General features: G+C 36.0%; 1 protein-coding gene across 8 annotated transcripts; it reads left to right on the top strand.

Annotated features, from left to right (window-relative positions):
- The first annotated feature begins 15,206 nt into the window (after window positions 1-15,206).
- Window positions 15,207-19,789, top strand: LOC113281516 (serine/threonine-protein phosphatase 5-like). Of its 8 annotated transcripts, none has more exons than XM_026530285.1 (10): window positions 15,212-15,564; window positions 16,313-16,371; window positions 16,645-16,762; window positions 17,802-17,949; window positions 18,159-18,407; window positions 18,708-18,829; window positions 18,905-18,936; window positions 19,016-19,073; window positions 19,227-19,338; window positions 19,420-19,749. In XM_026530285.1, the coding sequence occupies exons 2-6, from the start codon at window positions 16,349-16,351 to the stop codon at window positions 18,713-18,715; spliced, it is 546 nt and encodes a 181-aa protein (XP_026386070.1). In that variant the 5' UTR covers window positions 15,212-15,564; window positions 16,313-16,348; the 3' UTR covers window positions 18,716-18,829; window positions 18,905-18,936; window positions 19,016-19,073; window positions 19,227-19,338; window positions 19,420-19,749. The 8 variants fall into 8 exon arrangements, with proteins under 8 accessions (XP_026386075.1, XP_026386076.1, XP_026386070.1 ...); XM_026530287.1 differs by having other exon boundaries at window positions 19,172-19,338; XM_026530290.1 differs by having other exon boundaries at window positions 15,207-15,564; window positions 18,159-18,221; window positions 19,227-19,789.
- Window positions 19,790-66,713: the final 46,924 nt, after the last annotated feature.

Raw genomic sequence — 66,713 nt, 5'->3', positions numbered from 1 at the left:
TGTTTGGGTACTCATTTTCTGCAAATTATGTTAAAGAGTGTGAAAGTAATAAAGGAATTTTATTGTCTACATTTAACCAATAGTTAATTGTATAATATAATTAGTTTCATTTTTATTTTTTATTAACATATAGTTCGTAAATGGAAATCTAATATCCATTTTTAACCTAAAATCTAGGAGTTAAGCTGAAACCCATAATTTCCCCTTCATAAAAATAGAAAAAATTCCACTAATCAAGTTTGCTTTTTTTTCTCCAAAGAGACGGATCTGATGATCAAAACATATTAAGATAATTTTACACTTTTTCATAATTATTGTGTGTTTGGCAACAATATCGCTCCAGGATCGACTTCTTCTAGGCCGTCCTTTCGAAAAGTTCAATAACGTATCTAGGTATGAACCACCATAGAGAAATTAGTTTTCATATTACCTTGTTTAATTAAGTTAAGACATAAACAAATATTCTTTTTCGTTTTATGTGATGAAAGGTTATTATGTAAAGATATTAGTGCTGAAGATCCAGAGAGAAACCCATCGTCGTAACTAATGAGGTTGATGACGTACTCTTTTCTTCCGCACGTAAGTTCTATTTTCAGTATTATGGAGTATAACTTTCTAAGCTAACTTTGTTAGTTAGTGACTTTTTCAAATTTATTTCTATACATATTTTACATATAGCAAATCGGTGGTATTCTCCAAAAATGTACATAAGTCAAAAGACTCCGTCGGCTGCGATTGTGAAGGAAGTTCTGTCGTGATGAGATCACTCTCGTGACAGCTTTTGTAAGGGAGCACCTTATAGCCATAGATAACACATCCTAGATGTATTTGCGTATCGAAGAATATTAAGAAATTATTTATTTTTATTTTTATTTTTATTTTTTTCATATCCGTTATTTAATTTTACATCCACTACGGCCCTTCTAACATATCAAATCCGTTCTTATCCCCGCCAAAACCTTTTTTCTAGTTTTTCAAACCTAGCAATGTCATGTTTATTTCTTTTATTTTTTTTCTATTATGGGAAAGTAAATGATTTGGTTGCTTCATCTGATTTTATATGAGATAATTTCTGAAAAGACGAGGGTACCCAAATACACCACAATCTTTTTAAATATCAATATATAAGTCTGGTTTCTTAAGTGATCGTCTATGGACAGAGTCGATACAATACAACTTAAGTCTTATACCTTGTGTGATTGTTTATGGACGAGGTAGAAACAATACGACAACAAGATATTTAGTTTACTTGACAATAGTTACAGTATTGACCGATTGACTATTAGCATCAAATTCAAGTAATTCGGATTGACGTACGTGTGTAATTTACTTAACTATAATAACAATTATAATGCGGAAAACAAAGTAAAAGACACAACAAGATTTTGTTAACAAGGAAACCGCAAATGCAGAAAAACCACGGGACCTAGTCCAGTTTTGAATACTCTCAGAATTAAGCCGATATAAAAAATCTAATACCAACTTCGTATAGTTGGGATCAAGTAGACCACCCCTAGCTACTTAGTTTCCTCAGTATCCATGCGCCTTCGACTTCTAGAGTCAAGCACGTGAATCGCCAATCCTTTCGATCGTATTCCAAAAAGTAAAGGATAAATCTGTTTGGTAACCACTCTATTCAATCCTGATAATAAGATATTATGAGTCGTTGAAAAAGGCGTTTCCGTTTAAACTAATTGTAAAAGCATTGCTCGGTCGAACTCGCATGCATTGTTATCTCAAGCATGTTTCTCAATGTTAGTGATCAAAACTATGAGTCTTGATTTCTAGCCTATTTAGATGTCTCGGAACTAGGACATAGATTGTGTAGTTGAGCTTTAGACTTCACAGCGTTCATCTCTTGAAGACGAAGAACTACTAATGGGAGCTTGTAGAACTTTATCGACAAAAAGTATGTGGAGACTGAAACTTATCTATCACTTGGAAAGTGTATTTATACTCTATCTCCTATATTGAGACATAAGTCGTGTTACAAGATAGTTTCTATTATACACATTTGAGATTTCGAGCTGAGTTTATCTCGCTTATATATTTCTCGGAATATGTGTTGGCAAGCTTTCGCTTCGGCCGAATTCATCTTACATGGTTGTGTGATACACTCATTTGGTGTTGTCTTGGAATGTTTCATAATGATAATTTCAATAACTTAAAAATCGCTTTGACGAAAAATAGTTTGTGAACAACAACTATATAACGTCCTCTAATAAAGTTTCAATGATTGAAATAAAGAGTTTAGAATCATGTAACCATGTTTGGATATAAGCGTAGTGTGCTAATCACATTAGTGTACAAGTCCAAAACCGGGAACCTGAAGTATGTGTACCCGTACGCGTATTGGTGGTTACTGATGTCTGGGCAAGTATGCGTACCCGTACGCATACCGGTGGAAAGTTCACGTCCGTGAAAATCTGCTGGAGTTTGGAATGTGTTAAATTATGCGCACCCGTACGCGTAGTGGCGTAACCAAACTCAACTCCGGCTACTCAAGTATGCATACCCGTTTGCGTACTTGAGTGGGTTACTTTATAAAATCGGTTGTGTACATGAACTTAAACATTTATATAATAAGGAATGCAACCTTTGCAAACCGTGGCTATAATGTTCATGAATTGATTCGAGTGAATCAAACCGATTTTGTTTCGATTGTGTTCTTGTATACTTATATGAGAATATAACAATTGAACTACTCTTTAACTAGTTTCATTTGAGTCATTTGAACTAGTTATGGATAAGGTGAATATGGTTGATATGAGAGTTATCATATGGCTAACTTCGATTGACCATTATTGAGCCAACATAGGTGTACACGTTTAGGTACGGTTCATAAACCTAAATGAGGGTACATTTCATTTGTGTGTAACAAGCTAAGTTCAATCTAACGGTTGAAATATATTAGCTTGGTTGAATAAAGTTTTTCATCTAACGGTGAATATTGGATGCTTTGTTACCAAGATAACTTAGAGTGCAAATCCTTATTTGAAAACTATATAAAGGATAACTCTAGCAATTGGGAAACCTAATCCCCACACGTCATGTGTATTACGAGTTGCATAAGCTAGAGTCAATTCTCCTTTAACCTTAGGTTTTCCTAAACCTTGTAGGTTAACGACTTGAAAGACTTCATTGGGATTGTGAAGCCAGTCCCAACTATTTCTCTTGTAGTTGCGTGTTCTGATCTTGCTGATTCTATCGTTTGAGTACTATCTTCTATAAGATTCGATCGAGATTAATTTCTCCGATAGGCAAGATAAAACGTGATCATAAACATCTTCGTCTCATCATTTGTGATTCCACAATATCTAGTTTCGCCATCATACGATTTAGATTATTGTGAGGTGATTGATAATACTAAGTTGTTCTTCGGGAATATAAGTCTGGTTTATCAATAGGCTCTTGTTCACCTTGATTTATCAAAAGACGAAACAAAAACTCTTGGGTATTTCTGTGGGAAACAGATTTATTCGATCCTATATACTTTTCTGTGTGAGACAAATTTGTTTATCAAGTCTTCGACTTTGGGTCGTAGCAACTCTTGGTTGTGGGTGAGATCAACTAAGGGAATCAAGTGCGTAGTATCCTGCTGGGATTAGAGACGTAAGGAGCACAACTGTACCTTGAATCAATGTGAGATTGATTAGGGTTCAACTACAGTCCAGTCCTAAGTTCAAGGTAGTAGGCTAGTGTCTGTAGCGGATTAATACAATATGGTGTTCAATCTGGACTGGGTCCCGGGTTTTTTCTGCATTTGCGGTTTCCTCTTTAACAAAATTCTGGTGTCTGTGTTATTTTTTTCCGCATTATATTTTGTTATATAATTGAAATATCACAGGTTGCGCGTTAAGATCAATCAATTAGAATATCCAACCTTTGGTTGTTAATTTACATTGATTGACACTTGAACATTGGTCTTTGGTATCGCTCAAGTTAACTCCTCTTATATTCAATCGGGCTCGCAGATTTCTATTTGCTGATTGCGGATTGAATTAAGAGTTAGAGATATTAAACTCTTTGATATACTTTTATCTAGATTGAGTATGACTGTCTAGTTGATTCTATAGAAAGTGTATTAGAGTAAGTCCTCTCGGATTTCCAAGCTAATTATTGGGTGTGGTTGTTAGACCCCCGCTTTTTCAGTTGGTATCAGAGCAAGCAAACACGTTAAAGACCTTATAAGTCTGTGTTTGTAGCAATCTGATTTTTGTGGGCTTGTGTATCTCTTAAACCAGCACATACAGAGATGTCTTCCAAATCTTCTAATTACACCACAAATCTTGGGTTTGCCTCAAAGGATAACTCCTTAGCAGATTCTTCCGAATCCAGAGGGAAAAACAAGACTTATGAAAACATGTTAGAATCAGAAATGGAACTCATCAGAACGTTAAAAAAATCTGTTGAATTCATTGATTGTCAAGCGGCCAAAATCAAGTCTCTTGAAGAAAAGAATGATCAGCTTATTGATGAATTTGAGAAATCTCTTGACAGGGAACGTGAACTCAACAACTACGTTGAATCTCTCTCTAACAGTATCGAAAAACTGGCTCAAGAAACTACTCTACATCACAAAAAGATTAGTATGCTTGAAATACTGTCAGAGAAAACTCAGCTAGAGAAGAAAGTTTAGTCAAGACTCGTTCATCAGAAATTAACAGTTTTCGTGTTGAAAAAGAAAAACTTGTTGAATCTCTTCAATATGCCCGAGAACAGTGTAACACCTTAAAAAAGGAAACTCTGTTTTGATGAATCTCCTGCACCTTCTCCTGTTTCTCACAAGGTTTTACCTAGTGTGAAGAATAGTTCTTCTAAAGAATTACCCTCTGTAAATCACTTGCAAAATTTGCATGTGGCGGAAGAAGTTATGAATCAAGGCAAGCAAATCTCTAATCCACGATGTTGTTCCTTCTGTGGGAAAAAGAATCACTATGCTCTTCATTGCTTTGCTAGAAAGAAACAAATCTCACATATTCGTAAGTTGCTTCTCTCTATTGTCAATTGAGTAAGTCGTCCGACATTCTCTTCAGTGAATTTCTTCCCTACAGAAAACCAGAATTCTTATAAGAAATGATCGCTCTTCTATAAATCATCACAGGATGCATGGTATAAACTCTTGTTCCATTAATGAACAGAGTTCCTGCACCTATAAGAATATGTTTGGTAAGTCTAAGTCAAGGAGACGGAAATCCTTTTTCTCCTCTCCTCTGGAACCTGTTTCTAGAGGACCTAGACTTGGCCCTCAGAAAAATCCTTCTGATGGATATTTAAAATGGTTTATGACAAATTCTTTTGGAATAATTCATAATAGATGGAAAGAAGAAAATACACAGTTTAAACGCTCAAAGAACCTATACAACCCTTCTCCCATGATTCGCAGTGAGCTTACCTCTCACTCCTTTACCTTATTATAGGTAATATCATCCTTGAATCTATCATGAGAGGTACAAGGATGATGATTGTGGGAGTCTCAAGATTAGTTGTATGTTCTTTATGCGTTTTCATTAGCTTTCTGAGTTTTCAATTCTGCTATCGATCTCTGGATCTAATTTGAGATTTTATCTTTAAACTATTAAGCCATTTTTATTGAATTTTCTTCGAATCCATTTTACTTTGCAACCGATCCTCAAACGTCCGTGTCCCTCCATATGTTTCACGAGTTCATAGGGTTTCCTTATCAAGAAGTCTCTTCTTGCTTACTTATATATTGTTTTGTTCCATCCCTTCAAAAAATTATATGGAGAACTCAACAAAATCTCAAGAGATTGTGTGTATTGACATGGAGGAGGACACTCAAGGACGTGACTCGATTCAAGAGATGGTTCTGAAGAAGATGCTTGCAAGGAAAGAGTACAACTCCTGGATTGATGAATCTGTCAAGGATCTAACTCGTTTTCAGGACGACTCAAAGGTCGAATTTGCAAATCTTCAACTGTAAATAAACCAACTCTTAGATGGTCAGGCCAGAATCCTTGCTAATCAGAATATTCTGATACAGAATCAGAATAAACTCATCATGGAATGTGTCAAGGCTAGACAACTTGCTTGGGTTGTTAATCGTAAAGTTTGTGTACGAACTCACGAACATGGAGTTTCCACGGTCAAGAGAATCAAGAAAATCAGTGATACCTTCTATAATGGTTTCATTGAAAGGTATGAGGTTCTCAAAGAGTTTGATTTTGTCTAGGAAACTTCTTATGAGAATTTTTATTCTTGTTTTTGTTTAGAAGGATTACTAGGGTTTGGAATAGCCATTATTGTTATTACACATAGCTAGTTCCAAACGTTTTTCATCTTCAATGTTTTTAGATTTATTTATTTAAATTCTAAGTTATTTGGAAGGTAATGTTTGCAATTTTAATCTTTATGGTTTTATATATTGCAAATTGTTATGGGATATGTTGTTTACGTCCGTGAACCTTGACTGTTTTATACTTGTTCAAAAGTTATCTCTATTATATGTCGGTATGAAAGTATTGATAAAAGATAGAATGAACTTTTGACAAACAAAAGTTATGCCTTTTATGTCATTATGGAAATATTGATGGAAGAAAGGATGAACTTTTGTTTACAAGAATTGTCTATTTTATGTCATTGTGCAAATGGTGATGGAAAATAGAGTGATTTCTTGTTTATTCCGCAGTATTGATCTTCCAGGATCCACATCTTTGTGCTTTTACTGTGTTGCTCTGTAAGTTCTCTTATGTCGAGCATGTGCAATTGAATTGATCATCTTGTGTGGTTAATTATATTGATTTTTTGGATACAAATTCATGTTTTCATGTGATTTGGTTATATCCAATGAAATCCTTCTTTTCTTGTAAAAGCAAGGTCGCCTTTGTTGTTCTCTCGGGAATGACATTTTATGGGGGAAAGTTCGTTTATGAACTTGTACTTAATCGCCATATCTTTGTGGGGAGTGAGGCTGTGGAATTTTTATAGGGGTTATCTTGTATCTTTATAAACTCCTTGATGAATGCATTTAGCTTCGGCTTTATGATTGCATCTAAATTTATTGGTATGTTTGTTCTCTTTTGGTCATGAAGAATCTATATGGAAATTTCATTAGGATCCCACTAGTTTTCGTACCTTTGCCAATTTTATTGACAAAAAGGGGGAGAATTAATATGTAGTTTCATACTACAAATACATACGATTTACAGATCATTATGTAAGGGGGAGTGGTTTTCATATTGAGATGATGTATTTACTAAGGGGGGGGGGGTAATACATATCACCGTAATATTATTGTCAAAGATGTGATGCAATTGAACTTTGATGCTGTGTAATAATACTATGACACTGTATAACAATGATCGAGAGCATTTGTTTTCTCATTGTTATCGCTACGGATCCTCAACAACGATGATACTAAACTTACAACCTTTGGAATCATTGGAATACTTCGAAGTGACGAAGATTTCGAGTAATGTTGAATATGCCAAGGAGATCAAGCATTTGGATGAGAAGCTACAAAGTTTTTATTTAATTTTTAATCCATATCTATTGATAGTTTTGTCACTAAAATTGACAAAGGGAGAGATTGTTAGAGCATTGCTCGGTCGAACTCGCATGCGTTGTTATCTCAAGCATGTTTGTCAATGTTAGTGATAAAAACTATGAGTCTTGATTTCTAGCCTATTTTTAGATGTCTCGGAACTAGGACCTAGATTGTGTAGTTGAGCTTTAGACTTCACGGCGTTCATCTCTTGAAGACGAAGAACTACTAAGGGGAGCTTGTGGAACTTCATCGACAAAAGGTATGTGGAGACTGAAACTTATCTATCACTTGGAACGTCTATTTCTACCCCGTCTCCTATATTGAGACATAAGTCGTGTTACTATATAATTTTCTATTATACACATTTGAGATTTCGAGCTGAGTTTATCTCGCTTATATATTTCTCGGAATATGTGTTGGCAAGCTTTCACTTCGGCCGAATTCATCTTACATTCGTGATGAAAGTCCGAATAAGATCATATGAAAATTGTCGAGTCACATCTTACATGGTTCGTGTGATACAATCATTAGTGTTGTCTTGGAATTTTTCATTATGATAATTTTAATAACTTGAAAATCGCTTTGACGAAAAGTAGTTTGTAAACAATAACTATATAACGTCCTCTAAGAAAGTTTCAATGATTGAAATAAAGAGTTTAGAATCATGTAACCATGTTTGGATATAAGCATAGTGTGTTAATCACATTAGTGTAGAAGCCAAAACCGGGAACCTGAAGTATGCGTACCCATACGCATACCCGCGGAAAGTTCACGTCCGTGAAAATCTGCTGGAGTTTGGAATGTGTTGAAGTATGCGCACCCGTACGCGCACTGGCGTAACCAAACTCAAGTCCGGCTACTCAAGTATGCGTACCCGTTTGCGTACTTGAGTGGGTTATTTTCTAAAACCGGTTGTGTACATGAACTTAAACATTTATATAATAAGAAATGCAATCTTTGCAAACCGTGGCTATAAGGTTCAAGAATTGATTCGAGTGAATCAAACTGATTTTTTTCCGATTGTGTTTTTGTACACTTCTATGAGAATATAGCAATTGAACAACTCTTTAACTAGTTTCTTTTGAGTCATTTGAACTTGTTATGGATAAGATGAATATGGTTGATATGAGAGTTATCATATGGCTAACTTCGGTTGACCATTGTTGAGCCAACATGGGTGTACGCGTTTGGGTACGGTTCATAAACCTAAATGAGGGTACATTTCATTTGTGTGTAACAAGCTAAGTTCGGTCTAACGGTTGAAAGATATAAGCTTGGTTGAATCAGGTTTTTCATCTAACGGTGAATATTGAATGCTTGTTACCAAGGTAACTTAGAGTGCAAACCCTGATTTGAAAACTATATAAAGGAGAACTCTAGCAACTGGTAAACCTAATCCCCACATGTCCTGTGTGTTACTAGTTGCATAAGCTAGAGTTAATTCTCCTTTAACCTTAGCACTACACCAAAATGAAGAATCTGTAACATTAGACTGTAACATGTTTCTAATGTTACGACATCAGTAACATTTTCTCATAATCCGTAACATGTTTTAAATATTCCGGTTTTTCGGAACATTGTTTTAACGGGTTTGAAAAAGCGGGGGTCTAACAACACAACCTAATATTTCGCTTCGCAATCTGTATGAACTAACTCCGAAATACTTTTCTAGAGAATCAACTAGACAGTCGTACTCAATCTAGATTAAAGTATCTCAAGGAGTTAATATCTCTCTCTTGATTTGATACTCAAGCTAAAAACAATAGAGAGTCTTTATCAAATACAAGGAATAACTTGGACGGTACCAAAGACCAATGTCCAAGGATCAATCAATATCAATCAACAACCAAAGGTCGGATTTCCAATTGATGATCACGAACGCACAACCTATATTATTTCAATTATATAAAAAATATAATGCGGAAAAGAAATAACACAGACACCAGAAGTTTTGTTAACGAGGAAACCGCAAATGCAGAAAAACCTCGGGACCTAGTCCAGATTGAATACACACTGTATTAAGCCGCTACAGACACTAGCCCACTCCAAGCTAACTTCGGACTGGACTATAGTTGAACCCCAATCAGTCTCCCACTGATCCAAGGTACAGTTGTACTCTTAGGCCTCTGATCCCAGCATGATACTGCACACTTGATTCCCTTAGCTGATCTCACCCACAACCAAGAGTTGCTGCAACCCAAAATCGCAGACTTGATAATAAACAAATATTTCTCACACAGAAAAGTCTATCAAAGGATAAATCTGTCTCCCACAGAAAAACCCTAGGTTTTGTTCCGTCTTAAGATATAAAATCAAGGTGAACAGGAACCAATTGATAATCCTGTCTTATATTCCCGAAGAACAGCCTAGATTAATCAATCACCTCTCAACAATCCTTCTTGACTACACAAGCGGTTTGTCGAGGAATCACAAACAGTGAGACGAAGATGTTTGTGACTTCTTTATCTTGCCTATCGGAGAACTCTCACGATCTCAAGCCAATTAATAGATTGTACTCGTACGATAGAAGATGCAAGATCAGATCACACAACTAAGATAAAAGTAGTATCGGTTTGGCTTCACAATCCCAATGAAGTCTTTAAGTCGTTAACCTGGTTTTAGATAAGAAAACCAAAGGTTAAAGGAGAATCGACTCTAGCGAGTGCACTAGTATCACACAGACGTATGGGGAATAGTTTTGCACAATGCTAGATGTCTCCTTTATATAGCCTTCAAATCAGGGTTTTTCCTTAGTTACAAAGCAATCAATATTCACCGTTAGATGAAAACCTGATTTAGATTCAAACTAATATTTCTCAACCGTTAGATCGAAAACTTAGCTTGTCACACACACTTGGGTAGACGTTTACTGGGTTTGCGAAAACCATGCCCAAACATGTACGTGTATGTTGGTTCAACATAATAACCCAAAAGGTTAACCATATGAGCATTTCATATTAACCTTGTTCTTCTTCACCATAACTAGTTCAATTGACTCAAATGAACTAGTTAGAGAGTTGTTCAATTGCTATGAGATCTTATGTAACTACAAAAGACACAATTGAAACAAAGATGATTCGATTCGATGAATCGGCTCACGAACTTTATGGCCACGGTTTGCATAAAACATTCCTTAGTGATTTAAGTTTCATGTTCAGAGCACATCTTTAGATCATAACCACTTAAGCTCACAAACAAGTTCGCGGACTTAAGGCAACCGGTAGAGTTTTCCAAACTCAGCAGAAAATCTCGGCAAAGAGACTTCCGCCAGTTCGCGGACTAAACACGCAAACGAATTTCTGGAAAATCCCAGCAGAAATTCTCGGTAAGAGAACTTTCGTCAGTTCGCGGACTGGGTTCGCGGACTTGGCAAAGACAATTCCTCTGGTTTCTCTCGATCAACAAAGTTCGAAAACTTCGGATTAAGGAATACATGGTTCTATAATCTAAACTCTCATTCCAATCATTGAGACATTCTCAGAGGACGTTATATAGACGTTATTCACAGACTGTTTCACGTCAGAGCAATTCTCAAAGTAATTGAAACTTTTCATGACTTTCGTCACTAGGTGAAGATAAACTTGATCAAAGTGAAACGCTTTACCAACACACGATTTCGAGAAAAAGATAAGTATTGAATACTCAGCCCAAAATGTCAAATGTGTATGATCCAGTCTATATAGCATACAACTTTTTGTCTCATAAGAAGTAGGAGATAGAATAGATAGACTTTTGAGTGATAGATAAGTTCAAGTCTCCACATACCTTTTTGTTGATGAAGTTCCACGGTTCCTTGAGTAGATCTTCGTCGCTGAATGATGAATCGCCATGAAGTCCTTGAGCTCAACTACACTTTTCTATCCTAGTCCGAGATTTAGCTATAATAGACTAGAAATCAAAACTCATAGTTTTGATCACTAACATTGACAAACATGCTTGATATAACAACGCATGGGAGGTCGACCGAGCTATGCTCTAACAATCTCCCTCTTTGTCAATTTTAGTGACAAAACTATTAGTACATATGGAATACAAAAAAGATAAACTTTAGTGGCTCATATTCCATAGTCTAATCTTCAACGTTCCTTGAAATCTTCGTCCTTCCAAGTACTCCAATGATCCCGAAGGTTGTAAGTTTAGCACCACCGTTGTTGAAGATCCGTAGCTATAACAATGAGAGAAATCGAGATTCTCGATCATTATTATACACTGTCATAGTATCATTATGTAACATCAAATTCCAATTGCATCACGACTTTAACAACAATACTATGGTGATATGTATCACTCTCCCTTAGTCAATACTCCATCTCGATCATGGAAACCACTCCCCCTTACATAATGATCCGAAAACCATATGTATTTGTAGTGTGAACTACATTATTTCTCCCCCTTTTTGTCAATAAAATTGGAAAGGTAAAAGAATGGGATCATAATCAAATTTCCACAAGAGACATTTCATAGACTAAAAGAAAAATACATACCAAATTAATTTAGATGCAGTCATAAAGCCGAAGCTAAATGCATTCATCAAGGAGTTTTGAGATACAAGATAACCCCTATAAAATTCCACAACCACACACCCCGCAAGATATTACCATTAAGCACAAGTTCAAAAGAACTCTCCCCCATTTGATGTCATTCCCGAAAGAACAACAAGAGCGACCTAAATTTCGAAAGAAAAGAAGGATTTTTTAATTGGACACCAAAAACCATGGAAATGATTTTCTATATCCAAAACTCAATCAAATTAATCACAAGAAAAGTGATCAATTTAATTGATCGTGCTCAATATAAGTAAACTTACGGAGCTACGACTAAGGTAATCATACGGAGATGACTATCTTAATCGTCCACATACTCAACATAAGGAAAACCTTACGGAATATACGACTACATCAACCAATAAACCATGATTTGTATAGTCGTTCATATACACAACACAAGGAATTGTGGAATATATGAAAACTCAAATAGACTAATTACAAGAGAACCCATAATTAATCTAATTGGAATACAAACAACCAAACTAATCACGAAGGTAATCAATTCAATTGTCAAAATTTTTGCTCGACAAAAGAAGACTTTCGGAGCAAATAACTAAATAATCAACCAAAATGATTAATTTAGTTCATAATGCTCAACATATAGCATTTTATGGAACAACCAACAAAGTTAATCACAAAATAATCAACTTAATTGTATCGTGCTCGACATAAGACACATTACGGAGCCTCACAGTAATACATAAGATATGGATCAGTAATGATCATTACTGTGGAATACATACAAAGATCTATTCTATTTTTCCATCACTATTTGCATAACGACATAATAGACTTTATCCTTGTCACACAAAAGATTTTACCCTATTTTCCATCAATAAATGACTGCATAGGTATAACTTTTTTATTTGTCAAAAGTCCATTCGTCCTTTCATCAATACGAATACCAATTTATGAACGACTTTACTTTTGACAACATATGGGACCTTCAAGTTCACGGACGCAAACAATACATATCCCATAAAAATATTGCAATACTTCAAAATCAAACAGATTAATACTGCAATAACATCATCCTCCAAATATTTTTAGAATTTAAAAACCAATAAACCTAAAAAATAACACAAGAAGATGAAAACTGTTGGACATAGCTATGTGTAATCATAATAATGGCTATTCCAAACTCTAGTTATTCTTCTAACAAAACCAAAAAGAAGACATACTAGGCAACAATTCCTTTGAGAAATTCTTTATCATTCCCGAACTCCTTGTTATCGACAACCATCGGGACATAAGGTTCACGGAGATAAGTGTCAATATCCACGAATTGTCTTGGCTGAAGAGGTCGAATTAGGGTCCTCTGAATTTCCAAAGATTTAGACACGAACGTCTTTATTTCATAAATCTCCCTTCTTATTTTTTTGAACTCATCAAGAACATCGGAAAACTTCTGAGAGTTAGAAGGATCAGCCCTGGTTTTTCTTGTATTCCTTCTTTTTCTTTTCAGGGACTTAGAAACAGGAGATTTCTCTTTTTTCTTGATTGAAGACTTAACAATCATGTTGACATCCTTTCCATCTGACGACATAGTGCTTTGAGAACAGTTATGAACAACTGGATTTGTGTGACGAAATCACTTAACTCAACAAGAAGTCTTATAAAGGATGTCAAAAGGAAAAAGGAATGTAGGGTTCGAATCCTATTGACAGGTTCATATACGCCCAACTCTAAAACCCTATAAAGAGTAGAATTATCGATAATAACCCGTTCTTTTATTTGATAGACAAACAAATAACAAATCTAAGAAAAGAAGGAAAAACTTTTCTGAAGCCTGGATCAGCACTCAATCTTGTCTCTTTTCGAACAGGCACATGAGACAAGATTTTCCCAACAACACAATCAAGTTGTGCTGCGATGAACAACGATTTGTCCATCTTTTTCCTCATGGGAGGACTCCTCTGATCTCTGTCTATCAAAACGATTTGACCATATTTTATTTTCAAATGGTCTTATTCTATCCTTGGAAACCAACTTCTTAGACGAAGATAAGATCCTACATACCTCGGTCTTCTGAGCAAGTTTCAGCTTCCTTGCTAATCGATCTGCTCTTCGTTGAAGTTTGCTGGCGTGCCTTATTTGGTGCTTGTATTTGTAACACCTGGATAGTTTGTGTCCCTTCATCGAACAAAACGAGCACATCAATCTTGAATAGTATTCAGGCATATGAGATGTGCAAGCAACTAGACATATAGTTGATCCTGAAACATCACTGATAGGGTTTCCAGTTATCGGATTCAGTGAATCTTCCAGCTTGATTGTGTTTCCCTCTTCTCCGAACCCATTGAGGTTGATATATGTATTGCTACAAGTATCAAAATCGATGTTTTCACAAAGAATCCCTACACTTGATTTCCTATCTTCATCGGAATCATAAGCGAGATATACTCGACTCGAAATATCAAATGTGTATGATCCAGTCTATATAGCATACGACTTTTTGTCTCATAAGAAGTAGGAGATAGAAGAGATAGACTTTTGAGTGATAGATAAGTTCAAGTCTCCACATACCTTTTTGTTGATGAAGTTCCACGGTTCCTTGAGTAGATCTTCGTCGTTGTATGATGAATCGCCATGAAGTCCTTGAACTCAATTACACTTTTTTGTCATAGTCCGAGACTTAGCTATGTAGACTAGAAATCAAGTCTCATAATTTTGATCACTAACATTGACAAACATGCTTGCGATAGCAACGCATGCGAGGTCGACCGAGCTATGCTCTAACAGGGTTGTAACCGTATATTCACCGTTACAGGTTTTAAAATACACTAGCTAGCGAAATACACAAGATACAAATTCTATCGCACACTTTGTGGGTCAAGTACACTAGCGTGTTTATCTGCATACTCTCTCTCCACTTTCTTTTCAGTTTCAGAACATGATTTCCCACGTTCTTTTCCAGGGGGTTAGTCGTGGGAGAGTTTGAGAGATTTTAATGTATTTAAATCTCTAGGAATTTAGAGGGAGTGTGAGAGAGTCTAGGCAATTTGGGGGGTTTAACCCAAACTCCCCAGAAATCTCTTGTGTTTTTGAGAGATTTTGTCCAAACATAAAAACATCATGAAACTCCCCCAAATTATAAACTCCCTATGACTCTAGTGTTTTACGACTAACAGGGAGTTTAAAAGATTCTAATCAAATCTCCCACCACTAACAGGGAGTTTAAGGGATTTTGAGGTAGTTTTAGAAACTCCCTATAAATCTCTCACCATTAACAGAGATTTAAAAAGATTTTGACAAACTCTCTCACGACTAACAGGGGATTTGCTAACTCCATTAAAATCTCTCAAACTCTCCCACCACTAACCCCCCGTTCGATTTTTGCTCGAAAATTTCCCTCCCAAAATATTCTCCACAAAGATCGTGGGATGTTTGTCACGATCTCAATTACAATTTCTCTTCTGATAAAAATCCATAAATTCAGTTTCCATAGCAAAATTAGCCCTAGGTTTTGGAAAAACGAATCAAAGAAATTGGAGAAATCAACTCCTTTTGGTGAGTGAATGATTTTTGATTCCGATTTTTAATTGTTAAGCAGTCTAAATTTTTCTTTTTCTTTCTTTTGTTTTCGATTTCTATTTCTTTCATGTGTGCAATTTGACGATGACATCATTGAAATTGAACAATATTCAATTATTGAACCCTAAAAGGTTTGGGTTTTCTGACTAGTTGCTACTGATATATGTAATTAATGGGGTTAATTTCGTGGTTTGATTTCAAAGTCACCCAATTTATTGTCTAAATGATATGTTGATTTGTTTATCTGTTTGTCTGAAAGACGTACTTGTTTGTTTGATTTGTTATGCTTAAATTGATTGACTATTATACAAGTGAGATAGAATACCTCTTGTTTGAGGATGGGAACAAGGTTAGATATCTTTCTTTTGTGATTGATTGAATTAACAATATGAAATTGGAGTTTTTTAATTTTTTATTTCAGGGTACCATGTATCTGTTAACTCATTTGCAAATTTTGGTTCTTTACTGGCATAACATGTATAAATTATTGCGTTTAATTCAGGTCTCTGATGAATTTCGCACATCATAAGCATGCAAACAACAAGTATTTGCAATCCGCTTGGGATATGCTAGTTGTACTTGTCTCACGAGTTTTTTAGTTTGTTTTCCAATCATGGAATGACTTTTTTTGGCATAGATCTTTGGTCCTTTGGCTGCTGTCTTTCCATAATTCGGGTGGAAGTTCTTGGTTGCCAAGCACATTAACTAGTGTTCTTTGTTACAGTTACTGTGGATATCTGATGATGGCGTTCCAGAAAAGATGAGACATGCTTTGCTGATGAAGTAAGCGACAGGATACCAAAGAAAACTACTAGGGAGCTGTATTTTTGTCTGTTTCACATGGATGTTTTAATCTTCTTTTAGTTGTATATTCTCTACCTGCTGAATTAATGTGGACTTGCCTTTGAACCATGGGGGGTAGAATTGTAAAAAATCATCAACAGTCTGAAGTGGTACAATAAGCAAAAGGGAGTTTGGGGATTGTTAATTTTGAAAACTACTGTTGCTGGTGCTTCCTGTGAATGTGAATCTGAATGTTCTCTACCGTGTTCTCAGGTATGCGTACCAAATTGTATTGCAAACAAGAGAAATGTTGCGTGCTTTGCCTTCATTGGTTGATGTGTCAATAGCTGAGGGAAAGCATTTCACTGTTTGTGGTGATGTGCATGGTCAGGTAGGTGCCTTACTTTTGGATTCCTTCGGACTTTCTAAACTTAATGGCTTGGTGCAGATTATTTCTTAATTTACTAGAAGTTTTGGTTTTAGATAGAGTCAATATGTGGTAACCTAAGACATGAAATCATAATATCTTTCACCTGCTCTACACGTAGCCTGAAAAGCTTGCAGTCACATTTAAATGTTTTAAGGATCTCATACTCATTTTTGAGTTTGCCCTGTGGGCTCCATACGCCTTAGTTTATGTGGGGGTCATCTAACGTCACAACCTAATCGATTAAGGTGCTGTGGTGTTTGTAGTGGATGAGTTTGATGACCTTATATGGCCCCACACGTCCACCAGTTCCTTCTATAAGGTAGTTGGATGCTTTATCCAGTTAATTTTACTAGATTTTGAATCTAATAAGCAGAAGCTGAATTATCTTTTCATAATTCCTTTTCCAGAAAATTTTGACCATAGAGGATACTTTGCTTCAGGTTAATTGATTAAATAGGATTTTTGACCCCTTATTTAATCTGTTGTAAAGGTGGTTTGGTATCTGCTGCTAAAGATATACAACTTCTTAAGTTACATGGTTGGCAACATATAGCTGGTTTAGGGATCAGCTTATGAGTTGAAGCAAAACAAGAGAATCTTAGCTTTCTCAAACCAGAATAGGTTGTCAGCGCTTTAGAAACATTTGCAGCTTTATTTCTATCAAATTGATTTTCTCAACTTCCATATGACGTAGGTTTATGTACACCTTTTGCCCTTTTGCATTTAACTTTCAAGCACATATTTTTATGTTTCTGTACCGAACATCAATGTAGCCTGAGATTCTTACTTGAAATTAAGTGTTCAGTTTATGGTGATCCAAGATTTCCGATTTGAGAAGGCCCCAACACATTTACTCTAATATAGAACTGTTCCTTCAGAATAGTTATAATATAAATTGAGATTACCTGGATGGTCAGTCATGACAAAAATATGAACTCACTTGCATGTATCATCTTAGATTCCCAGGAGGTTTAACTCTTATCTTTGGTCGAACATGTAGTTTTATGATCTGTTGAACATATTTGAGCTCAATGGTCTCCCTTCAGAAGATAATCCATACTTATTTAATGGTGACTTCGTTGATAAAGGATCCTTTTCTCTTGAGGTCATTCTTACACTATTTGCGTTCAAGTGTATGTTTCCGTCAGGTAATTGTTCTTTTATTTAAAGATAGAAACTCTGCGATTTTTGTAGAGCATGGTAGGAAATTTCATGCTTCACCAAAATTTCATGCGTACCTGATAATTTAGGTCCTCGGCTGGTCAATTTCTAAGAAAACTCTTTTGGTTATTAAGTAATTTGGCTCGCATCCATGGTATAGACTGTTGTTTGTTTTTTGTCTTTTTGTTAATTTCAGGAATTCATCTAGCTAGAGGTAACCATGAGAGCAAGAACATGAACAAGATTTATGGTTTTGAAGGTGAGGTGAAATCAAAGATGAGTGAGGCTTTTATTGAACTCTTTGCCGAAGTGTTCTGTTGTCTACCCTTAGCACATGTCTTGAATGGGAAGGTTTTCATAGTTCATGGAGGGCTTTTTTGTGTTTATGGGGTGAAACTTACCGACATTAGGAAAATTGATCGGTTCTGTGAACCTCCAGAAGAAGGTGAAGAAAACTGTGATGGTTGTTTCCCTTTTTTTGTCATTTGTTTTGGATGCATGCAACTATTTTTCCTGTTGAGGCTCGCAACATTTTTCATTTTCCCCTCAGCTCTTGCATAATATCATATTTCATATTTGTGGTTTATCCTTACAAATCAGTCATCCGGTTCTTACTTATCATGTGGTTTCTCTATCGAAAAGTCTCCGTGGAGTTAAAGGAGTTATTTTTAAGAAAGCAGATGACGTGTTTCTTTTTAAGCTTCTGTGATCCATAATATCTAATGTCATTACTGTCGTGATGCAGATTCATAAACTGGCCGTAAATTCTCTTCTCAGGAGCAACCAAATCAATGAGATATTTTTGGAGCACATGAATAAACTGTCTTTCATGAGGCTAGTGCATGTGCATCTGGGTTTCATATGCAGGTAAGAACTATACCCATTTTCTATATGGCTTTTCTTCTGGGTTTCTTTAATTGTTATGGTTCATCTTCTCGGCAGGCCAGTGCATGTGGATCTGTGATCCATAACACGTAAGTTACTGTAACACAAAGTTTATATAATTAACAAATCAGAATACTAAATGCTTATCGGAGTCCTATTTTCCTGTAGCTATCAATCCATCATTGCAATACTTTACGAGGGATTAATTAGACACCTGAAAGCAAAGGTACTTCTAAAGTTAACGTTCAATGTCTAGTGTTGAGTCTCAGTTTTTATTTTTTAGTATATGTTTGTAATTTTGTTTCTGCTGACATTCTTGATCAGGATAATTTATGAAATACGCAGAACGAATTGACAACGCTAATAATCTCTGTGATAGGTTTCTTGGAGAGATTCCCAGAAGATCCTGCTCTGGTTTAGTTACATTTGCATACAGGCACTATTAAATTGTTTATGAAGAATCCAACAAAAGGCCCACAAGAATGATTTAGGTTTGTTGCTTCGATGCTGGATGCGTCAATATGTGTATCCTTGTTATTGATGCTCCTGCATTTTCAATTGCACCATTGCAGGTAGTCCTGAATAATACTACTGTTGAGACGGGTAATCCAATTCTGCGTGATCGGACCTATAATTATTTGCAAGTCCAACACGGTATTGCCAGGCTGTAAGTCCATAGAAGTAATCGTCTTCAGACAATAAATATGGTGTAGATGTCTTCAAGTCCAACACGGTATTTGCCAAGCTTTACATGTCAGGGAGGACGTACAAGTTTAAGCTTCTCGCAAAACCCATCAAAAAGGATGGGCGACTAAAGGATACATTGACACTAATAACAAATTTAGTTTCGTCTTCTTGTATTTGTAAAGAAAGAAATGATCCAATCTTTATATGTTCGACTCTTTGCTTGTTTCAAAAGCATATAAGTAATGATATTATGAGAAATATAGTGCTTTTTATCTTTTAATTTGCTGTGGCGAACATCAGAAACACAGATACATGCCTTGGGTGTGATGTTTGAGAACTGTATCAGCTGCAGATGGTGATAGATAACCTGATATATATGTGATTTCAGTAACATCCAAAGGCCTAATTTTGGAACAGTATTTCTGTGTTACAAGAGAAATATGTAGTAACAGTGCTTCTGTGTGACAGATTGTGGAGACGTGTCACCATCTGTGACAGATGGTGACAGATGTAAAAAAGTTACTGACCAAATTTGTAACATCTGGAAACTGTGACAGAAAATCTGCCACATCCTCAACAGTAACGTTTATTCGGTGTTACTGAAGGTCTTTGTAACACCTATAAAACGTTACAATTAGGCGCATTTGGTGTTGTGTAGGTTTTCCTAAACCTTGTAGGTTAACGACTTGAAAGACTTCATTGGGATTGTGAAGCCAGACCCAATTATTTCTCTTGTAGTTACGTTATCTGATCTTGCCCGATTCTATCGTTTGAGTATTATCTTCTCTAAGATTTGCTCGAGATTAATTTCTCCGATAGGCAAGATAAAACGTGATCACAAACATCTTCGTCTCATCGTTTGTGATTCCAAAATATCTAGTTTCGCCATCATACGATTTAGATTATTCTGAGGTGATTGATAATACTAAGCTGTTCTTCGGGAATATAAGTCTGTTTTATCAATTGGGACCTGTTCACCTTGATTTATCAAAAGACGAAACAAAAACTATTGGGTATTTCTGTGAGAGACAAATTTATTCAATCCTATAGACTTTTCTGTATGAGACAGATTTGTTTATCAAGTTTTCGACTTTGGGTCGTAGCAACTCTTGGTTGTGGGTGAGATTAACTAAGGGAATCAAGTGTGTAGTATCCTGTTGAGATCAGAGAACTAAGGAGCGCAACTGTACCTTGAATCAGTGTGAGATTGATTAGGGTTCAACTACAGTCCAGTCCGAAGTTCAATGGTAGTAGGCTAGTGTCTGTAGCGGCTTAATACAGTATGGTACTCAATCTGGACTAGGTCCCAGGGTTTTCTGCATTTACGGTTTCCTCGTTAACAAAATTTTGGTGTCTGTGTTATTTCTTTTACGCATTATATTTTGTTATATAATTGAGATATCACAGGTTGTGCGTTAAGAGAAATCGATTAGAATATCCAATTTTTGGTTGTTGATTTACATTGATTGACACTTGAATATTGGTCTTTGGTACCGTTCAAGTTAACTCCTCTTATATTCAATCGGGCTCGTAGATTTCTATTTGCTGATTGCGGATTGATTTAAGAGTTAGAGATATTAAACTCTTTGATATATTATTATCTAGATTGAGTCTGACAGTCTTGTTGATTCTCTAGAAAGTGTATTGGAGTACGTCCTCTCAGATTTCCAAGCGAATTATTGGGCGTGGTTGTTAGACCCCCACTTTTTCACTAATAAACTCCTTTGTCTGGTTAGATCAACCTAAACTTTGATTACCGAAATAACCAAATTCTAGATCTGCAATCAATAAATACAGAACTCAAAGAGTAACTATAAGGTGATGTGGATCTCACGCAACTAGCCAATCAAGTTATCAAAGATAAACAAGATTTTAGTTGGATCCCGACCGATCAAGGTTTGTGCACAAATTTCACAAGATACGAAAACTAATAAGAAAAACTTCGTCGTCTTCAAAGTTTTCGTTTGTCTTCAATAATAACCTTCCCAACACAACATGAATCCTCTTGTGGTCAATCACACACAGTACAAAGTCTGTTAACAATGGATTATCACAAGATGTCTTTAGATCCGAAAATGGTTCTAAATATTCCGTCGATACTTTGATCTAGTTCGAGTGATTCAGAAGAGAAGGTTCTCAAGAACTAACAAACTAGGTGCAATCAAATTTCAACAACCATTAGTCAATCAAATCAATAACCGAAAACTAAAATAACAATGAAATTATTTAGTTTCCTACCAACAATACTCGTACAACTTCTTGATCCCACAGAAGTCTTTAAACGAGTGGTCGTGAGAGATTTCTCCTAATTATGGTACTTTCCTCTCCGAATGGACGGATCCAACAGAAATAATAAGAATGAAGTTTGCCCGGCTATTAGGATAGTTTGCAAGAAATGGAAGCTCAAGTACTTATAGACCAAGATTGTTTGGACAACAAGGAAATTCCAAAACCGAAAATATTCTCAAGATATTAACATTAAAGTACCTAATTTCGGTTTTCTTATTTCCAATTAATTACCAAACCATACTTCCGAAAACTCCCTTAGAAAACTTCTATTATTAGTCTAGCACATTAACTGCTAATATTTCCCGGAGGTTATGCTTTAATTGCTGGTAATTAAAACATATATTATGAAAATCATAATTCAATGCTTTTCAATTTTAAGGTATGAGATCACCTTGAGTTTCAAGGAATATCTTTGGACAATTAATGATAATATTTATATACATGTTCAAATAATGTCGACATCTAGAAGTTTCTCGGCAAACCCTAATTCCAAGCTTCACATAAAACATAAAGAGATATGTGAATATTGGAAATTCGGTTTTGCTCCTTGCATCGGTTCTACCATGACTCACAATGTAAGTTGTGATCGGTTATACCATGCTTCCCAAACTAGGTTGTGACCGGTTACACCTTGCTTCCCAGAGGTAGCTTGTGATCGTTACACCTTACTTCCCGAGTTAGCTTGTGATCGGTTACACCTTGGTTCCCAAAGTAACTTGTGACCGATTATAACTAACTTCCCAAATTAGCTTGTGATCGATTAAACCGTGCTTCCAAAAGGTAGCTTGTGACTGACTACAACTAACTTCCCAATGTAGCTTGTAACTGGTTACACCATGCTTCACAAAATAGCTTGTGATCGATTACAACATGCTACACAGTATAGGCTATGACCGGTTATACCTCAAATATAAACAAGTTAAGATAGGTTCTACCTTGTCATCTTATATTGGTCATTCAAAAGATATTCAATAAAGAACCTGACCAATCATGATTTCCTTTCGATTATGAAACAAGTTCTATATGCACTTTCTTTTAAACAAATGTTATAAAACATTGTTTCTTGGGGTGAAATCATGCATATATCTTATACATAATCAAGTAACTAAATACAAAGATTATGTTGATGTCGTATTTACGAAGTTCCAAAAGATAAGCGTTTATACTTCGTAATTAAATAAGTTCCTTGACACTTTAATCATAATGATATGACCAAGTCTGATCACTAGAGTATTATATATACAGCTTCACATGTTATGTTTTCAATATAATCCGACTATACGTTAGGAATGAAAACAAGATCAAGTCCATATTACTAACCTCAAGCGAAAGGATGATATCCTCGTTGTAGTCGTTAATTCTTCACATTCTTCGGGTCTTCAGAGTAATACTTGTAGTCTCAACATTCCTAGACTTTCCCGTCTAACTTAAACGAAATTGACTTTAGTATTTAATCAAGCGACTCTAGATGAGTTTTGATACTAAAATATGACAACCAAACTTGACATACCAATGCTTGGTGGGTTTCAACCGAGCTATGCTCTAACAATCTCCACCTTTGTCAATTTTAGTGACAAAACTCTATTACATATGGAGATAAATGAATTACAAGATATCTCATTCTTCATACGCTTGATTCCAAGTTTCAACAACACAATAACCTGCATATATTCAAAAATAAATGTCAATGTTGACATTTGAATAACAAAAGATTTTACTCCCCCTAAAGGAAAGTTAGGTAAATATTCAATCCGAACATCTTTGTTATTCCCCTTTTGTAGTATGAAATACTACACATCATGATGACATGTTTCACCCCTTAGTCTATGCTTTACTCTTTCTTTAGATATAAGGTTTAAGCACATATATCCTTTCCTAGTGATTAAAAATCACTTGTTTACTCCATATATTTATTCCCCTTTTTGTCACAAAATGACAAAGGTACGAGCAAATAAAAGGACAAATCAGAAGGATCTTACAAATCCATAAGACTTGTACAACCTATAAGAATTAAGCACGAAGGTTTCACATACCATTTTAGATAATGAAAAGCGGGGGTCTAACAACCACACCCAATATTTCGCTTAGCAATCTGTATGGACTAACTCCAATATACTTTCAAGAGAATCAACTAGACAGTCATACTCAATCTTAAGAAAAGTATATCAAAGAGTTATATCTCAATTTCTTAATTCAAACTGCAATCAACAAATAGCAATTTGCGATCCCGATTGAATATAAGAAATAACTTCGACGGTATCAAAAATCAATATCCAAGTGTCAATCAATTTAATCAACAACCAAAGGTTGGATTCACAATTGATTGAACCCGTGATATTTCAATTATATAAACAAATATAATGCGTAAAATAAATAACACAGACACCAAAAATTTTGTTAACGAGGAAACCGCAAATACAGAAAAAACTCGGGACCTAGTCCATATTTGAACACCACACCGTATTAAGCCACTACAGACACTAGCCTACTCCAAGTTAACTTCAGACTGGAATGTAGTTGATCCCTAACCAATCTCACACTGATCAAGGTACAGTTGCGCTCCTTACGTCTCTGAATCCCAGCAAGACTCTACGCACTTGTTTCCCTTAGCTGATCTCACCCACAACTAAGAGTTGCTACGACCCAAAGTCGAAGACTCGATAAACTAATATGTCTCCCACAGATATACCTATGAGTTTTTGTTCCGTATTTTGATAAATCAAGGTGAACAGGAACCAATTGATATACCGGACTTATATTCCCGAAGAACAGCCTAGAAATATCAATCACCTCACAATAATCTTAATCGTATGGTAGCGAAACAAGATATTATGGAATCACAAACGATGAGACGAAGATGTTTGTGAATACTTTTTATCTTACCTATCGGAGATTAAATCTCGAGCCAATCTTAGAGAATATAGTACTCAATCACGATAGAAAACAACAAGATCAGATCATGCAACTACAGAGAAAATAGTTGGGTTTGGCTTCACAATCCCAATGAAGTCTTCAATTCGTTAACCTACAGGGTTTTGGAAAAAACCTAAGGTTAAAGGAGAATCGACTCTAGTCGCAAATCATTTGTTAGAGCACTGCTCGGTCGAACTCGAATTCGTTGCTATCTCAAGCATGTTTGTCAATGTTAGTGATCAAAACTATAAGTCTTGATTTCTAGTCTACTATAGCTAAGTCTCGGACTTGGATAGAAAGTGTAGTTGAGCTCAAGAACTCCATGACGATCATCATACAAGACGAATAAATACTCAAGGAACTGGTGGAACTTCATCAACTAAAAGGTATGTGGAGACTTGAACTTATCTATCATTCAAAAGTTTACCTACTCTATCTCCTATCTTGAGACAAAAGTCGTTTTGCTATTTGATTATACACATTTGCTATTTTGAGCGAGTTTATCTCGCTTATCTATTTCTCGAAATATGTGTTGGTAAGCTTTCACTTTGGCCAATCTCATCTTTACCTAGTGACGAAAGTCATATTATGTTTCAATCACTTGAAAATGGCTTTGACGAAAAATGGTTTGTGAATAACAACTATATAACGTCCTCTAAGAATGTTCCAATGATTGTAATGAGAGTTTAAATTATATAACCAGTGTTGGATATAAGCATTGTATGGAAACACATACATGTATAAGTTCTTATTCCTTGAACCAAAGTATGCGTACTTTGTAGCTCAGGAAAACCGGAACAGAGTCCGCGTACTGTCGGAGGTTCTCTTCCCCAGAAAATCTGTCGGAGTTTGTGAACTATTTACAAACTTATTCCGGGTACTTAAGTCCGTGTACTTAGGTTGGTTATTTTCTAAAAACGATTATTCGTGAACTTATACTTATATTAACTAAGGAATGCAAGTTTGCAAACCGTGACTATAAAGTTCATGAATCGATTCGAGTGAATCAAATCGTTTTTGCTTCAATTGTGTCTTGTATACTTCTATAAGATATAAGCAATTGAACAACTCTATAACTAGTTCATTTGAGTCATTTGAACTAGTTATGGTAAAGAAGAATATGTTTGATATGAAAGTACTCATATGGATAACGATTTGGTTAACTACTGGACCAACTAAATGTACATGTTTGGGTACGGTTACACAAACCTAAAACGTGCATTTCATTTGTGTGTAACAAGCTAAGTTTCGATCTAACGGTTGAAATATATTATCTTGAATCTAATAAGGTTTTCATCTAACGCTGAATATTAAATGCTTTGTTACTAAGCTAACATTGATTGCAAACCCTGATTTGAAAGACTATACAAGGGAGAACTCTGGAAACTGGGAAACTTAATCCCCACACCTCATGTGTGATACTAGTTGTACAAGCTAGAGTCGATTCTCCTTTAACTTTAGGTTTCTATCGAGAACCTGTAGGTTAACGACTTGAAGACTTCATTGGGATTGTGAAGCCAGACCGATACTAATTTCTTGTAGTTGTGTGATCTGATCTTGTTGTTTCTATCACATTGAGTACAATCGTAACGATTGGCTTGAGATTGATATCTCCGATAGGCAAGATATAAAAGCAATCACAAACATCTTCGTCTCATCGTTTGTGATTCCACAATATCTTCTTTCGCCGCGTCGATTAAGATTATTGTGAGGTGATTGATAATATTAGGTTGTTCTTCGGGAATATGAGTCCGGGTTATCAATTGGTTCCTATTCACCTTGATTTATCAAAAGACGGAACAAAACTCGTAGGTATTTCTGTGGGAGACAGATTTATATATTAGCGTATACTTTTCTGTGTGATGCAGATTTGTTTATTAAAGTCTTCGACTTTGGGTCGTAGCAACTCTTAGTTGTGGGTGAGATCAGCTAAGGGAATCAAGTGTGTAGTATCCTGCTGGGATCAGAGACGTAAGAAGCGCAATTATACCTTGGATCAGTGTGAGATTGATTGGGGTTCAACTACAGTCTAGACCGAAGTTAGTTTGTAGTAGGCTAGTGTCTGTAGTGGCTTAATACATTGTGTTTTCAATCTGGACTAGGTCCCGGGATTTTTCTGCATTTGCGGTTTCCTCGTTAACAAAATTTCTAGTGTCTGTGTTATTTCTTTTCCGCATTATATTGTTTATCTTTATAATTGAAATATCACAGGTTGTGCGTTTGAATCAATCAATTGGGAAATCCGACCTTTGGTTGTTGATTGAAATTGATTGATCCTTGAACATTGGTCTTTGGTACCGTTCAAGTGATTTCTGTTGTATTCAATTAGACTCGCATATTTCTATTTGCTTGAGTAAGAATTTAATCGAGAAAGAGAGATTAACTCTTTGATATACTTTATTAAGATTGAGTCCAGTTGATTCTCTTGAAAGTATATTGGAGTTAGTCCATACAGATTGCTAATCGAAATATTGGGTGTGGTTGTTGTACCCCTGCTTTTTCAGCATTAAATATTCAACGTTAGATGAAAACCTGATTAGACTCAAGCTAATATCTTTCAACCGTTAGATCGAACTTAGCTTGTTACACACAAATGAAAAGTGACTTCATTTAGATATGAGTAACCGTCCCTAAACATGTGCACCTTTGTTAGCTCAACAATAGTTAACCGAAGTTAGCCATATGAACACTTTCATATCAACCATATTCATCTTAACCATAACTAGTTCAAATGACTCAAATGAAACTAGTTCTAGAGTTGTTCAATTGTTTATATTCTCATAAAAGTATACGAGACACAATTGATGCAAAATCGATTTTGATTCACTCGAATCAGTTCATGAACATTATAGCCATTGCAAAAGATTGCATTCCTTAATATATAGATGTATTAGTACATGAATAAACCGATTTTAGAACATAAACAACTCAAGTATGCAAACGGGTACGCATACCTAAGTAGCCGGACTTGAACTGTGTTCGCCAGTATGCAAACGGGTACGTATATTGTCGTTCACATCCGAACTCAATATAGTGCGAGTACGGGCACGCATACTAAAGTTCCTGGACTTCAACTGACTTCGCCAGTACGCATACGGGTATGCATACTATAGCTCCCGGACTTCACCTGACCAACCAGTACGCATACGAGTATGCATACTAGATTGCCGGTCTTGGACTACACATATGAAAGTACGCATACTGTGTTCGTATCCAATCATGGTTAATCGTTCTAAACTCCCATTTCAATTATTGAAACATTCTCGGAAGACGACAATAATTGTCTCACACAAACTATTAGCTTCAAAGCAATTTTCAAGTGATCAAATGATCAATACGAAACATTTCGAGTCTACATCAAATGATTGTCTCACACAAATCATGTAAGATGTTAAAAGGCGATTTTCACATGATCATCTTTGACTTTCGTCAATAATATAAGATGAACTTGGTTAAAGCGAAAGCTTACCAACACATATTTCGAGAAATATGTAAGCGAGTTAAACTCGACTCGAAATATCAAATGTGCATAATCGATGTCTATATAGCTATACGACTTTTGTCTCAAATAGGAGATAGCATAGATATACTTTTAAGTGATAGATGAGTTCAAGTCTCCACATACCTTTTGTTGATGAAGTTCCACAAGCTCCCCTTAGTAGTTCTTCGTTTCAATCGATGAATTTCATGAAGTCTAATGCTCAACTACACTTTCTATCCTAGTCCGAGACATAGCTATAAGTAGACTTGAAATCAAGACTTATAGTTTTGAAAATTAAACTTGAAAAACAAGCTTGAGATAGCAACGCTTGCGAGTTCGACCGAGCAGTGCTCTAATAGATAACCAATACTAAAACCGAAACTACAGAAGTAATTTAGCTTTAGTATGTTATCAAGGAAATAATTTCCTGAAGCAATTTTCCATTTTAGTCTGACAAACCGACTAAGATAACTTAATTATTTTATCGAATCGATTGTGTATGTACAATCACTTATTTCGATAAGACACAAATAGAGATCATAATTTACTCTATTTCTCTTATGAGGCTCTAATTCTTTCATAAAATTACTTAGACCTTTCTCTTTAGACAAGACAAACACCAAGTTAGTTAACTAGTTTTTCTTATCGAGGAATTCAATTAGGCTTGAATAACTGATCCTCCAATGGATAAGTCTAACTAAGATCAGACTTAACTTAGTTTCTCTTATCTGAAATCAAATGGACTAAACAAATGACCCTGTAATTTCGTTAAGCCAAAAACAATGAAAAAAAACCAAATAAATTGACTTGTTATAGTTTTTCTTAACCAGAAGCAATTGAAATAATATAACCAATGTAAGCACCGGAATTGCACCGAATTTTGTTAAGCAAAAACACTTGACACCAAACAATAAAGAAGATACCAAATCATAAGTCAATAGAATTGACACAGTTTTTCTTAACCGAAAACAAGCAAATCACAATAACCAATCCATACAACATAATGTAACATATCAATTGTACCAAAATTTTGTTAAACAAAAGAAAAATATATGCAATAAACTCAAGTTTTTCTTAAACAGGAAAAACGATTTGAAAAAACGGGGGTCTAACAACCACACCCAATATTTCGCTTAGCAATCTGTATGGACAAAGTTCAATATAATTTTAAGAGAATCAATTAGACAATCCGACTCAATCTTAACAAAAGTATATCAAGGAGTTATATCTCACTTTCTCGATTCAATACTTACTCAAGCAAATAGAAATCTGCGAGTCTAATTGAATACAAGAGAAACTACTTGAACGGTACCAAAGACCAATGTTCAAGGATCAATCAATTTCAATCAACAACCAAAGTTGGATTTCCCAATTGATCAATTCAACACACAACCTATGATATTTCAATTATATAACAAAATATAATGCAGAAAAAAAATAACACAGACATCAGAAGTTTTGTTAACGAGGAAACCGCAAATGCAGAAAAACCCCGGGACCTAGTCCAGATTGAACACACAATGTATTAAGCCGCTACAGACACTAGTCTACTACAAACTAACTTCGGTCAGCACTGTAGTTGAACCCAAATCAATCTCACATTGATCCAAGGTACATTTGCGTTCCTTACGTCTCTGATCCCAGCAGGATACTATGCACTTGATTCCCTTAGCTGATCTCACCCACAACTAAGAGTTTCTACGACCCAAAGTCGAAGAATTTAATAAACAAATATGTATCACACAGAAAAGTCTACGATAATAGATAAACATGTCTCCCACAGAAATACCTACGAGTTTTTGTTCCGTCTTTTGATAAATCAAGGTGAACATGAACCAATTGATAACCCGGACTTATATTCCCGAAGAACAACCTAGAATTATCAATAACCTCACAATAATCTTAATCGACTAGCGAAAGAAGATATTGCGGAATCACAAACGATGAGACGAAGGTGTTTGTGACTTCTTTTATATCTTGCCTATCGGAGAAATCAATTTCAAGCCAATCTTACGATTGTACTCAAATACGATAGAAACAACAAGATCAGATCACACAACTACAAAGAAAATAGTTGGGTCTGGCTTCAGAATCCCAATGAAGTCTTCAAATCGTTAAGCTACAGGGTCTCGAGAAGAAAACTAAGGTTAAAGGAGCATCGACTCTAGCTAATACAACTAGGATCACAAAGGAGGTGTGGGGATTAGGTTTCCCAGTTGCTAGATTTCTCCTTTATATATACTTTCAAATCATGGTTTGCAATCAATGTTTGCTTAGTAACAAAGCATTCAATATTTACCGTTAGATGAAAACCTGATTAGATTCAAGCTAATATCTTTTAACCGTTAGATCGAAACTTAGATTGTTACACACAAATGAAATGCACGTTTATTTAGGTTTGTGTAACCATACCCAAACATGTACACTTAGTTGGTTCAACAGTAGTTAACCAAAATGGTTAGCCATATGAGCACTTCCATATCAACCATATTCTTCTTTACCACAACTAGTTCAAATGACTCAAATGAACTAGTTAGAGAGTTGTTCAATTGCTTAGATCTTATAGAAGTATACAAGACATAATCGAATCAAAAACGATTTGATTCACTCGAACATGAACTTTATAGCCATGGTTTGCAATTATGCATTCCTTAGTTTGTATAAGTTTAAGTTCACGAATAACCGTTTTCAGAAAATAACCAACTTAAGTACGCATACTGGTACGCGGACTTAAGTACCCGGAATAAGTTTGTTTTTAGTTCACAAACTCCAGCAGAAATTCACGGGACGTGAAATTCCGACAGTGCGCGTACTGGTACGCGGACTTTAGTTCCTGTTTTCCTGAGCAGCAAAGTATGCATACTTTGGTTCAAGGAATAAGGACTTACGCACATATGTGTTACCACACAATGTTTATATCCTTCCAAGGTTATATATTTGTAGATGGTGGATTTTCGACAAAGGCTAAAATCGTAAAACCATAGTTGTACATATTCCTGATCCATCAATCAGATGAGTATTGAGGCTCATGTCTCTCATTAAAGCATGAAAAACTCATGCCGCAAGAGTCTCTGACTGAGTTTATTGTGTCTCAGAGCATACGTGAATATGCAGTCTCTCAACTGAGGCAATGACATATCTCATGAATACTGAGCAATTTCATTAATCACTTTTATATAGAATCGAACGATTGGACGGCTCCTAGACAGCTCGCCTGCTAGTATAGAGCATAACGTCTTCAGGATGTAACAATGTTTTCCCTGACTATATAAAAGACATGCATATAGAATCTTAACGATTGGACGACTCCTAGACAGCTTGCCTGCTAGTATAGAGCAATAACGTCTTCAGGATGTAAAAATGTTTTCCATGACTATATAAAAGAAATATGACGCTTCAACAGATCATATCGCCCAATTCTTGAATAATTAATGCTCCTAGACGATCGTGGTATAGATCCATCAATTAATTATTACTAAATCATTAGATTCATTAACTGAATCCTTAGAAAATATTCTACGTTCTTCATAATATTTCATTACTTCAATTCATGGTTCTTCCTAGCAGAATTCCATGGGCTAGTGATAAATATTCAAATTACGGGCATCTGAGCCGCTATCGAGTAAGCCCCGACCAAAATGGTGCAAGTGTACTCGGCAATAATGCACTAATGAGCACCTGAATGCACGAACGAGCATTTCAAAATACGAAGGAACGATGAACCTAAGCAAAATAGGAAGAAAAATAATAATAATAAAATATTAGCTGAGGCATTAGGGGACTGGGCCCACTGGCCGGCCAGTCACGCCGTGGCCAGTCCCACGCCTAATTCTTTATTTTATTATATTTTTATTATTTTTCCTTGATCTCATGAAAATCCCTCCATTTGAACAAATATCCTTCAGTTTAAGGAAACTTCTCAGTTTCATGGTGTTTCCTCCGTATCAAGGAAATAATAAAAAATTAGGAAAGATGTCGCGGGACCAAGCTCACTAGCCGGCCGGTCATGCCCTAGTTGTAGCCGGTCCCATACCTTGCATTCCTTATTATTTCCTTCATCCCATGAAATTCCTTGGTTTCATGATATTTCCTTCACATCAAGGAAAAGATATAAAATTAGGGAAGACTCACGGGACCGGGTCCTAGCCGGCCGACCATGCCCTAGTCGTGGCCGGTCCTACACACCCCTTATTTTATTATTATTAATTATCATTGTTTCCTTCATCTCATGGAAACTCCTTCACTTTAAGGAAAACTCCTTTATTTCAACAAACTCCTTGATTTCATGGTATTTCCCTAAAATCATGAAAAATAATATAAAACTAGGAAAAGTGCTATGGGACTGGGCTTGTTGGTCGTCCGGCCATTCCTTGACCATAGCCAGTCCCACACTTCATGATTCATTATTTTATTATTATTATTTCCATCATCTCATGGAAATTCCTTAACCTTATGAAACTCCTCAATTTCATGGTATTTCCTTCACATCAAGGAAATTATATAAAATTACATAAAATTGGGAAAGGTGTCACAGGACCGGGCTTGCTAGACGGCCGGCCATGCCCTAGCCGTGGCCTGTCCCACACCTTGTATCCCTTATTTTATTATTATTTTCACCATCTCATGGAAATTCCTCAGTTTCAGCAAAACCCTGAATTCTTCATATTTTCTCAAATGAATGCTCAAATGCATGCCAGAAAATATCAAAATTCTCAGGACTGAGACATGAACACTTTGGTGACATGAGCATATTACCTTGACTGACCAAGGTTGGCTCTCTGGCTTGCAAGAGGTCGGTCACGCACATTGTCATCATTTGACCTAATTTGTTCACATTAGGTTCAAACTCTTCTAAACAACTTGGAATTTCATAAAACGATCGTCAGTCGGTCCCATGACCAACCAGGGCCGGTTTCATGACCCTTAGGACGGTCCTTCATCTCTTCATAATTAATTAGGTTTTATCACCTAAGGTTCAAACGAGCATTTTTTCAATAAATGATTAAACCAGCATTTGATCATCTTTTCACCAACTGGTCTTCAAGAGACTTTGGTATTTTGCTCACTAGAGCATTTGGGCATTACATGGTCGACTCATCATCCCATGTAGCCGTTCCCTCCTTCACTCCGTGGTTTATTTTCGATAAATCATCAATTGATCAAAATTAGTGTTTCAAATCCAAAGCTCTGTAAAATATAATTCTGAGCAGATTCAAACACTAATAATTTTACGTTGATCCCGTGATCAACATTTTAGTTAATTATACTCGGTTCAGTTACCAGTATTTTAAATTAATATTTTATTTGGTCCTGTTACCAATAATTCATCAAACGAGCAATATTTGCTCAGACTAAGGAATATTGGTTCAACTATCAATATTCAACAATCCATTGAATGAGCAATATTTGCTCACCTTAACTATCAACATTTACTCGAGAATTATACCTTTGTCTCAACATACACGTTCGATTCACGAGTCTTAGAACATTTGCAAATCACGTTCGACTCAGCAATACAAGGACTCATCGTCCCATGAAGTCAACAACTGACTAACTAAATACACGCCTGCCTTGCAGACTCACAATCACGAGACATCAATCATGTTACATAGGGGGATATTAACTAGGGTTTTGGTCTGGCGGTCTACGGCACGTGTGTTCATACACACGATGAGAATGTGAGAAATTCGTGCAATCAGTTGGAGGATTTAGAAAAGTAGTGGATGAAAATCAACCAAGTCTCCGCACGATGAACAACTGGTTTTAACACGATTTCCACTTCCCCACTCTTTGACTCCAGCAACTGTCACACTTCATGGGATCAAGGTGTTTACAATTCTAACAATATAAATAAGTCTCTGAATCATGATTGAAAAAACATACAATTTTCGTAAAACAAGAGCATACGAACTCATCGTCTGAAAAAATAACTCTCAACAAAGCAAATTCAATCAATCAGAACTTATCTTATTTCTTCATGCAGAATACACAACACACCTACAATCTTTGATCACCATTGATCTCACAGATTTCTCAGCTTCCCTCCTACAGATCGACCCATCCTCTCTTGTGACCGAATTGACTCTGGAACGACCATTGTCTTGGTTTAGGCCGGAGTTCTACAGATTGATCTCTCGAACTTAAAGCACTCCCTTCTTGCATTACATATGTATGAGGTTAAGCAGTTTGCTCGGTTCAAGGAACCTCCTCCGTACGGTCGTATCCTCAATTCCGTAAAAACCAGCGACTCGTTTTTTTTCCCATCTACAATATTCTAAACTCTCATTTCAATCATTGAAACATTCTTAGAGTACGTTATATAGTTTTTGTTCAGAAATCATTTTTCGTCAAAGCAATTTTCAAGTAATTGAAACTTAATATGAATTTCGTCACTAGTGCCAAAGCGAAAGCTTACCAACACATATTTTGAGAAATAGATAAGTGAGATAAACTTGGGTCGAAATAGAAAATGTGTATAATTAACGTCTATATAGCAATACGATGATAAGTGCATACTTTGCGTATATTTAGTGTCAATTTCATGCTAGTATTAGTGGGATTTCTTGCAAATTATTGTATATTACGCTTGTTTTCTCTTATTTATGTTTTATTAGGTGAATCATCCAAAGAAGTGAATTGGCTCTTAACTGTGCAATAAAAGAAGCCAACTACAAGTTTTCATTTTGTAGAGGATGAGAAGACGAAGTCAATGGCGAAAGAACGAAGTCATTATGAGCTCGTATGAAGAAGTTATGAGCAAAACAAGAAAAGAGCAAAATTGTCGATTTACAGGACAAGTTCTATTGACACCCCCAGTGTATGATAAAGGGAATCCACTTTGTTAAGGGGATATCATCTTCAAGGGAAATTCTAAGCACGATCCAGTATTCAAAGGGGGAAGCTCAAATTCAAATGGTGTTAAAGACATGCGCTGGATGTACTCGGGGCTGCCATCTTCAAATTCAAACATACGCGCGTATTTCTTCTTCTTCACGACCGAGACTTCTGTATGGATATATCGAGACCCGAGTTGCTGTTGATGATTACGGGAGTATTGATGGAGCTGCAGATGATCATGACTGGTGGTCGGTGGTTGCGTCCGTGATACATTGGGTGATCAGAGTTGAATTAATGGTGATTGGAATGAGAGAAGATGGAGCGGAGTTGCCGATGAAGTTTGATGGAGATGGAGTGATTGTTTCCATTGACGAGAAGGAGATGAGAAGACTGGAGCTAATAAGACCTTGAACACGAACATGGAATGGGTTGTTGCTGTTAGAAGGAAGAGCTCAAGAAACCAGGGATGTTCTGGTTATTTGCCAAAGGTTAGGATAAGCATACCACGGGTTCAATTTACGTGTAATTGTGGGTCTGTCTTGTGCAAGTTTCCCCAGCAGAAAAGAGGTACGAGTTATGATCGAGTTGGTATCTGCTGGTGGTTGCCGATGATGTAGGAACTATGTCAAGTCTTTGGGTTAAGTTTCTTGACCGGGAAAACAGAGCCGTGAAGAAAAACCTTTTGTCGTTGATCTTAAAAACTGAACGAAGGAAATTGAGAGGTGATAACAAGAGTTTAAGTCGACTAGGAGCATTGGATTGGTATCGAAATCAATTACTCTCTCCGTTCCTTTTTAATAGGCTGGTTTTTATAAATAAATGTTTCAAAAAAATAGGCTGGTTTTCTAATTGGGAAAGTCAAATGTTACTTTAATTCTTTGGGACCACTTTTCTCTTAACTTCTTTTGATGACAAGTGTCATGTGGACCATTTCATTTTACTTCTTTTGCTGACAAGTGTCATGGGGACCATTTCACTTCACTTCTTTTATTGACAAGTGTCATGAGGACCACTTTCAATGATTAGTTCTCTTAATTTCCTTAAATTTCTCTAAAAACAAAACCATCCTATTAAAAAGGAACGGAGGGAGTAGTTGGGAGAGAATTCAGTTGGAAGAAAAAGTTCATATAAGTTTCAGGAACGACAAACCAGCACCAGGAGGACTTTTCACCGTCGATTTATGATATGAATGGTAGAGATTTTAACGTGTTTTAGGGTTTGAGTCGGCTAAGGAATGGTTGGTGATTATCAGTTTCGAAATATCAGCTACAAAAGGATATAAATAGAGGGTCGAATAACCCTCAGAAGTCATCTCCTCACCCTCACTTTCACGTCCAGAAACTGTTCGATAAAATTCTTCAGAGAACAGCAGAAACATAAGAAGTTCATGCATACACCAGTAGCAGAAGGGTTGTAGCAGCAAGGCGACAGTGGCTAGTGATCTCCTGCAACACAAGCAGCGGTAGCTAGAGTTCTTCTACAACTACTGTTTGCTTTCTATAAACTCAATTATGTCTAGATAAATTATTATTTGATTAGGGATGAATTCTAAATTCTAAATATGATTTAAATTCTTATAAAAACCTATTTTGAGTTCTTCACATGATTTTTATGTGTTTTTACTACAATTATTGTTTAAGATTAATTCTAAAATTGTTTGGGTGGCCAACTAAATCGTTTTATTAATTAATCTAATGCTAGTATTGAGTTAGGAGATAAGTAATCGTCAAATAAATCTTACACAAGGACCTTGCAGAGGGATTCTGTGGAGCGATTGGGAGTAAAAACAACCCTAGAAAGTAGACCTTGACCTAAGAGTCTAACTACTAGGATCAACCTATAATTCACAAAGCCTAAAGTGTTCAATTAGATTACACCTTGAGTGATCTACTACTTGGTGGTTCGTTGAGTAGAATCTGGTAGTCGAGAACTTCCGTTTCCAGTGATTTAAGGAATTTTGGGGTTAACACTGATCTGACTGTTATCCTACGGTTGATAATAATCTGTGATAAATGGAAACTAGATGAAAATATTATTTTAATGAGTATTTAGTAACGAAGAAGGATTCCTTGATCATAATTTCTCTTTATTGTTTAAAACCAAATTTCTTTCTTATTTACTTTGTTTTCAAAACCTAAAAACAAAACCCCCTTTTGTGACTCTTTCAACAACTAAAACTCCATGCTCTTCGTGGGAACGAATCTTATTTCCTGCTATATTATTCATTAGTAAAGTAGAATGTAAGTGAATTAATTTGTGCACCTACGACACGCATCATACGACTTTTATCTCAAGATAGGAGATAAAGTAGATAGACTTTTGAGTGATAGATAAGTTCAAGTCTCCATATAACTTTTAGTCGTTGAAGTTCTACAAGTTCCTTGATTAGTTCTTCGTCTTTATATGATGATCGCCATGGAGTCTTGAGCTCAACTACACTTTCTATCCTAGTATGAGAGTTAGCTAATAGTAGACTAGAAATCAAGACTTATAGTTTTGATCGCTAACATTGACAAACATGCTTGAGATAGCAACGCATGCGAGTTCGACCGAGCAGTGCTTTAACAATCTCCCCCTTTGTCAATTTTAGTGACAAAACTATCAATACATATGGAATACAAAATAAATAAATAAACTTTGAAGCTTCTCTTCCACATGTCTGATCTCCTTGGTTCTTCAACATTACTCGAAATCTTCGTCACTTCCAAGTACTCCAATGATTCCAAAGGTTGTAAGTTTAGCATCATCGTCGTTGAAAATTCGTAGCTATAACAATGAGAAAACAAGAATTCTCAATCATTGTTACACAGTGTCATAGTATTATTACACAATATCAAAGTTCAATTGTATCACAACTTCGACAACAATACTATGGTGATATGTATCACCCCCCTAGTCAATACTCCATATCACATGGAAATCACTCCCCCTTACATAATGATCCGAAAACCATATGTATATGTAGTGTGAACTACACATTAATTCTCCCCCTTTTTGTCAATAAAATTGGCAAAGGTACGAAAACTAGTGGGATCCTAATGAAATTTCCATAGAGACATTTCATGACCAAAAGCAAGCACATATCAACTTTTTAGATGTCATCATATAGCCGAAGCTAAATGCATTCATCAAGGAGTTTATAAAGATACAAGATAACCCTTATAATATTCCACAGCCGCACTCACCACAAAGATTTGGCAATTAAGCACAAGTTCAATTAAGAACTCTCCCCCATAAAATGTCATTCTCGAAAGAACAACAAGAGCGACCTTATTTTCACAAGAAAAGAAGGATTTCTTTGGACATAACAAATCACATACGAATATGAAATTGAATCCAAAAATACTCAATTAAATTAACCACAAGAAAACCCATGATTAATTTAATCAGAAGTGCTCAACATAAGAGAACTTACGGAGCAACAACTAAAATAACCAAAAGAGAATGATTAATTTAGTTGGTTATGCTCGACATAGGGAACCTTACGGAGAAACAACTAAGTTAATCATAAGAGAATGATCAACTCAGTCGGTTGTGCTCAACATAAGAAACCTTATGGAACAAACACAGTATATGCACAAAAATGTGGATTGGAGATCGACCAAATACTGCGGAATACACAAGGATTCATCCTATTTTCCATCACTATTTGCACAATGACATACAATAGACATAATTCTCGTAAAAAAAAGTTTTATCCTTTCTTCCATCAAAATATGACATAAAAGGCGTTAACTTTTATAATCTCAAAAGTTCATTCATTTTTTTTATCAATACATGCATATCGACATACGAAAGACTTAACTTTTGACAAAGTATGGGACAATCATAGTTCACGGACACAAACACACATATACCATAACAAATTGCAATATATAAAATCATAAAGATTAATACTGCAAAAATCATCTTCCAAACAATTTTAGAATTTAAACAAATAAACCTAAAACAATGAAGATGAAAACATTGGACATAACTATGTGTAATAACAATAATGGCTATTCCAAAAACTAGTTATTCTTACTAAAACACAAGAAATAAAATTCTCATAAGAAGATTTACTAGATGTTAATACCTTTGAAGAATTCTTTATCGTCCCCGAACTCCTTGTCGTCAACAGCCATTGGGACATAAGGTTCATGAAGATAAGAGTTAATATCAATAAACCTTCTTGACTGATGTCGAACCGGGGCCTTCTGAATCTCATGAGTCTTAAGCACAAAATCCTTTATCTGTTAAATCTCCTTTCGTGTCTACTTCAACACTTCAAGAACATCAGAAATCTTCTGAGAATTTGAAGGAACAACCCTTGGCTTCCTCACATTCCTTCTTTTCCTTTTCAAAGTTGGAGACATCGAAGATTTCTCTTTTTCCTTCATGATTGGTGGCTTAACAATCATATTAACATCTTTTCCATCAGACGACATGATGCTTGGGGTATCCATAAGATTATGGGTTTGTGAGAGGAAATCACAATTTAAACTCAACAAGTAGTGGAAAGAGTTTCATAGAAAAAAAAAGGAATGTGGGGCTACGCAACCTTTAACAGGTTCGTGCACGCACAACTCTGAACCTTAGAAAGAGTAGAATTGTCGAGAATAACCCTCCTTTATTGATAGACGTGGATTTTCAAAAACAAAAAAAAAAACTAAGAAAAGAAAAGAAGAAAACAAACTTTTTCTAAAGCCTGAGAGGAGCACAACCTTGTCTTTTTCGATCAGGCACATGAGACAAGATACACAAATCAATACAATCAAGTTGTGTCGCGGTGAACAACAATCTGTCCACCATGTTCCTTTTGAGAGGAATCCATAGATCTCTGTCTATCAAAACAATTGGACCATACTGTCTTCTCTAATGGTTTTATCCTTGGAAACTAACTTCTTAGATGAAGATAAAATCTTACATACCTCAGCGGTCTTTTGAGCAAGTTTAAGCTTGCTTGCTAATCAATTTGCTTTTAGTTAGATTTCTGGCTTTGGTCTCGTTCTTCAATTTATTTGGCAAAAATTTCTAGGTCTACAATGAATCCTTCGATTGTAGATCTCTGAAAAACTCCTGAAATTCATCCATCAGTTAACCTGGTAGCAGAGAAGGATGATTCAAGATATGAAGCTTGGAAGTTTTCTCTAATTGGTCGTTTAGACTTCGTTCATCTTAAATTTTCAGATGCTGCAAATATTTTGAGGAATCAATGGAAATTAAAGGATAAATACCAACTTATCCCATTGGGTAAGCGTTTATTCATAATCACATTATCAAATATTGAAGATAAAAATTATGTTACTACTGGCACTTGGGAAGTTCATGATCAAATTCTTAGAGTAAGGAATTGGAGCCCAAACTTTAGGCCCGAAAGTCAGAGAACATCAAAATCCATGGTATGGGTTCAATTTCCTGGTCTCAGTTTGGAATACTGGGATGAAGCAACACTATTTACTATCAGTAGAGCAATCAGAATTCCTATTAAAGTTGATGATGCAACACTTTAATATCAAGTGGATATTATGCGAAAGTTTTGTTTGAGGTTGATTTAGCAAAGACAATACCTAACAAATTTTGGATTATTACTAGATTTGGTGCTTTTTCTCAAAGGGTGGTACTTACTAAACTCCCAAAATTTTGTACCAAATGCAAGATTGTTGGTCATTTAACATTTGAATGTAGAGCAACTCAGCAACAAGGAAGTTCTGTTCAAATGGAGAAAGAAATTTTGATTGAGCATAATCATACTTCTCAAGTTTTGAAGCCTACTCAGCAAACCAATTTTTCTAGTCAAATTCCTTCATCAAGTAATTCTGGTATGCCTCCCACTCAAACAACTTTAGAAATAGATAAATCTATGCAAGATAATAGTGTTGAGCATATAACTGAAGTGAATACTATCATTCCAGTTTTAGAAATTATTACTCCTTCTCCTGGTATTAACATTACAAACAACCCTTTTGAAATACTACCAGAGAATGAAAATGAAAATGGAAATGATCTGTCTGATTCTGAAGATGGAGAAATCAAAAAAGTTAGTGCATCAAGTGTTCTAGAATTTGTACTATTCCTCGACAGATTACTATTATTCCAAAAAGTACTCAATCAACTGATGAAGTGATCTCTAGCAAGACTTCAAAGAAAAAGCCACCCTTAAAACCAGCAGTCACTACTAGAAAAGCTAGTAAAGAGTCTCTTAAACACATGATTGATAAGGGGAGTATCTCTCCTCAACCTTCTCCTTTTAAATGAAGATTATATTTTGGAATATTAGAGGCCTTCTAAGACAGAAAGCCAAAGATAAATTGAGAAGTCTAATTAAATCCAATAATCCTTCTCTGGTTTGGATTGTTGAACCCAAAATTAAAACAAAAAATTTTCATTTCAAGCTCCCGGGAATGCATCATCAAATTATTCACAACTCAAAGGATAATTCTAAAGGTAACATCTGGCTTTTTTTGGAATTGTTCTTTAATTGCTCCTTCTATTATCAAAGTTACTAGTCAAAGTATCACAGTGGAAATTGGTGAAGTCCTAGTTGCTGGTGTTCATGCAAGTTCTTCTACAATTAACAGAAGAGAATTATGGCAGGATATGTGTGATATTAGTCTCATGAATAAACCTTGGTTAATTCTAAGTGATTTTAATACTTTTCTTTCTATTGATGAAAAAAAGAGGTGGTAGACATCCCAATTCAACTGCAATGAATGAGTTTCAAGAATGTGTGGATTTCTGTGATCTAATACAAGCTCCTAAAAGTGGCCTGGAATTCTCTTGGTGCAATGGTAGAGCTGTCAACAAAAGGATCCTTTGTAACCTTGATAGAGCTCTTTTTAACTTAAAATAGTTAGAGAAATTTAATGGTTGGAGCTACAAGGTTGGAACTATAGGAATCTCTGATCATAGTCCTATTATTGGTTCAGATGCTGTCATCCCTGAAGCTCTAAACTCTCCTCTTAGATTTCAGAAAATGTGGCCGAATTTTCCTGATTTTATTCAAGTGATTCTAAATTCTTTGAATGAAGAAATCTATGGTAATCCCATTTATATTTTTATGAATAAGTTGAAAAGACTAAAAAAGTTCTTAAAAATTTGGAATTGGGAGGTCTTTGGGGATGTTAAGGAAACTCTCAAGAAAGCTGAAGAAAAGGTGTTAGAAGATACTATGAAATCAGATAATGATCCTTTTAATATCAGTCTTTTAAACAATTTGGTCACTGCTAGAGGGAAATGTGATATTGTGCTCAAAATTACAACACTTTCCTAAGAGAGAAAGCAAGAATAAACTGGATCCAAGATGGTGATGTTAATACTAAATTCTTCCATACAAGTATTAAGCTAAGAAAAGCTCAAAACTCCATTTCTGAAATTGAAGACTCATCTGGTAACATTGTCACTGATCAAAATGGTATTTCCAATGTTCTCATTGATTATTTTAGCAACAAATTTGCTCATCAAGATATTACTGTAACTGATTCTTTCTTTGAAGCTGCTCCAAAAGTTATTAATGCTGAAGATAATTCCTTCTTAGAAAGTTTGCCCACTGAAGAAGACATCAAGAATGCAACATTTGATTTAAACCCAGATGGTGCTCCTGGTCCAGATGTATTTACTGGTGCCTTTTACAGATTTGCTTGGGAGGTAATAACAAAAGATCTAGTTACTGCAATTCAGTACTGTTGGCAACATAGTATCATCCCTAGTGGTATGAATTCAAACTTTCTAACTTTGATTCCTAAAGTGCAAGGTGCTAAGAATGCAAAGCACTTTAGACCTATTGGCCTTAGCAACTTCTGTTTTAAAATAATCACCAAAATTATTACCATGAGGATCAGTAAATTCCTTCCAAAGATTGTTCCCCCTAGCAATGTGCTTTCATTAAAAATAGGAACATTCATGAACAGGTGTTACTTGCTTCTGAGCTTGTCAATGAATTGTCAGTTAAAAAAAGAGGTGGTAATTTGGGGCTTAAATTAGACATTTCTCAAGCTTATGATACTATGAGTTGGGAGTTTCTTTATAAAGCACTTTCCAGTTTTGGTTTCTCTGGTAAATTCTGTGACTAGATTATGGTGCTTCTCAAGACTACTAAAATTTCTATAATGCTCAATGGTGGTCCTATTGGCTTTTTTGGAGTTGGCAGAGGGCTTAAACAAGGAGATCCTCTTTCACCTATTCTTTTTATTATTGCTGAAGATATTTTAAGTAGGAACATACAAAAACTGGTAAATGATAAGAAAATTCAGCCTATGGTAATTAGAAATGGAATACACCCTACTCATTTATTTTTTGCTGATGATATATTCTTATTCTGCAATGGAAATTTGCGGAGTATTACTCATCTCAGAAATCTCTTAATAGAATATCAAGCTGCAACTGGTCAAATTATCAATACTTCTAAAAGTAGGTGCTTTTTGGGGGGAACTTCTTCTGTGAGGCAAAGGAAAATAGCTAATTTTTTTTCATATGGAAATATCCCAGTTCCCTGATAGATATCTAGGGGTGAATTTGGTTCAAGGGAAAGTTAAATCTATTCATTTATGACACTTAGTGGAATATATGCAACAAAGATTGTCTTCTTGGAGTGGTAAACTTTTAAGATTTCAATCTATACTTACTCTGGTTAAGTCTGTTATTTGCAGTATTCCAGTGTATAACATGTCCATCTACAAATGGCCTAAGAAGGTAATCAAAGCTTGTGAAAGAATTATAAGTAACTATTTGTGGTCTGGTAATGATGAAGAGAAAAAATGTGTTACTTTAACCTGGAATAAAGTCTGTACTTCTTTTGAAGAAGGTGGTCTGGGAATAAGGAGACTTGAATATCTTAACAGAGCTCTTTAATGAAATTTCTTTGGAGAATGCTTCAATCTGATGATGAATGGGCCCTTTCATTCTTAGCTAAATACACTGACAAGTGTGGCAACTGGATTACATACTATAAAAGATCTTCAATTTGGCCTGGAATCAAGTGTATAATACCAATTTTCAATAGTCTTACTAGATGGGCTGTTGGTGATGGTACACAAATTTCTTTTGGATGATAAATGGACTTTTGAGGAGTCCCTAAGTACAATGTTTCCAAACCATCCTCTTATGTCTCAATATCCAAATTTGAAAGTTAGTAGGCTTATTATAAATGGTCAATGGAGCATTCCTGAAGATCTTCTCCAACTTTTTCAAGTTGAACAATTACCTGTCATTAGAACTGGTGCAGATACTTTAGTTTGGAGCGGTAGCCATACTGGCCTTTTTTCTGTAGCTGATGCAATGAAGAATATTAGACATCATATGCCAAAGCTACACTGGTACCAAAAATATATGGAATCATGCAGTTTTGCCTTCTACTTCATCTAATATTTGGAAAATTACAAGGGAAGCTTGTGCAACTGATGAGAATTTGATCAAAAAGGGTTTCAATATAGCTTCAAGATGTTACATTTGCCATAATGATATTGATTCCTTGAATCACATACTTTGGAATTGCATCTTTGGTAGACAACTTTGGAATTGGATGGGAGGTATTTTTCATTTTCTCAATCCTCTATCCTTTGAAGATGTTCTTAAAAGGTGTAAATCCACCAGTCGAATGGTAAAAGAGATTTGTTATATTTGCTCTTACACTTTAATGGCAGAACTATGGTTCTTAAGGAACAATATTTTTTTTGAAGATGAGAAGCCTAATCTGCACAAAGTAAAAATCAAAATCTCAAAGACTGTACAAGAGTGTACAAGAAGAATGAAAGGTTGTATGTGGGGCTCTCTATTTGAAGACCATATTCTCAGTCACTTTCAAATACAGTACAGTAAATTGCATAGAATAAGAATCATTGAAATATTCTTTTATCTACCAAATATGGATGAAACTATTTTGTGTTGTGATGGTGCTTCTAGGGGTAATCCAGGGAAGGCTGGTTATGGATTTATTGTCAGATGTTACATAGGTAACTTTGTTTATGCTGAATCGGGTGGATTAGGTGTGCTATCTAATTATATTGCAGAATTTATAGCAAGTATAAGAGATATAGAATGGGCCCTGGAAAATCAGAAGTTCAAGATTATTTTGCAAACATATTCAAAGGCTTGTGCTACAACTTTGTTAAACAAGCAGATACCATGGTTTTTGATGGATAGATGGCAGAGAGTTATGAATGGACTGCACAACATTTGCTTCAGACATGCTTACAGGGAAGTAAATTTTTCAGCTGACCACTTTGCTAAAAAGGGAGTACATATTCCAAAGGGTATTATTCAAAGCTACAGAGAGAGACCTTCTTCTCTTACTCAAATGGAATTCCCAGATCATCCTTACTATAGATTTGAGTAATGGTGTGTCTTTCTTAGTACTGTGTACTGAAATTTTTGTTTCCTTATTTTTTGTATTTCTTCTTTGATAATGGGCAGTTTTTGGTCTTGTATTTTTTCTCTCTGTTTTTAATAAAGGCTTTCCTCTAAAAAAACAAAAAAAATAATTGATTTGCTCTTCGTTGAAGTTTGTTGACATGTATCAATTTGTGTTTGTACTTGTAACACTTTGATAGTTCATGACCTTTGAGTGAACAATATGAGCAGGTCAATCTTGGATATAATTCAGGCATCTGAGATGTGCAAGCTGCTAGACACATAGTGGTACCTGAAACGTCATACACAAAGTTTCCAATAGATAGGTCAATTTTATCTTCCAGATTGGTTGAGTTTTCCTCTGAAAGAATATCGAGATTGATGTATGTGTTGCTGCAATTATCAAAATCAATATTTTCACAAATAAGTGCAACACTTGATTTTTTGTCTTCATTAGAATCATAATTGTCAGACATTTCATCAAGAGTTGCAGCAAGACCTTTGTTCCCAGTGTATTTCTTTCGATTTGGACACTCATTTGCAAAATGATCAAAACCTTTACACTTAAAGCACTGAGGCATATCCTCGTCATCAGTTTCATCATTATCCTTAATTTTAGGAGGAACATGATTATGAGGTTTATCTGATGACTTGGATTTATCTCTGGAGAACAGTTTACTTCTCTTCAGAAGAAGATCCCTAAACTGTCTTGTGATCAACGAGACTGACTTGTCAAGATCTTCATATGATGAATCAGCCTCAGAAAGATCATCTTCAGAGATGTAACCACTTTTACTTTTATCAAGTAATTTAGTATTCTTTAGTGCTTTGAAAGCAACATCCTCACAATACTTGGATGTGTGCTCATGATCAAAGATCTTAAGCTTCCCAACCTGAGTATTTATGGATAGCGTTGCGAGATTATTTCCTTCAACGATGGCATGCTTCTTAGAATCGTATCTAGATGACAGCGATCTGAGAATTTTCATCACAATGTCCTTTTCAGAAATAGTTTTACCCAATGCAAAAGATGCATTAACAATTTCAGACACTTTGTGATTAAACTCATCAAATGATTCTTCATCTGCCATACAAAGGTTTCAATCAGAATTTAGGTTTTGAAGCCTAGCTTCTTTCTCACTGGTATTTCCTTCAAATACGGTTTCTAAGATATCCCAGGCTTCTTTAGACTTAGTGCACATAGTCACATGGTGCTAAAGATCTGGGGTAATGGCATGTATGATAGCATTTAAGCCATCAGAATTTTGTTTTGCGGCAAGAATTTCTTCTGGACTATATCTACCAATATCCTTAGGTATAGATACATCGCCTTCTGTATTTTCCATAGGATCATATCCATTAGTAACACGTACCCATGTTTGAAAATCACGGTCTTGAAGAAAAGCACACATAACAATTTTCCACCATAAGTAGTTTGAGCCATCGAAGACTGGTGCTACGTTTATGGAGATGGAATTTATGTCCATAGAGTCAGATCGCTACAAACACAGACATGTAAGGTCTTTAAACATGTTTGCCTGCTCTGATACCAATTGAAAAAACGTGGGTCTAACAACCACACATAATATTTCGCTTAACAATATGTATGGACAAACTCCAATATACTTTTAAGAGAATCAACTAGACAGTCAGACTCAATCTTAACAAAAGTATATCAAGGAGTTATATCTCACTTTCTCGATTCAATACTTACTCAAGCAAATAGAAATCTGCGAGTCTAATTGAATACAAGAGAAACTACTTGAACGGTACCAAAGACCAATGTTCAAGGATCAATCAATTTCAATCAACAACCAAAGGTTGGATTTCCCAATTGATCAACTCAATGCACAACCTGTGATATTTCAATTATATTACAAAATATAATGAAGAAAAGAAATAACACAGACACCAGAAGTTTTGTCAACGAGGAAACCGCAAATGCAGAAAAACCCAGGGACCTAGTCCAGATTGAACACACACTGTATTAAGTCGCTACAGACACTAGCCTACTACAAACTAACTTCGGTCTAGACTGTAGTTGAACCCAAATCAACCTCACACTGATCCAAGGTACATTTGCGCTCTTACGTCTCTGATCCCAGCAGGATACTACACACTTGATTCCCTTAGCTGATCTCACCCACAACTAAGAGTTTATACGACCCAAAGTTGAAGACTTTAATAAACAAATCTGTATCACACAGAAAAGTCTACAGGAATAGATAAATCTGTCTCCCACAGAAATACCTACGAGTTTTGTTTCGTCTTTTGTTAAATCAAGGTAAACATGAACCAATCGATAACCCAGACTTATATTCCCGAAGAACAGCCTAGAATTATCAATCACCTCACAATAATATTAATCGACTAGCGAAAGAAGATATTGCGGAATCACAAACGATGAGACGAAGGTGTTTGTGACTTCTTTTATATCTTGCCTATCTGAGAAATCAATCTCAAGCCAATCTTAAGATTGTACTCAAATACGATAGAAACAACAAGATCAGATCACGCAACTACAAAGTAAATAATTGGGTCTGTCATCATAATCCCAATGAAGAATTCAAGTCGTTAGCCTATAGGGTCTCGAGAAGAAACCTAAGATTAAAGAAGAATCGACTCTAGCTAATATAACTAGTATCACACAGGAGGTGTGGGGATTAGGTTTCCTAGTTGCTAGAGTTCTCCTTTATATAGACTTTCAAATCAAGGTTTGCAATCAATGTTAGCTTAGTAACAAAGCATTCAATATTCACCTTTAGATGAAAACCTGATTAGATTCAAGCTAATATCTTTCAACCGTTAGATCGAAACTTAGCTTGTTATACACAAATGAAACGCACGTTCATTTAGGTTTGTGTAACCGTACCCAAACATGTACACTTAGTTGGTTCAACAGTAGTTAACCAAATGGTTATCCATATGAGCACTTCCATATCAACCATATTCTTCTTTACCGCAACTAGTTCAAATGACTCAAATGAACTAGTTAGAGAGTTGTTCAATTGCTTAGATCTTATAGAAGTGTACAAGACACAATCGAAGCAAAAACGATTTGATTCACTCGAATTAATTCATGAGCTTTATAGCCATGGTTTACAATTATGCATTCTTTAGTTTATATAAGTTTAAGTTCACGAATAACCGTTTTTAGGAAATAACCAACTTAAGTACGCATACTGGTACGCGGACTTAAGTACCTAGAATAAGTGTATTTTCAGTTCACAAACTCCGGCATAAATTCACGGGACGTGAACTTCCGACAGTGCGCGTACTGGTACGTTTAGTTCCGTTTTTTCTGAGCAACAAAGTATGCATACTTTGGTTCAAGGAATAAGGACTTACACACATATGTGTTACCATACAATGTTTATATCCTTCCAAGGTTATATATTCTAAACTCTCATTTCAATCATTGAAACATTCTTAGAGGAAGTTATATAGTTGTTGTTCACAAACCATTTTTCGTCAAAGCAATTTTCAAGTAATTGAAACTTAATATGACTTTTGTCACTAGTAAAGATGAACTTGGTCAAAGCGAAAGCTTACCAACACATATTTTGAGAAATAGATAAGCGAGATAAACTTGGCTCGAAATAGTAAATGTGTATATCAAAGTCTATATAGCAATATGACTTTTGTCTCAAGATAGGAGATAGAGTAGATAGACTTTTGAGTCGATGAAGTTCTACAAGTTCCTTGATTAGTTCTTCGTCTTTGTATGATGATCGCCATGAAGTCTTGAGCTCAACTACACTTTCTATCCTAGTCCGAGACTTAGCTAATAATAGACTAGAAATCAAGACTTATAGTTTTGATCATTAACAATGATAAACATGCTTGAGATAGAAACGCATGCGAGTTCGACCGAGAAGTGCTCTAACACGATTAACTAACAATAAAAATCGTTACTTCAAATTCCGCGGCCACTTCTCCTCGGAAGGATATACCGTTGAAGCGCAAGTTCAAATAAGAACTCTCCCCCAGTTTGTTGTCATCCTCTCGTAAGAACAAAAGAACAACAACAAGAGAAACCTTTACCAGAGAAAGGTTGAATCGGTTTTAACTAATGCGTGAACTCTCCTCCAGTTTGTTGTCATCCTATCGCAAGAACAAAAGAAAAACAACAAGAGCAATCTTTACCAGAGAAAAGGTGAATCGGTTTTAACTAATGCGTGCCAATAGCAAAAGCTTAAACCCGAAAAACATATGTTATGTTAAACACAACTTAGCGAACATAAATTGATTATTAACATATTGTGACTTTTCACACATGAGTTTCAATCGGAACACCTTATGATCCTTTGATAAAGCCTACCAACAAGGGCTAGATTTTAATCCCGCTAAATCAAAAAGCCATACAAATCATATAAGGGCAACATAATATGAGATCGAATATTTAGGTTAATAAAAACCGAAACTAACATCTCATAATATGAAAGCCAATAACATAAAATATATTCACACATGCTATGCAATCGGATACTATCAAATAATGAAACTGTTAGAGCACTGCTCGGCCGAACTCGGAAGCGTTGCTATCTCAAGCTTGTTTGTCAAGTTTAGTTGATCAAAACTATATATTTGATTAATAGTCTACTTATAGTAGTCGGGCTTTAGACTTCACGGCGTTCACCAATTGAAGACGAAGATCTACTGAGGAGCTTGGAGGAACTTCATCAACAAAAGGTATGTGGAGACTAAAACTTATCTATCACTCAGAAGTTTATTCTATTATATCTTCTAATGAGACTAAGTCGTATAGCTATATAGACTTTTACATTATACACATTTGATATTTCGAGTCGAGTTTGTCTCGCTTATCTATTTCTCGAAATATGTGTTGAAAGCCTTTTACTTTAGCTATGTTCATCATATTATTGATGAGTTTAGTTGGAAACAATTTATTTGTTGGAAACTAAACATTAAGTCAAAAGATGATCATGTGAAAATTACCTTGAACATCTTATATGATTTGTGTGAGACAGTCATTGATGCTAGCTCAGGAAGTTTCATATTGATCATTCGATCACTTGAAAATTACTTGAAGCTAATGGTATGTGTGAGACTGCCATTGTCGTCTTCCAAGGGTGTTTCAATGATTGAAATGAGAGTTTAAAGCGATTACCCATGTCTGAATAAAACACAGTATGCACACCTTGTATGCTAACTGCATTGTGATGATTCAGGTCCGGAACTCTTGTTTGCGTGCCTAGTATGCGAACGGATTTACCTAAGAAGGTTCTAAACTCTTGTTTGCGTACCTAGTATGCGAACAAGTTTACCTGAGTTGGGTATGGAACTATTGCTCGCGAACCCGATTTGCGAACGGCTTGACTAGGCCAAGGTCCGGAGCTGCTGTCTGCGTACCCAGTTTGCGAACACAAAGGTGAAGTTCTAAAATCGGTTATGTATGATTTTCATACTCATGAAATAAAACATTTATGATTTAAGGAATGCAATCTTTGCAAACCGTGGCTTAATGTTCATGAATTGATTCTTGTATAAGTACTTTGTACAATTACGAATCAAACAGATTTCGATTCAATTTGTTCATATATATTTATATGAGATAGTGAACAATTGAATAACTATATTTGAAACACAATTATATTCATTTGATTATATTTCATGATTGATTGATCTTCATATTTGATCTAGAAGTGTTAGATGAATATGGTTAAGACAAAAGTGTTCATATCTGTTATTGAGCCAACTCAATATACACGTTTAGGTACAGTAACCCATATCTAAATATAAGTGTATTTTATTTGCGTGTAGCAAGCTAAGACCATATAATGGTGGAGATTGATTACTTTATTTCTAAGCAGACTTAGCTTGTAGCCCCGTGAAGAAAGAAGGTTTAGGCATTACAAGCATGGCTGTTACAAATAAAGCTCTCCTCATGAAATTCCGGTGGAGTATTCGTTCTTCAGAAAAGAAACGGGCTCGTTTTTTATGGGCGAAGTATACTTCTATAAAGGGTGCGATAAAACAGTATGGGGTTAAGTCCTCGATTCTACCGGGTCTTAAATTGGTGCATAATAATGTGGATAAAAATACCAAGGTGCTAATTGGTGATGGGAGAAATACGTCTCTATACTTCGATGTTTGGACCTGGTATGGGACAGAGAGTATTGCTGACATGTTAGGGGACCACGGGCTTGATCATTCAGTCTTGGTAAGTGAACTTATTGTGTTTTATGAGTGGAATTTGCAGGGTCCGTATGTTCAAAATCTGATCAGGGCGGGAGTGAATTTTAACACTTTACCAACGCCAACTGGTGGGGATGATTGTCGGGTATGGATGTTGGAGTTAGATAGAATTTTACTATTCGATCAGCAAAACATTGTATATATAATGTGGGGTGAAATTGCTGGCCTCACATTGAAAGTTATGCCAAAAGCTTGAATTCTAGAGCTCCTGGCCCCCAACCAATAGAAATCGAGGATTTTTAATATATTCGCCAATTTTACATACACGTCAAACACCAAGGATTAAGATAACTCATCCTTTTCCTCCACTCTTTTCTCCTAATACTAAATCTCTGAGCAACCCTACTAAAATTCTAAAGAAAAAAGGTAAAAAAGTGCCGAAATATACAACATGCTCCAACACCATCACTAACAACAGATGAAGCGTTATTTTTGTACAAACAAAATCAGATGCATCTATTATTTGTCTATCAGTCTAGGTTTGTTCATCGATCCAAACTTGGGTTTCTTTTCAGACTTGGGTTCTTTTCTCATTTGTGGTTATAAATCTAAGCGTGTTTCGTGTTTCTTACCTCTTTCCTTACTTTGCTTATAAAATCCAAACTTGAAAGTTATCAGTTATTATTGGTAGGATGGTCAAGGACTAGATTAGGAAATCTAGTTGGTTTGGGAAACCGATTACTAGTGTCCTAAGTATAGCAACTTAAGAGGTTTGTCTCTTAGAGTTAAATTAGGAAACCCTATACTTGTAGGAAAGTAATCCTTATTAAGGAATGTGTCCAGCGTTACTGATATGTATAAATAGCCATAGAGAGAACTAGAGAAAACACACCAAAACTAAGTAAAAAGTTCTCTTCTTCTCTACTTAGGCTTTGTATATTCCAACCTATACGGTGATATATAAAATTGCTTATTCCTTCCCGAGGATTCAACCTCGTTAAATACCTGTTCTTCTTGTTTGTGTGATTGTGTTCTTGGCGATATTGTGATACCTCGTAATAGTGTAAACCTAACGCTTCCGCAGGCTTTGGCGCAAAAATTGGTATCAGAGCAAGGAGACGCTCTTGAATACGGGTACTCAGATTGAAGTTGAAGTGAAGGTATTTTTCTGAAGATTGATTGAGGTAATACTAATCTAAAAGGTTCCGATTTTATCAATATTTGGTTGTTTAAGAACAATGGTAGACGGGGATAAACCAGTTGATCTGAAAGATCCTTTAGGAGAACATTCGGAGTCCACAAGTAAAGATAAAGAAACAAAAGAATAAATACTTCATTCACATAGATCACAACTCAAGGTAGAAAAGTTTATAGGAACCAATAACTTTGGTTTATGGAGAACGGACGTAATGGATGCTCTTGTTCATCTTGACCTAGAAGAAGTTCTAGAAGATCAACCAGTTGAGATGTCTGATAAGCAGTGGAACAAGATGAATAGATTATGTCTTGCTTAGATACGAGGGTGTTTAGTAACTGCAGTAAGAGTTAATTATCATCACGAGACTTCAGCTAAGGATCTATGGGAAAAACTAGAGAAAGAATACCTTGTGAAGAATGTGGCCAATATGATACATCTTAAAAGGAATTTGTATCGCTATAACATGAAGAAAGATGCAACCCTAACTGAGCACCTAGATTCATATAACAAACTTCTTGTTGAGTTGGTTAACTACGATGAGAAGATCAACGACGAGGAAAAAGCTTTGTGTCTGATAAATTCTCTTCCTGAAAAGTATGAACCCGTGATTAAAGCATTAATGCACGACAAGGATAAGATGACATACGCTGAGGTCACTACAACATTGTGTAGTGAGGAGTTCAGGAAGATGGACCGTGAAGACCTTGCAAGTGAAGCTAATAATGATGTGCTTCTTGCAAGAGGTCGTTCAACAGACAGGAGACATAAGATTGGTGGTTATGGTAAAGGTAGAGGGCGTTCTAAGAGTAGAACACGTCTGCATAAAGATGAGTGTGCTTGGTGCCATGATTTAGGTCATTGGGCTAAGGATTGTACCAAGCATAAGGCAAGAGAATGAGATAATAGTAATACCGAGGTGAACATTTCTAAAGGTAATGAAGAATCAGATGATGCTTCTGATTTCTCGTTGACTATGACACCATCAGCTTGTACTATTACAGATAGTACAAGGATATTAAAAACTGGAGCAACGTATCATATATGTCCATATCGGGACTGATTCTCAAGTTTTGAAGAGCTTGATGGAGAAGTACGTATGGGAAGCAATCATACCTGCATGGTGATTGAAATTGGTAGTGTTCGTATCAAGATGCATGATGGTGTGGTTAGAGAGCTGAAGGAGGTAAGATTTGTACCTGCCATAAAGAAGAATCTGATTTCACTCGGAACTTTAGAAGCTAAGGGCTATAAGATAGTCGTTGAAAATGGTGTTCTAAAGGTAATCTCTGGATCATTGGTAATCATGAAGGGCACACGACATCATAACTTGTATTACTTGATTGGGAGTACAACAACATGGGATGTGTCTATTTCTGAACACATCGAGAGTGCAGCTACCGAGAAGACGAAGCTATGGCACATGAGACTTGCACATCCAGGTGAGAAGTCGTTGCATAGGTTGATTCACAAGACTTGTTGAAAGGTGATATTGCCTGCAAGTTAGCATTTTGTGAACATTGTGTTAAGAGCAAGAAAACAAGAACAAGCTTTGGCACATCTATCCACAATACTAGTGGAGTTCTTGACTATGTTCACTCAGATGTTTGGGTCCTTCCAAGAATGCATAATTGGGAGGGAAACATTGGTTTGTATCGTTCATTGATGATTATTCTAGGCGCGTATGGGTGTACACCATCAGGCATAAGGATGAAGTCCTGGAAATCTTTGTGAGGTGGAAAAAGGCAATTGAGACTCAAACTGGCAGAAAGATCAAAGTACTACGTTTGGACAATGGTGGAGAGTACAAGAGTGATCCGTTCTTGCAAGTATGTCATGATGAGGGGATAAAGAGACACTTCACAGTTAAGAAGACACCGCAATAGAATGGGGTAGCTGAACACATGAATCGTACTTTGCTGGAGAAGGTACGATGTATGTTATCTAATGCTAGATTAGGTAAGGAGTTTTGGGCTGAGGCATTTATGCATGCGTGCTTCCTCATTAATAGGTTGCCATCAGCTGCATTAGAAGGTAAAAATCCTATGAAGAAGTGGTTTGGTAAATCAGCTTATGATTATGACTCAATTCATATCTTTGGTTGTCCTGTGTGGTATCATGTTTGTGAAAATAAGCTTGATAGCCGTGCTGTAAAAGGAATATTTATGGGTATGAAGAGTTAAGTAAAAGGGTTCAAGATTTGGAATCCAGATGAGAAGAAGATAGTCATGAGTAGAGATGTCACATTTGTTGAGATGTCTATGGTAAAGTCTTGGGGTTCTCGACAGGTGGAGAACAAAAGCACCAGTACTAATGAGCCTTTGCAGCAGGTGGAGATTGATGCAACTCCACCAATTCCAGTTAAGTCTGTATCTGTTCAGAATACTTCTGAAGACATTGGGTATGCAAGAGAGGTAACTACTGAAGTTCCAAATGATAGTGACACTGTTGAAGAAGAGGAACAAGAGTCAGTAGAAGATACAGAAGCTACAATCACGAAGACCATAGCAACCATCAAACCTAGAAGATCAACCAGGAAGCCTGGTTGGATGAATGATTACATTGCTTATGCATTACCAGTTGTTGAAGATGGTACTCCTATTGCCTATTTAGAAGCTGTACGTAGTGCAGAGTGTAAAGAATGGGAAGGTGCAATGAAGGACGAGATGGAGTCTCTTTACAAGAATGGCACATGGATTCTTATGAAACTTCCGAACGGTAAGAAGGCCATAGGGTGCAAGTGCGTATATGCTAAGAAAGAAGGATCTTCGGTGAATCAAGTACGCTACAAGGAAAGGTTAGTTGCAAAAGGTTATTCCCAAAGAGAAGGGATTGACTACAATGAGGTGTTCTCTCCGGTGGTAAAACACTCATCAATCCTTATTTTGTTGGTCTTGGTTGCACAATATGATTTAGACCTAGTTCGGCTAGATGTTAAGACAACATTCTTACATGGTGATCTAGAAGAGGAGATTTATATGACTCAACTGAGTGGGTTTAAGGTTGCTGGAAAAGAAGATTGTGTATGTAAACTGAAGAGATCGTTGTACGGGATGAAGCAGTCTCCAAGACAATGGTACAAGCGATTTGACCAGTTTACGATATGCCAAACATACACAAGAATTCACTATAACCATTGTGTATATTTTAAGAAGCTACGTGATGGGTCTTTCATATATTTGCTCTTGTATGTCGATGATATGCTGATAGCATCGAATAACAAGAAAGAGATTGATAATTTGAAGCACAAGTTGTCATATGAGTTTGAGATGAAATATCTGGGAGAAGCTAAGAAGATTCTTGGTATGGAGATTCAACGTAACAGAGATAAGGGTAAGGTTTGCTTATCTCAAAAGGCATATTTGAAGAAAGTGTTACAGAAGTTTGGTTTCTACGAAGGAACTAAATATGTAAGTACTCCCCTTGCTGCTCATTTTAAGTTGAATGCACGTATGTCCCCCACTACTGAAGAAGAGCGAAAGTATATGTCCCAAGTACCATATGCTGAGGCTGTTGGTAGCTTGATGTATATGATGGTATGTACAAGGCCGGAAATTTCACATGTTGTTCGTATGGTCAGCCATTATATGCGTTGTTCTGGTAAGGAACATTGGCAAGCTGTGAAATTGATTTTGAGGTATCTTTACGGTGCGGTTGATCTTGACTTGGAGTTTGTGAAGGATAGAAGTAACAATCGGTTGTGTGTTGGGTATGTGGATTCTGACTATGCTGGTGATTTGGATAAGAGACGTTCAACTACAGGGTATGTATTTACTGTAGCAGGGGACCAGTAAGTTGGAGATCAATCTTGCAGTCTACTGTGGCGCTTTCAACTACGGAGGCGGAGTATATGGCAGTGACTGAGGTATTTAAGGAGGCTATATGGTAACAAGGTTTGCTAGATGACTTAGGAGTTGTGCAAGACCAACTGCCTGTGCATTTTGATAGTCTAAGTGCAATTTATTTGGCTAAAAATCAAGTGCATCATGCTAGAACCAAACATATAGACGTACGATTTCACTTTGTGAGAGAAATTCTTGAAGAAGGAGACATTCTACTTGTGAAGATCGATACCAAAGACAATCCATCTGATATGTTGACTAAAGTAGTATCTGGGATCAAGTTTCGACATTGTTCGAAATTGATCCACATCCTTCCGGTTTGGTGAAAGTCCCTTTTGGGGTAGAGGTTCTTAGGAACCTGGTGGAGGTCTTCTAGCAAGGCCATTTGAGAGAACTACAGTCGGGTTTGATTCCTATTGAGGATACGTAGGCAGCCAGTGATGGTTTAATCGACGTTTTAAGATGGAGGTGATTTTATCTATTGATCGTCTCATGCATGAATGCATGATCCTAGGTGGAGAATTGTTGGTAGGATGGTCAAGGACTAGATTAGGAAATCTAGTTGGTTTGGGAAACCAATTACTAGTGTCCTAAGTATAGCAACTTAAGAGGTTTGTCTCTTAGAGTTAAGTTAGGAAACCCTATACTTGTAGGAAAGTAATCCTTATTAAGGAATGTGTCCAGCTCTACTGATATGTATAAATAGTCATAGAGAGAACTAGAGAAAACACACCAGAACTAAGTAAAAAGTTCTCTTCTTCTCTACTTAGGCTTTGTATATTCCAACCTATATGGTGATATATAAAATTGCTTACTTCTTCCCGAGGATTCAACCTCATTAAATACTTGTTCTTCTTGTGTGTGTGATTGTGTTGTTGGCGATATTGAGATACCTCGTAGTAGTGCAAACCTAACGCTTCCGCAGGCTTTGGCGCAACAGTTATCACATACGATTTAATTTCTTTTTAAAGTGTTCCCTGTACTGGATCATTTATGGAATATGATTTAATACACTGATCCTATTATAACGACATATAAATTTTTGGATCATTTTCGCGTTCATGAGGGGCAATGACATTTAAATTTAAATTTTTGGATTTGTGGTTACTCATATGATTTGATCCTTTTTTTTTCTAAATGTTCTGTATACTTGATTTGTCATATATAACATGTTTTTAATGGATCTGTGGCTACTTGATCCCTCTAAATGGCTACTTGATTTATTCTATATATTTTATAAATCAACAGGTAATCACATGATGATTTATTCTATATATTTTATAAATCAACAGGTAATCACATGAATTAGTAATCTTCCCATTAGGTTGAAGATTGTAAATACGTGAGTAATATTGTTCAGGCACCAATTGATGGTTCACATTCATTCGGGAGGTCAATATTACTTTTCCATTGTTTGGTTTTACTAATGTTGTTTCAGAAACTCGCCAAAGCCTGTGGAGTTGAAGCACGGGTAATAGGGATATCGATAATTGGTCTTGTTATGGGAGGTTTCCTTGATGAGGTATCTCAGAAGAAATATATCCTCTTATGTGAATACTTTTTCTTTTTTGTTGGTAGAAGTAAGAACCAATTGTTGCCATGGATGTTAATGAATCATTGCTCTTCTAACCTGCAGTGAAATATCCGACTATATTTACAAAGGATTCTCTGTTTGCAGGGTACAAATTATTACATGCATATGCTTTAGTCCACCAGATCAGAATTTGCCGTGATCTTTTGATATATTCTGATGTTCCGGACATAAGTTCGTACTTTTTACTCTGCCTATGTATATATGGAAAGCAGCTACAACTGTTTTCTGTTTATGGATTCCGCTATGTATTTTTTTAGGGTGTTCCTTTATATATCCCCAGAAATACTAACGATACCCCCTTTATCTGTGTACCCTCTGTACTACTCTTCCTACCCCATTAAAAACATTTTTTTTTGTACCCCTGATGAATCACCGAATTTTTTATCTGAGAAACAGAAACACAATAAACTTTCTATTCTCTATGTTCCCAACTGCCTGCTAGGGTTCTTGGAGCTATTGATGGATGCGTCGTCATCAACCACACCAATTCTACTCACTAAAACCCCTCAAATTCTAAATGTTTAATTAAACATAACCCATCATCAGAAAAAACGTTTTTATGATCACCTGTGATATTCAAGACAAGATCGAAGAGATATTTTAAGATTTTCTGTTGGTTTATAAGTTGAATGGTGAAAGATTAAGAGGTGAATTAGAGTTTAAATTGACCTATATTGCAGGTAATTTTTTTGTTATAAAAGAAGAATATGGGCTTCAACAATCGAAAAGCATTAGCCTGCACTTCACCTGTTTGGAAAATTTTTTAAGAAAGAAGCAATCCAAGAAGCAGACTTATTGCTAAAGAACAAGGAAACCAGAAATTTCCTTCTGCTCAAGTTGTTTGTGTCTTGTTACTGTTTGTGCAAACCATATATTGATAATACGATAATGGGTCTCCACTGTCTCAGTCTTAAGAACTACAAATTAACTAAGAGTACTAAAATACCAAACTGATGTGTTTAAACCTCATAAAGACAAATAATAATAGAGCATTAGTACCAAAAAATATAAATAAGAGCGACAATCCCCGAATAGCGCTAGTGTAAATTAAAAGTAGGATGAAATAAGAGAGGACGTGCATCAATCAGAACATGAAGGAAAAGATATTCAGAATAGCTAAGCACAAGTAGAACTTCAACTCTGCCAGTTATCCAAGTCGCGAGCAACCCCGCAACGCTACAACTCATGGGTTAGCTACAATTCCTACCCGAGCTCCACCAAAATATCAGGCTTCTTTCATTCCTTAATGCGCTTGCACAAGAATAAACATAAAACAAAGTTGCTGTTAAAAAATTTCCCCAAAATGACTAAATTGTTTTCGAAAGACTACTTGGTGAGCTATATATTATTCTCCCTGTATGTCACTTGGAGTACTAAAATGACTGAGATTATTAGTGTAGTAAAAAAAAAATCAGAATAACTTGGCAGAGAACTTACTATATTCACGGCTCATCAAGGTCTATGTCCTCGATAATCTGCAAACCTTGCCCGGGCTGTACTTGTTCAATATTTCCCATCCTCGATGCAGCATTTCCATGTGTGGAGTCCACAGTAGAGCCTCCTCAGTGCATATAGAATTTCATCCATTGAGAACTGGTGGAAGGGGATCCCCCGGTTTTAATATTGCCTTAACAAAGTGTTCGTTGTCGAGATTGAAAATCGTCACAACTTTGAAAACCATCCAATACTTACGGGTCGCGAAAGGCTGTGTATATTGGAGAGTGTGGAGTATACTGTTATATTCCGTCACTCCAGCAATTATTGGTATGTACAGATCTTGGTACATGGTTAGTTCTTGCTCCATTTTAATCTTGATTGTCTTCCATCCATCATCAGCACTCAACCCCAACATTTCAGCACAAGCCCGAAATCCACAATGCCTATCTGGTGCAACATTTTCCAACCTCTCCACAACATCAGTATTAATCTTTGGATTATAAAACTTCATTCCTTTAACCAATTGTTGCAAGTACTCATCATCATACGATATAGCTGGATTGTTTGTCTTGAAACAATGGCATGCACCATCTATTCGTTTTGTAAGTGCAATCTAGTAACAGAACTGTAGGGAAGTATTGTGCAAGCCTAGGACCATCCTGATGCGACCAAAACAATTCCAACACTCTTCCTGAATCAGCTTCTTTCTTGTTAGAGTTCACATAACGATGTACATCTAACAATTGCAACAACTTTTGCATTTTAGTTCGCCCCTCCATTAATTTCGTCCTAAATTTGGACTTGGTATTGTACACTGTCCGTGCTGTTGAGACATTTTTATGGTTTTGACTCTTTATAGTAGATAAAACCATAGCGGGCTTCACTCCATTCACCGACAGAGAAATGCACAGATCTTTTTCAGCAGGATTAAACCTACCTGAAAAAGAATGGCCAATTAATGTTTCATAAGGCGAATGATTGTGTTGGCCATTAAAAACCCGTAATCGCCAATTTTTTCCATCAAAACATGTAGCCCTGAGCCGAAAAGTACAATTACATTTCTTTGATCCTGTCGTCCTCGGTCTTTTCCTTTGACGTCGTGCTATTGCAGTTTTCCCAACACTTCTTTTAACGCTTTTATACACCCCAAATCTTTCACATGCCATTACAACGAAAGAGCCTTGTACTTTAGATTTTTTTCTCTGACTTCCGGATAATCACCACTGTATTTGTGTCTCTTGCCTTATCATGACACCATTGAATAACTTCTTCGCAGCTAGCAAATACCTGCCACAATATATACAGTTTATTTAAGAAGGATTATATGCAGTATGGTAATTGTCCATTAATAGATCGTTTTGTACCTCGTCAGTTGAGAACTCAACTGTCAAATCACAATACTCTTGTGTCAGAGGAGATATTTCTTGAGCCTCTTCGGGGCCGGTTTCCGCAGGAACAGTAGATTCAGAATTAGTTTCAACACACACAAAGTTTACCATCGTCTTTAGATTATGATTCCAATCAATGATGTACAACAATCTTCAAAATAATAATAAATGTTGTGCTTATACCTTGATTTCATCATGACATGATCCAATCTCTAGACCTTCCAAATGATATTCTAACGATTCCATGATTGAGATATTTAGGGTTTTTCTATGTTCTTCCATAACTTACAGGTACAGAGATTCTGGAAAATATATTAACTCAAACGATTAAAATTCTGCTACATATTTTTTTCTGGGAAAAATATTTTGTCATGATTTTCTTTATATGCATATATATGCATTTATTGTTTAAACGGTACTATATATGGTTATATAAAAAGAGGGGGTATGGCTATCATTTTTTTTTTTAAATCACGATTTTCATTATAACCGAATCATAACCGACATAACTAATTTATGGGGGTTTCGTTAGTATTTGTGGGGATATATAAAGAAACACACTTTTTTTTAAGTCCTTGGTACTTGCCATATTACACTCGATGTATATAACTTCTCTGCAAGATCAAAAAAAAAATCGTTTATGTAATAATAAACCGATGATCTCCAATCCCTTCTAATTCGATCGCGTTTATGTAATTTCATATTGTGATCGGGCATGTTGTACAAGCATAAAGAAACAAATGAGGAATCCCATGGGACGTGTACCATTGAAAAGACATAAGAAAATTGTGAGACAGTGAAAGCCATTTTAGGAATCGGCTGTTAATGTCATGCATTCTCACTTCACAATATGGCCTACGGTAAGGTAACAAATCCATAAGATAACAGTCATATGTTTGAATTATGCCTTCCTAATAAAATTTTATTTTATGTGAATTTTTTCGACGGATCACTATTAAAAAGTTTGGTGGATTGAACTATACCACTGAAAATGTTGGTGAAGTTCTTTCAGTCGTGGCTATACAGATCTCAAAATCCTATTTCAATGTCGGGCTTTTCCAGTTTCAAATTTCATTGTTCCGAAAGTTTGAGAAGATTCCAGGACTCCTCATGGTAGCTCGAGTTTTTATCATCTGTTTTAAGTAGCACTCTTTATATACAATTTGAAGAAGTTAAATTATTCTATTGCGGTGAATGGTTTCTTTAACTTTGTGACTGCATTTTTGTTTAAAGGTTTTATCATTTTAGTTTGAAGGTTTGGAACACGTACACTACTATCTTCCTATATGCTTAAGCAGCTGAAATTCGAGATCAAATTTTCAAATTGGAATATGGCACAGGGAGATGCCATTTTTAGGATTATTTATGTGTCTGATAATCATCAACAGGTATACAAATTCTCATTAACTAGCTTCTAATTTTATTTTATTTTTGTTTATGTATCCTCGATCCTTGATGTCTACGAGTAACTTTGCTTGGTCAGTTACACTACTGGAGATTAGCTTGCATCTCTCTATCAATTGTGAACAACTAATCGGTCAATTAATGCCTCTGCGAGACCACCCGGGTATAATTGTGTAACTTTTGTCATCACGTCTGTCCCTCCATTGTTTCTCTCTAAACAAATTTTATACCTTCTGGGATGTTCAAGGTTGTGGACTATAGAATATGCGGTGCTCTTGCGTTTTGTTGAATTTTTGAAGTGTTCTATATAATTATTGTTTATATTAACTCAACGCAATCTCTACCGATCACTGATAATCTTATGGTGTATTTTTATTCTAGAAGGTGCAAAGGCTACGCTTGAGTCTTGCAAGAACAAGGCTTGGGTACTATCCAGTGAGGATGCCGCCATCAAACACTGCAATTGTTCATGTTAACAATTATTATTAATACTGGAGATTTTAATTATGAAGATTTCATTATTCTATGATGAATAAGTATTTATTAAACATAAAATGGTTAATTTTTGTTTCCCTGTAATTTGTAAATTCATAATTAGTTTTCTGCAGTATGCACCACCAAGAAGGGTGTCAACATGGGACTTGGAATACAACCCAAGATGGCAATGGCTTCTATGAAATGATTGTATGGACTATCTTTTCATATTTGCAATGACTTTGTATTGTTGCATATTGGTTGTTATCCGTTCTAATACCGGTTTTGAAATCGATAGGCCTTATGAGGTAGAAAGAAATAGCTCATTAATGAGAATTATTACATAAGGGATTTAATGCACTCAATGCAGGCAAGTGGGAGCAATCTGTGTCTGAATTTTGTCATCTACCCTACGTTGTATAGGCTAGCTGGTGTTGTTGGTCTTTAGTACTAATTTGTTCAGTTTAAAGTGTTAACCTTTTTATTTTGCTAGTTGTCTGAATCGGTTTGTCATATACACATAAGATAGCCTTTAGGTAGTGCCTTTATGTATCGTCCATGGTATAATAATACACATAAGTTACAAAAATCTTTAAACAGAAATCTACTTAATAGATACTTGATAGTTACATTCTTCTCAGCCAGGAAAAGAGAAAAAAAACATAACACATTCATAATGGCAACAATCAGTTCTGAGATTCTAATGGAGACTGTTCTTTTCGTCAATTAACACAACATAGAGCATTAAGGTAAATTTAAGACATAGGGTCATAGGCGGACTTTAAGTCACAGCGCACATGTTGCTAAGCCACTCCACATATTCAATACTTACTCCCCAGTTCTTAGAGACCATCATGAAGCCTAAACAATAACGCTTAAGAGATAGTGACTTAGATAACACGGAAGAGGCATAGTTGAGAACCTAATTTTGTGTCAGGTGGCCTAAGAGATAGTGACTTAGATAACACGGAAGCTCATACATACCTAAATAACCACTGAGTCTAAGGTTAATCATATCAATTCAAAATGACAACAATCAATAGTTGCATTCTGCCAAAATATTTCCACTATTGACTGAAATTGCATGTACAAGAAAAAAAAAAGTGAATGATGTACGATACCTCGAGTCCTTCGTTGTTCTGATTTGGTGGTAATACTGCAACTTGAGCCTCCAATTCTACAACCCTTCGTTTGAGCATTGCATTTTCCTCTGTCAATTGAACGACTTTACTTGATGATGATGACTCGCCCCAAAACTGTTTCGGCTTCACAGTGCTTCCAAAGCAACGAACCCGACCACGCCTATCTGGTCCCATTACGGCCGCAAATGCATCATTTCGTCCACCTAAAACGACTCCAGATCCAGGTTGGTTAGCCTGGTTGTGTATTTCCACCATTCGATCCTACAAGTAAATCAATCTCAAAAGTTAGGCCAATTCGAATTACAAATGCAAAAAACAGATGACCCGAAAGAAAACTTAAAAGTATAAAGGTATACGTATTGTTCAGCAGCAACAAGATCCATCACTTCTTCATTTGGATCTGATGTTTTTATTTTCTTTGTCCTGGTCCTATGAAATATCTCGTGTCGTTCAGGGAACCTTCCTGTTTTGGCTAGCATCTGTAAAATGAAATTTTGTGTTGTTGGTTGCATATAACATACGAAACATCCTCACCAAGATCAAATTGAACAGAAGCTTTACCTCTTTTGCATATTCCATATGTGGTTTGGTGGTGAACCGTATTCCACATTACCATTGAATTTCTTCGCTAGAGAGCGAAACTTGTGACCCATTGGCAAGAAGCGTCGGTGTCCCATGTAGCAGGTTTTTCTTCCATGCTTCAACCTCTGATGCCGTGTATCTTCCTGACACGTTGGACATGCCAACTTGCCTTTGGTACTCCATCCTGATAGCATCGCTAGTCCAGGATAATCACTTATAGTCCATAATAACCCCACACGCATATTAAACATTTTATTTCGTGAAGAATCGTATGTATTTGCCCCTTCTTCCCACAACTCCTTAAGTTCGTCGATTAAGGGCCTCATGTATACATCAATATCGTTACCTGGGGAAATAATGATCTAAAATAATTATACTCGAATCAAGATAAAACTGCTTCTGTCATTATAAATTAAAACTATTATATACAAATTTTAAAAAATTGGCAATATAAATGATATGATACTAAGAAACCTTACAACATTATAAGTTGGCTATTGACCTGACTTTTTTTATATACTTTCAACATCATTATAAGGAATATCATATACAGATTTTAAAAAAATGACAAGTCAGAGATAGAGAAAATGGCATACATGGACTATAGGGGCATGGTATAAGCAAAGACAAGATCATGTTAGGTTGCTTCATGCACAACCATGGGGGCAGATTGTATGGTAAAAGGACCACAGGCCATGTGCTATGCGGATTTCTGGTTGAATGGTATGGACTAAAACCATCTGTTTCTAAACCTAGTCCGATATTCCTCGGTTCAGCAGCAAACATCGGATTCATCTCATCGAAATGCTTCCAAGCTTCAGAATCAGCTGGATGTCTCACTTTCCCATCCCTCGGATGCCCTTCAGCATGCCATCTCATATATCCTGCAGTCTTAGATTCCATTTACAGCCGTTGTAGCCGAGGTCTCAAAGGAAAGTGGCGAAGAATCTTAGTTGGTGTTTTGGTTCCATCTTTGTTACGTGATGATTTACAAACAGGGCATGTTTCCCTATAGGCGTACTGCTTATAATAAAGAATGCAGTCATTCGGACACGCATCAATCTTATTGTAAGTCAATCCTAACTCTGAAAGTATTTTCTTGCACTGTGTGAAATTTTCTGGCAAATTACAATCATCAGGAAATGAATCGCTCATAAGTTGAAGCATATCATTGGCTGACTTCTCAGACATCCCGTCAACACATTTATAGTTCCAAAATCGGACAAAAAAAGACATCACTGACATTTTGTTCGCAGCCAGAATACAATGGTATCTTTGACTCCTCTAGCAATTTATAAAACCTAGAAGCTGTACAATTACTTGGTAAACCACTCACTCCTCACTCCTCCATCCCCATTATCCATATCTTCATCGTCATCCATATCATCCATACCTTCACTGTCACCCCTATCATCCATACCTTCATCATCACGCATTGGTATTCCACACACAGCTCGCGACATGCCAAAAAGGTCAGCCCTTGGTCGTTCATCGTTGTTATTTCTGACCTCAAAACATGTATCCTGTGGTGCGATACTTGATGAGACCGTTGAGCTTAAACTCTCACCATGATGAAACCATGTAGTATAATTTCTCATCATACCGTGCAATATCAAGTCACTGAAAATTTCACTTCTAACTTTGTAATTAACATTATTGCACTTTCTGCAAGGACATTTCATTTTACTATCTTCAGTAACAACCCCTTTCTCGAATGCATGGTCCAAGAATAGCCTCACGCCATCGTCATACCCTTTACCCTACCGAGCCTTGTGAACCCAGCTCTTATCCATGGTTTTACACAAACTGACTAAGGAACAAACTTATGATTAACGGAAACCACTAGTCACACACGCACACATATTCCACAAACCCAACAGAAAGAGGAAAAGAACGCAGGACAAACATGAATTAGTAAGAATTACTTGGTGATAGTTACACTAAACTTTACAAATTTAACAATTCCATTACCTTTATAAGTTAATAGCGAGGGATGATTATGAGCATGCAAGCCAGAGAATGATCCTGCGATGAAATGAACCCAATCGCCAACACCAGCAATATGCACCTGGCGCAACACACCTTAAGTCAGTGAGTACTGTACATAGATGAAATG

This window comes from Papaver somniferum, chromosome 5, assembly GCF_003573695.1.
Source record: "Papaver somniferum cultivar HN1 chromosome 5, ASM357369v1, whole genome shotgun sequence".
NCBI classification, from domain to species: Eukaryota; Viridiplantae; Streptophyta; class Magnoliopsida; order Ranunculales; family Papaveraceae; genus Papaver; species Papaver somniferum.
Note: the sequence above shows the minus strand (reverse complement) of the source record. Positions and strands in the feature narration are given on the sequence as shown.

Excerpts from the sequence above, each read along its gene's own strand:
- LOC113281516 (XM_026530288.1), top strand. The coding sequence starts at position 16,349 with ATGAGACATGCTTTGCTGATGAA. Across the intron at positions 16,372-16,644 it reads AGACATGCTTTGCTGATGAA|GTATGCGTACCAAATTGTAT; the intron begins GTAAGCGACAGG and ends CCGTGTTCTCAG. Across the intron at positions 17,950-18,158 it reads CAAGTGTATGTTTCCGTCAG|GAATTCATCTAGCTAGAGGT; the intron begins GTAATTGTTCTT and ends TGTTAATTTCAG.